General features: G+C 42.1%; 5 protein-coding genes across 9 annotated transcripts in view; 3 read left to right on the top strand and 2 right to left on the bottom strand.

Annotated features, from left to right (window-relative positions):
• Positions 1-8486, bottom strand: part of LOC133401604 (oxysterol-binding protein-related protein 2-like) — a 17534-nt gene extending 9048 nt beyond the window's left edge. Inside the window, 6 exon segments of the mRNA XM_061674799.1 lie at positions 1-37; positions 1463-1597; positions 2148-2223; positions 4031-4145; positions 8049-8200; positions 8403-8486. The exon segment at positions 1-37 is cut by the window's left edge and continues 61 nt beyond it. Coding sequence (XP_061530783.1) covers positions 1-37; positions 1463-1597; positions 2148-2223; positions 4031-4145; positions 8049-8085 — 400 coding nt within the window. The 5' untranslated portion in view covers positions 8086-8200; positions 8403-8486.
• Positions 8487-12793: 4307 nt separating this feature from the next.
• LOC133400155 (protein SOGA1-like) lies at positions 12794-28310 on the top strand. 5 transcript variants are annotated; one of them, XM_061672616.1, is made up of 10 exons: positions 12794-13515; positions 15786-16010; positions 17156-17314; positions 18838-18909; positions 19929-21035; positions 22738-22851; positions 24157-24206; positions 25617-26769; positions 27135-27317; positions 28174-28310. In XM_061672616.1, exons 1-9 carry the CDS (start codon positions 12898-12900, stop codon positions 27267-27269), a joined length of 3633 nt encoding a protein of 1210 aa, XP_061528600.1. In that variant the 5' UTR covers positions 12794-12897; the 3' UTR covers positions 27270-27317; positions 28174-28310. The 5 variants fall into 5 exon arrangements, with proteins under 5 accessions (XP_061528600.1, XP_061528843.1, XP_061528683.1 ...); XM_061672859.1 differs by lacking the exon at positions 28174-28310 and having other exon boundaries at positions 20982-21035; positions 27135-27366; XM_061672699.1 differs by lacking the exon at positions 28174-28310 and having other exon boundaries at positions 19947-21035; positions 27135-27366.
• Positions 28311-29324: 1014 nt separating this feature from the next.
• On the top strand, positions 29325-42188 carry zgc:56699 (uncharacterized protein LOC405758 homolog). Its single transcript, XM_061672388.1, has 7 exons — positions 29325-29467; positions 31719-31823; positions 31896-32002; positions 35084-35210; positions 35275-35361; positions 38376-38439; positions 41136-42188. Exons 2-7 carry the CDS (start codon positions 31742-31744, stop codon positions 41200-41202), a joined length of 534 nt encoding a protein of 177 aa, XP_061528372.1. The 5' UTR covers positions 29325-29467; positions 31719-31741; the 3' UTR covers positions 41203-42188.
• A 360-nt stretch (positions 42189-42548) lies between these two features.
• Positions 42549-47708, bottom strand: si:ch211-167b20.8 (protein phosphatase 1 regulatory subunit 3A). The gene is made up of 3 exons (XM_061672256.1): positions 46592-47708; positions 43163-43197; positions 42549-43051 (listed from the first exon to the last, which is right to left on the bottom strand). Exons 1-3 carry the CDS (start codon positions 47545-47547, stop codon positions 42909-42911), a joined length of 1134 nt encoding a protein of 377 aa, XP_061528240.1. The 5' UTR covers positions 47548-47708; the 3' UTR covers positions 42549-42908.
• A 3367-nt stretch (positions 47709-51075) lies between these two features.
• tspy (testis specific protein Y-linked) lies at positions 51076-63470 on the top strand. The gene is made up of 8 exons (XM_061674786.1): positions 51076-52452; positions 52560-52637; positions 53375-53486; positions 54699-54853; positions 55382-55458; positions 59376-59551; positions 60401-60445; positions 60527-63470. Exons 1-8 carry the CDS (start codon positions 51541-51543, stop codon positions 60559-60561), a joined length of 1590 nt encoding a protein of 529 aa, XP_061530770.1. The 5' UTR covers positions 51076-51540; the 3' UTR covers positions 60562-63470.
• The last annotated feature ends 7531 nt before the right edge of the window (positions 63471-71001 follow it).

Raw genomic sequence — 71001 nt, 5'->3', positions numbered from 1 at the left:
GAGATGCTACAGCTGAAACAGCGAAGGCAGCAACAACCTTTTGTGATGACAAGAAGTACAGTTAATTTTCAGTCATTTTGACAAATGCTTGTAATTTAACAAGTGCAATCTTTTATTATTTTAACCTGTGTGTTAGCTTCACAACTTGGTACAATTTCACGCATCCATCCATTCTCTGTAACGCTTATCCTCACTAGGGTCGCGGGCGTGCTGGTGCCTATCTCAGCTGACTTTGGGCGAGAGGTGGGGTACACCCCGAATCGGGTGCCAGCCAATCACAGAACACTGGTATTTCAAATCATCTTTCCCCATTGAAATGAATGGAAGTGTCATTCATCTGTTCCAGCCTCCCTCCAAAAATCCAACAAAAGTTTTTGTGTTTTTTAATAAGGAAAGCAGCACTCTATAATATTAAACTTTATAATAACATAAATAGAATGTAATGAATCAATCAGTTGCCTTATAATTTAATGCTTCAATTCAGTTCTTTGCGCTGAGCCTTCTGGTGTGCACGCCATCTTGGCCACCAGTATTATAGTCATACATACACAAACAAAGATTAACCACTACTCTCAGTGACTCAGTAAAGTACAATAACATTGGTCGTTTTCACAGAGGATAAAGACGATATGCCCGAGTATTGTTAAATTGTCCGTCTACATGTGTTGTTCCACTATTTGTGTTCAAATATTCATTGCTTTATAGATGCTCATCGTTAGACCGTCTGGGGTTTTCCATTATGTTATTAAAGTTGTTTTAAATACACAATGTGTAACCCTCTTTGTTTCATGTTTACTTTGACAGTAATCATCAACTGGGTGTGGCATCAAACAGCTTAAAGCCAACTTTTTTTGATTATTTGTTCACTATCTGCTTGCTCTGAAGTGAGTTGACTTTGCTGCTACAGCTCTTGTATCTCAAGTTTCCGCTCGCAAGTCAAAGCAAAAAAACAAATTCAGCTAAAAAAACGCCTCGTGTCTCTGAAACACCGTACGTTAGGTCACACATATCTCTAAGGCACCACTGCATTAATAATAATTCTCTGTCGGGACATCTACATCTACATTATTCGTGCACTCACTGTTTTATCACGCTGCACTATTTACCTATTGTTGTTGATTACTACTGGCCACTATGTGTTTGAAAACTCTGCACCATTTGCACAATTGTCACTGGACCAGATTATTGCACTATTAGTCACTATAAATAGCTCTAAATTGCATCATTTGCACAATTGCCATTATATCAGTATCACCACCACCTTTCATTGTTCAATGACTCTTCACACATGTTTTGTATATTTCATCATAGTGGCTGTTTGTTGTCATACTCGAGTGGCTCCAACTACCGGAGACAAATTCCTTGTGTGTCTTGTAACATACTTGGCCAGTAAAGATGATTCCGATTATTTTTGCAAACACTCTAAGTACTGACAGTCAAGGGAGTCATTAGTTCATCATACCTGCATGCGGTCTATGGAGTCAGGCAAACCGCAGGCTCTGCGGATGAGGTGAGTGTGTTCCATGTACTCCGAGAGTCTCTGGAGGAAGCTCAGTGGCTCATTAAACACAACTGGCATAGCTATTTTGGACAGCTCCTACGACAACAAAGGCACATTTACACTACAGTTTTTTTTGTTTTTCTTTTAAATGATGCCAATTTTATTGGGTGTACAATTAAAAAAATTTAAATGTACAATTGGATCCAGTGTAATGTTTCTCAAGTTATTTTGGTCTTTGTGATGATCCAAAAATGTGATAGCCAAACCAAATATAGCTGACTGAACAGAGAAGTGGCCCAAGAGTTCAGTTACAATACAAAGAGGAAACGAATCAGGAAAGATGCAGGCAATACCTGTCAAATACTGTGTTTATTTCCTGGATATGGAGATTTGTGTATACACCAGTAAGCTTTGGTCATTGAAGGACAAATACTGTAATATTGAATATAAGACAATAAAGAATACTCTGTGTTTGGAGAGGTCGGGTTATAAAACAGCTTTTTACAAAATTAATGAATTGCTCATCAAACCATGACGGGTCAAAATAAGCATACGCATTCCATTTGTCTTAAGTTAAAAATTCAAATATGTCAGTTTTTTGTTTTTTTGTTTTTTTTTGTTTTTGTTATTACCGTTTATGACTCACCATGCCAATACATTTCTTCAGTATGCTTGTCACACTGAAATTGTTTCTGGTGATCATTTCAGCAGGCAGACTTTTCCTGGTAAAAACAACAACAGAAAATGTTTTTTTAATTTCTATTGAACGAAAATAACAACTGTCACAAACTCATCTGCCAAAAGACCTGTTACATATTAGGAATGTTATGTGGTGATTAAATTATTTGGGTAGCATGAGGGAAGGACTACGACCGACTGGTTAGCACCTTACAGTTCTGAGGTCAGGCGTTCAAATCTGCAAGCCTTTCTAAGTCCGTATGTGGTGTTTGCATACTCTCCGGTTACTCAGGCTTACCCCACATTCCCCCCAAAAAATAGCATTTTAGGTTCACTGAAGACTAAATTATCCATAGGTGTGAATAGGAATGGGAAGGCCTGTTCGTCTATAGGTATATGTGCCATGCGATTGCTTGGCGACCAGCCCATGTCTCCGCCCGCCTCTTCCTTAAAGTTAGCTGGGATAGGGTCCCTCACACATGACTGTAATGGGGACAAGTGGTATCAATTACAGAGCTGCCAACTTAAAAAAAAATCATTTCCAAAACTATTTGTCCAAATTTGTCTGAATTACCATATTTTCAAAACTTTGTCAAGAACATTACCTTACTACAGTCATAATCATTCAAACTCATTCACTGCCAGGCCTCCATGTTAACATGGATATTTGAATTCAACAACCGGCAATGGGAGTGAATGAGTTTTTTTTTATAAATTATGGCTTCAATAGTTGTCATTTTAATGTTCTCATTAGCTCAACCTTGTAATGGCGGACTCAGTTACAGCCTGAATCAAAGTACCAGTATATGAGCTTTCGACGTTCCATTATCAAAAATATCTGTGTTTATGGATTAATTCACATTTTGCCAATTCTATTTTCAACCCGGCGGACGACTGGCTAGAGCGTCAGCCTCACAGTCCTGAGGACCGGGGTTCAATCCCCGGCCCCGCCTGTGTGGAGTTTGCATGTTCTCCCCGTGCCTAGGTGGGTTTTCTCCGGGCACTAGTTTCCTCCCACATCCCAAAAACATGTGTGGTAGGCTGATTGAAGACTCTAAATTGCCCGTAGGTGTGAATATGAGTGCAAATGATTGTTTGTTTCTATGTGCCCTGCGATTAGCTGGCAACCGGTTCAGGGTGTACCCTGCCTCCTGCCCGAAGACAGTTCGGATAGGCTCCAGCAGCCCGCAACCCTAGTGAAGATAAGCGGTAACTCCTCGATCTCCCTTTGTGACGCTTTCTTAAGAAGCATGCTAAGAAGTGTAGCTTATTCGCTACCATGGAGGCGATGATCAGTGACTCATTGACACCGGACGCAAAGAGGACATTCACTGTGGCTCGGCTGCCGGGGGGCCGAATAAAATAGCGTGCACCAAACAGCTGTACATTGTGGACGCAACGGTATTGTCAGGTGCTGGTGATCGTAGAGTGTTTCAACTGAAGCATTCTGATACAAATAATAATTTCATAACAAAAGAACACATTCTCTCCCATTTACAGTGTGTCCCAGAACGCGCCTCACGCATGTAAATGCATAAATGGTGGCTGCACTGAATCGGTTGCCAAATACGGCGTTTATTACCTGGATATGGAGGCTCGTATATATTGTGTTCAGCCGGGTTTTGGCTTGGAAGTCCCAAACAAAACCTGGCACTCTTGAATGAAAATGGACTTTGGTTCAAAAATCATTCACAGACGCCAGAATGAGCGTGCTCTCGATAACGTTCATCAAGCAGAAAGGAACTAAGTTCAGTTCACGTTCGCCCAAAATATGAAGCAGTTCATGAACTTTTGTTCGTTGAGCTCGTTCAGGTACAACACTGTGGATGGGTACCATGCGTGATTCCTCACCTACGTCGCCACACTGTGTTGTGCTCTGCAGCGGAGCCATCAGTGACTTGGTCACTGCTGTCAAACCCCAGGGGGTCCTTGAAACTGATGTCCAAGGAATCATCTGACTCGAGTCCTGAAAAAAGACAAATCTTTTCATTTGTGCACAACAAGCAATAAACACTCACAAGCCTTTGTAGAATTACAGGTATACTGCATCATACCAAGTACGGGCTGGGAACCAACCAAAACAATAGGCAGGGCAGGTCACCACTCATACACAAGGAAAATCCATTGTGCTTTACAGAGGGGGGAAAAAAAACGTTTCATAAAAACTGATTATTACATTCATCCATCCATCCATTTTCTGTATCACTTATCATCATTTTTCACTAATTCAAAGCAGTTATTATTGATTTAGTCTTAAATTGAGGGCAGCATGGCTGAGGTGGTAGAGTGGTCGTCTTCCAACCCAAAGGTTGTGGATTCGAACATCAGCCCATGTGACCATGTCCAAGTGTCCTTGAGCAAGGTGGTGAACCACCAGATTCTTCTGATGCTGCGGCATCAGTACAGGTAGGTAATTGAGAAGACAGTGTTAAAGTGCTTTGAGTAACTTGTAGGTAGAAAAGTGCTATACAAGTGAAATACCATTTAAAGTAATCCAAGGATTTAAAGACACATCAAAGTGGACTATTCTATCTTCTTAATGCACATCTGCAGACTTGATTTCAGGGTGAGGGTAGCAAAACAAATTTGCTGGCACCTTGTGAGGAAAAGGAGGTGAAATTATCCCACTCAAGCAGAAAAGCAGAGAAGAAAATAAACAGCTTACATCAAAACTACAAAAGGTTTCAACTTGTTTCAAGGTGACAGTGAATGTGCATTACCAACAACAGCAAGAGCCAGATGATCTTGCCAGTAGTAGTAGCAGTAGCATTACTGTTAGTGTCCGTTCTCAGTTTCTGTGTTTAGCAAGCTTTCCAATGACATTAACCTTTTGGAAAATAGGATACAGATTAAGGAAGTTATGAAAGTTTCAAACTTGGATTGACTTAAAAGGTCAAACCTAAAATCTCGACACCTATGACTCCGTATTAAGAAGTTGGCCAGAAAGTTTTTAAAGATTCATAATAGCAACTGCAACCAACGATTATTTTGATAATCGATTAATCTGTAGATAATTGTTTTCAATGAATGGATGGATCAGATAAAAAACATTTTTTAAAAAGTATCCCTCTTTATTTATACACAGAATATTATTTCAAAGTGACAGTGCAAAATATGCACAAAAATAAATTGACTATGATTCAGTTACAGCCAAGTTTGGTCCATAACATGTCAGAAAATGGGCAAAAATGTTTATCACTAATTTCCAATGTAAAAGCAGATGTTTGCAAATGTCTCATTTTGATGAACCAAAAAGATAATCAATCAGTCTGCTTTCATGGAGGACTGCCTAAATGTGACAATATTTACTGAAATTGTCTGTAATGCCAAGGATTTGGACCATTTTAAAATAAACATGCTCTATAAACTACGGTGGCCAGGACGTGCAAAACAACATAACAAATTGTGAAACACCTTTGCATTTCAGAAAACAGAAGAACAAAAGCCAAAACACTTTTACAGTTCAGAAAACAAATGAACAAACAAGATGTCCATCCTAAATAGCGATTGTACAACCCCAATTCCAATGAATTTGGGACGTTGTGTTAAACATAAATAAAAACAGAATACAATGATGTGCAAATCATGTTCGACCTACATTTAATTGAATATAATTATATAATAATATATTAAATATTTAATGTTCAAACTTTATTGTTTTTAGCAAATAATTATTAACTTAGAATGTTATGACTACAACACATTCCAAAAAAGCTGGGAGAGGTGGCAAAAAAGACTGAGAAAGTTGAGGAATGCTCATCAAACACCTGTTTGGAACAATCCCACAGGTGAACAGGCTAACTGGGAGCAGGTGGGTGACATGATTGGGTATAAAAGGAGCTTCCCTGAACTGCTCAGTCATTCACAAGCAAAGATGGGGCGAGGTTCACCTCTTTGTGAACAAGTGCGTGAGAAAATAGTCGAACAGTTTAAGAACAATGTTCCTCAATGTACAATTGCAAGGAATTTAGGGATTTCATCATCTACGGTCCATAATATCATCAAAAGGTTCAGAGAATCTGGAGAAATCACTGCATGTAAGCGGCAAGGCCAAAAACCAACATTGAATGCCCGTGACCTTCGATCCCTCAGGCGGCACTGCATCAAAAACCGACATCAATGCGTAAAGGATATCACCACATGGGCTCAGGAACACTTCAGAAAACCAATGTCAGTAAATACAGTTTGGCGCTACATCCATAAGTGCAACTTTAAAGTCTACTATGCAGAGCAAAAGCCATTCATCAACAACACCCAGAAACGCCGCAGGCTTCTCTGGGCCCGAGCTCATCTGATATGGACTGATGCAAAGTGGAAAAGTGTTCTGTGGTCCGACGAGTCTACATTCCAAATTGTTTTTGGAAATTGTGGACATCATACGAGTCCTCCGGGCCAAAGAGGAAAAGAACCATCTGGACTGTTATGGACGCAAAGTTCAAAAGCCAGCATCTGTGATGGTATGAGGCTTGCTTAGTGCCAATGGCATTGGTAACTTACACATCTGTGAAGGCACCATTAATGCTGAAAGGTACATACAGGTTTTGGAGAAACATGTCCTGCCATCCAAGCAATGTCTTTTTCATGGACACTACTGCTTATTTCAGCAAGACAACGCCAAACCACATTCTGCACGTGACTTCATAGTAAAAGAGTGTGGCTACTAGACTGGCCTGCCTGCAGTCCAGACCGGTCTCCTACTGAAAATATGCGGCCCTTTATCAAGCGTAAAATATGACAACAGAGACCCCGGACTGTTGAACAGCTGAAGCTGTACATCAAGCAAGAATGGGAAAAAACTCCACCTACAAAGCTTCAACAATTAGTGTCCTCAGTTCCCAAATGTTTATTGAATGTTGTTAAAAGAAAATGAGATGTAACACAGTGGTAAACGTGACCCTGTCCCAGCCATAAAATACTAAGTTCAGGATTATTTGCTAAAAACAAAGTTTATCAGTTTTAACATTAAATATCTTGTCTTTGTAGTGTATTCAATTAAATATGGGTCGAACATGATTTGCAAATCATTGTATTCTGTTTTTATTTATGTTTAACACAAGATACTAACTTCATTGGAATTGGGGTTGTACATATGGACGCCCTGAACAGCGAGCCTGTATAGTCGTTAGATGCTGTATATACAATATACAGTGTATTGTCCTTGATCACGTTTCTTAAACCATAAAAAGACAGATTCAGAAGCAGGTTGTTAAAGCGAGAAAATGCTGGCGAGAATTAATTTTGTATTTTTTTTTTTTCCATTAATTTCTTAATGTTGCCAATTCAAATCAATGACGACGTGAAGACGGCGTCCAACTGAGAGTATAATTTTGAACGTCTAAGAATGTCTGTAAATTTGGGCGGTCCCTTTCCGGGTGTTTTGTCTTTTGTTTGGTCATTTGTAAAAGTGTTTTGGCTTTTGTTCATTTGTTTCCTGAAATGTAAAAGTGTTTTGGCTTTTGTTCATTTGTTTTCTGAAATGTAAAAGTGTTTCACAATTTGTTATATTGTTTTGCACTTCCATCCCACCATAATAAACACTTAATCAATTACCAAACTAGCCATAGACTAATTTGATAATTGATTAGTTGTCAAGTAAGCGTTCCAATTCATAACTTCCTTATTAATTATCAGATAAAAGTTATGATTACATCCCAGGATAATGCTGGTCTGGTCCATTGAAATTTTACACGCATACACAAATATGCGCGTGTGCAACACACTTCTTGTTCAAAGAATATCTATGTGGCAGTGTGACTCAAAATCGAGAATTGTTGGTCGAGTATCGGCTCTCATGAAAACGTGCGGATGTAATGAAGCGTGCCGTGCCGATGACACTTGACTTGACAGCTGTCGGGCCCGCCTGCCTCACCTGTCTCGGCGTCGTAAAACTCCTCCTCGCTGTTCATAATGAGTCGAAAAGACAAGTCGCGGCGTTACTCAGTCAGAAGTCATGTTGAAAGCAACGGGCGAGCCGCCGGCCTGCACTCCCTCCGAACATCGCAGCCGGCCAAAAAACAGCGACTGTAAACACGAGAGAGGACGGACGCCGTTGTTACAGCGAGCGGGCGATACTTGCCTGCTGAGGCTAGCAAAGACAAACTAGCACATCGCGACGGCGGAGAGTTAAAACGTCCGCAGCAACATTAGCTAACGTTACCGACGCGTTCCCAAACAAGTGAAGGGCAACCGCCAAACAGACGTGAATGTAAATACGGACATATACCTGTGAATCCAATGACTGAGCAGCGAGCATAAACAATCGAAGACAGTTCAGTCCAGCCTCTGCGGTGGGGCGGAGGTAGGTGGCAAGGACATCATGATTGACGTGTGCGTCAGCCAATCACAGCGCAGTCGGAAGATCGCGGCTCATAACGTGGATATTATTTTTGTGAAGGTGCGCGACTGTAAATTAGATCGTTATATGAGTTGGTTATAGATTTCAATTATTCTATTCAAAAACCAAAATTAATAGATGACCTATTCACTACATTTAGTTAAATATTTCATGATTTGATTTCAGTGATTTATATATAAAAAGTGGCCTTCTGATGACCTTCTTCTTCTATATATCTTCTTTTCCTTTCGACTTGTCCCATTAGGGGTCGCCACAGTGCGTCTTCCTTTTCCATGTAAGCCTATCGCCTGCATCCTCCTCTCGAACACCAACTGCCCTCATGTCTTCTCTCATTACATCCATCCACCTTCTCTTTGGTCTTCCTCGAGCTCTCTTGCCTGGCTGCGCCATACTCATCATCCTTCTACCAATATACTCACTATTTCTCCTCTGGACGTGTCCAAACCATCCAAATCCGCTCTCTCTAACTTCGTCTCCAAAACATCGAACCTTGGCTGTCCCTCTGATGAGCTCATTTCTAATTTTATGCCAACCTGGTCACTCCGAGAGAGAACCTCAACATCTTCATTTCCTCCAGCTCTGCTTCCTCTTGTCTCTTCAGTGCCACTGTCTCTAATCCGTACTTCATGGCTGGCCTCACCACTGTCTTATATACTTTGCCCTTCATCCTAGCAGGGACTCTTCCATCATCACATAAAACACCTGACACCTTCCTCCACCCGTTCCAACCTGCTTGAACCCGTTTCTTCACTTCCTGACCACACTCACCATTGCTCTGGACGCTTGACCCCAAGTATTTCAAGTCATCCACCCTTGCTATCTCTTCTCCCTGTAGCTTCACTCTTCCCCCACCACCCCTCTCATTCATGCACATATATTCTGTTTTACTTCGGCTAATCTTCATTCCTCTGCTTTCCAGTGCATGCCTCCATCATTCTAACTGTTTCTCCACCTGCTCCCTGCTTTCACTGGAGATCACAATGTCATCTGCAAACATCATGGTCCACAGGGATTCCAGTCTAACCTCATCTGTCAGTATCCATCACCACTGCAAAAAGGAAGGGGCTCAGGGCTGATCCCTGATGCAGTCCCACCTCCATCTTAAATTCGTCTTTCACACCTACAGCACACCTCACTGCTGTTATGCTGCCCTCGTACAAGTCCTGTATTATTCTAACATACTTCTCTGCCACTCCAGACTTCGGCATGCCAGTACCACAGTTCCTCTCTGGGTACTCTGTCATAGGCTTTCTCTAGATCTACAAAGACACAATGTAGCTCCTTCTGACCTTCTCTGTACTTTTCCATCAACATCCTCAAGGCAAATAATGCATCCGTGTTACTCTTTCGAGGCATGAAACCATACTGTTGCTCGCAAATACTCACTTCTGTCCTGAGTCTAGCCTCCACTAGTTCCCATAACTTCATTGTTTGGCTCATCCACTTTATTCCTCTATAGTTCCCACAGCTCTGCACATCAACCTTGTTCTTAAAAATGGGCACCAGTACACTTTTCCTCCATTACTCAGGCATCTTCTCACGCACTAGAATCTATTGAACAAGCTGGTCAAAAACTCCCCAGCCACCTCTCCTAGATGCTTCCATACCTCCACAGGAATGTCATCAGGACCAACTGCCTTTCCATTTTTCATCCTCTTTAATGCCTTTCTAACGTCCCCCTTACTAATCATTGCCACTTCCTGGTCCACCACACTTGCCTCTTCTACTCTCCCGTCTCTCTCATTTTCCTCATACATCAAATCCGCGAAGTAGTCTTTCCATCTATCTAGCACACTACTGGCACCAGTCAACATATTTTCATCTCTATCCTTCATCACCCTAACCTGCTGCACATCCTTCCCATCTCCATCCCTCTGTCTGGCCAACCTGAATAGATCCTTTTCTCCTTCTTTAGTGTCCAACCTGGCATACATGTCATCATATGCCTCTCGTTTGGCCTTTGCCCTGTGTCGCATCTCAATGTATTCGTTTTGTCTCTCCTCGGTCCTCTCAGTGTCCCACTTCTTCTGAGCTAACCTTTTTCCTTGGAGGATTTCCTGTACTGTGAGGTTCCACCACCAAATCTCCTTCCCTCCTTTCCTTCCAGAATATACACTAAGTACTCTCCTGCCTGCCTCTCTGATCACCTTGGCTGCAATGGTTCAGTCTTCTGGAAGCTCCTCCTGTCCACCGAGAGCCTGTCTCACCTCTTCCCGAAAAGCTGCACAACACTCGTCCTGTCTCAGCTTCCTCCACATGGTTCTCTGCTCTGCCTTTGTCTTCCTAATGTTCCTCCACACCACCAGAGTCATCTTACACACACCATCCTATGCTGTCTAGCCACACTCTCCCCTACCACTGCCTTTACAGTCGGTAACCTCCTTCAGATTACATCGTAATCCAAGATGTAATCCACCTGCATGCTTCTACCTCCGCTCTTGTAGGTCACCCTATCTTCCTGCCTCTTCTGGAAAAAGGTGTTACACTACAGCCATTTGCATCCTTTTTGCAAAGTCTACCACCATCTGTCCTTCCAAGTTCCTTTCCTGGATGCCGTACTTACCCATCACGTCTTCATCACCCCTATTTCCTTCATGTCCATTCCAACATGTCCATTACAATCTGCACCAATCACGACTCTCTCTCTGTCGGGGATGCTCAGAACTGCTTCGTCTAGCTCCTTCCACAATTTCTCTTTCACCTCCAGGTCACATCCTACCTGTGGGGCATAGCCACTAACCACACAATTTCAAGTTTCAGCGTCATCACTCGATCTGATACTCTTTTCACCTCCAAGACATTCTTAGCCAACTCTTATTTTATAATAACCCCGACTCCATTTCTCTTCCCATCTACACCATGGTAAAATAATTTAAACTCTGCCCCTAAACTTCTCGCCTTACTGCCTTTCCACCTGGTCTCCTGGACACACAATATATCAACCTTTCTCCTAAACATCATGTTTCATCAACTCCTGAGATTTTCCTGTCATAGTCCCAACATTCAAAGTCCCCACATTCAGTTCTAGGCTCTGTGCTTTCCTCTTCTCTTTCTGCCGAAGAACCCGCTTTCCACCTCTTCTTCTTGTTCGACTTCGACCCACAGTAGCGCCGGTGGCAGACGTTGTTAACCCGGGCCACGACCGATCCGGTATGGAATTCTTTGGATGAACGCTCATATTTGTTTGGCAAAGTTTTCAGCCGGATGCCCTTCCTGACACAACCCTCTGACACAACCCTCTTGGGACCGGCCTACAGTTGCACTGGCTTTTGCCCCTGATAGGGCTGTATTCTTCACTCTCTCTCTCTCTCTCTCTCTCTCTCTCTCTCTCTCTAAATATATATATATATATATATATATATATATATACACACACACATACAGTTTTTTTTCAGTAAAATAGAGTTGCATTGAACCTTTTACAACTGTTTGTTTTCAAACGTTTGTGTGAGTGTTAATACATAACTTTTTAGAACGAAAGCTTGTGCCTTCGACATTGCTTTTTTTATTTGTATTTTTTTTGTCATGTGTGGAGTTTGAATGTGCTCCCCTTGCCTGGGTGGTTTTTCTCCAGGCACTCCGGTTTCCTCCCACATCCCAAAATCATGCGTGGTCGGTTGATTGGAGACTCTAAATTGCCCGTAGGTATGAATGTGAGTGCGAATGGTTGTTTGTTTGTATGTGCCCTGCGATTGGCTGCCAACCAGTTCAGGGTGTACCCCGCCTCCTGCCCGAAGATGGCTGGGATAGGCTCCAGCACGCCCGCGACCCTCGTGAAGAGAAGCAGTAAGGAAAATCGATGCAACTGAGATGCCTCATAACGTTTTCAGGTCAAATTATATTGTAGTATAAAAAAAGTATGTACGGAAAAAAGATAATCCGTAACTAATTGATTGTATATACAGTTGCAATAGAAAAAGTATGTGAAACCTATTATTACTGTATTTGGGAAGTTGCGGGAAGTTACAATGACAGACCAAAACCGGAAATAGAGTGACAAAAGAAAATACTTTTGCTACGGTGCTGCACACCATAAACACAGTACGTTGTAGTGATGAACAATGTCGGTTGTAATTCTCTTGAAAAGGTGGAGGATAAATATGTTAATAGCTGTAGTTACGCTTCATAAATCTCCCTGTAGCCATCGCTGAAGTGACTGTTTTTATTTTGTAACACTAACCGGAAATGTGTTATGACAGTTTTTCAGTCTTGAGGATAAAAAGCCATTGGTGTCTGTCTGCATCAGCCAGAAAGGTCAACACAACAGGCGATTTTAAACACGTCCCGGTCAGCCCGTATTGATGACGCCCAACTTTTTTACGCTTCCTGGTATAAAACAAAAGAGGGATAACATGTCGCCGGGATGAACAGAGAAGGAGACCGATGCGTAAAGAGTGCGCCCCGGAGCCAGAAGCCATCCTCTAGGTTGTCTCAACAGGGAACCGTCCAGAGGAGGAAAAAGGAGTCCACGTCGAAAGACAGCCAAAGCAGCGGTCAGCCAAGAGGAACATCGGAAGGTAACCGTGGCTCCGGTAAAGACGGGAAACCAACGGGAAAACGTCCGGGGGGCAGCGCCGTGACAGTATGCCAGAGGAAACTCTCCGACGCCAGCAACACGTCCGAGGACCTGAGCAAAGACTCCGGCTGCTTGTCGGGGAAACCCTCCTCCTCCGACAGCAGCTCGGAAATATCCGATTGTACGTGGGAGGGCAACAAGCGCGACTCTCCCATCAGCGACAATGAATTAAGATGGACTGACGGGAGAGTTGACAAGAGGCCGGTGAGTGGGGGCAAAGACGACGCCAAAGAGGGCATACAAGCAGCGGGGAACGCTTGCTCGCGCCCCCTGGATGCTGCTGCTGGAGGGGCCCTCACCTTGTTGAACTCCTCGGTGGCATTTATGGATCTCATGATGGCAGAGACCACCGATGACCTGGTCAGGGAAGTGGAAGATTTGAGGTCGGAGAATGAGTATTTGAGGGTAAGGCACTTCAATTCCGCGTGAGTAAGCCGGCAGTCTATTCTTTGGGAAATGTATCCAACCTGCATCAACTGTTCTACAACATAATCTTCTTACAGAAAGATCAGGATATTTCTCTTCTGGGAGAAATTTAAGGATGACCCTAAAAGGCACTATAACCTTCAGAGATTGACTTAATCTGACTTTGTTTTTACTGTTCAATGTTTCAATACTTTTTGCACAATTTGCTGTTCTCTAATAAGAAACAGAATGGCAAAATTCACAACAGGTTTTTGAGCCATGGACGTTTCCAGTATGTCTTTCTGTAGCTCTTCTAGTCTTTCGGTATCTCTGCTGATTACACTGTGACACTCTAAACTCAGTGGTCACTTTCTTTTGAGAACGAGTTATAATCCCTAACACGGTGGCGAGGTACTGTTGATGAAGTTCCTCGAGTGTCATCTTTGGTCTCATGATGTCAAAACATGAACAGCAGGAAACGGAGGACCATTTAAATACCAGTTCTAATTGAATCAGGAAATCTACTTGTTCATTCATTGACCTGTTGTGAATTTTGCCGTTCAGCTTCTTGTTAGAGAACAGCAAGTTGTGCAAAAAGTATTGAAGCATTGAACAGTTAAGATGTGCATTGGAAGTTTAGACAAAGTTGAGGAAAAAAGTACTGAAACATTGAACAGTTGGACACGTGCATGCATAGGTGTAGAGATGGTCAAACTAAGTTCACATGTAAAGGTTCTAGTGCACATTAGGGTCATTCTGAAATTTCACCCGAAAGCCGAAGATCCTTAACTTTTCTGTGAGCAGTGTATCAGCACCTTTCATGTACCACTAAACGGGGCCCACACGTACCAATAGTGGTACTCGTACTTAGGGTTGGGCATCAAAAATCGAGACTAACCTTCCGGTTCTCCCGGAACCGTTCAAATTAAAACATTTTGGTTCCCAGTTTCAATGTCTGGTCCTCCAGCTGCGAAGAAGAAGTGGCGAAAAGCAACGAAGACGCGGCGATGACGTGCTTGTGCCCAACGGCGGCGACGGCGAACAAAAGTGTGTCTTAACTTTGTTACAGTGAATGACCAATTGCCTCAGTGCAAGTTGGGATAAGACTATATTGTGCAAAGGAGGCTTTCACCATGTGTAGCTTGTGACGCGCTCCGAGCCTCAGCCTACACCGTGCGGAGCTTCAGTGAAGTCAACTCTCAGTCACCTGGGTGAGTGAAACGATAAAATACGTCTACATTCACGTCTCCAACATTGAGGCAGCTAACAAGGTGAACGGTTGGTTGCACTTTTGCACTGATGGTTTTTAGCGTTTATTTTAGTCTTCAAACCAACGTAAGCGGCGATCACAAAAACAAATAAATAATAATTTAAAAAAAGCTTAACATTGGGCTAAAATGTCATCGTAAGCAACTTTACATCAGAGTGAATTGGGACAAAATTCACATAAACGTCTCACTCTGTCACAAACCCTAACCTTGCCGCAATCAACCTTTTATAGCATTTGGTTCCATCCATTAAAAAAAAAAAACATAAATCACAGGTGCCGTGTGAAGTTACTGTTCGTGTCAAAATGCTGAGTTCCGGTGTGTACCCTTCAAAATATAAGTCAAGTTAAAACTTGCACATATAAACCCTTTGACGTGATGAACCAGAATACAGGGGCAGCAATGTAGCTATATGTGAAGAAGAAAAAAAAAAGTCTTTTTGCAATTGAAGTCAACTGGGTGAGGGAAACAATAACATAAAATAGTTAAAACAGCTATAATAACTATTTTAACAATGATATATTTAACTTCGCTCAAGCATTCATTATTGAATATAAAGTCAATTGGGTTAGTTCCACACACATTGCCTTTTAGTTCATATGCTTGATATTGATACTGGTTATAAAGAACCTCGAGTCAAATGTTAATTTTAATCTATGCTGCAGGCTGTTAAAAAAATGGATGTTCATAATTTGGACACTCTTTATTTAAACCATGCAAACCTTTTTGAGCCAGACCCCTAAAAGAACCGGAATCGAGAATCGTTTGGAACCGGAACCGGAACCGGAACCGCTCAAATTCAAACAATGCCCAACCCTACTCGTATTACACTTTGAGAATCACTGGGCCGGGATACAGTATGTGTGGGTTAGACTACAAATTCCCTGTGATGCTGTACAGGATAAGTGCTATTCAAAAATAGATGGATGAGCTCAGTGAAATATGTCTATAGCCTTATAGCAGTGGTGTCGGTAGATAAGCATCGTGTGGTGTACGTCCCAGGATGAGGTGGAGGAGCTGCGCTGCGAGATGTTGGAGATGCGTGACATGTTCCAGGAGGAGGAGACACGCCAGCTGCAGGATCTGCGGCATCAGCTGGAGCAGGCCAACAAAACCTGCCGCATCCTTCAGTACCGTCTCCGCAAGGCTGAGCGACGCAGCATCAGAGTGGCCCAGACAGGGCAGGTGGACGGGGAGCTGGTCAGAAACCTTGAACATGACATCAAGGTCAGTCTTGTGGGGAAAAAGATTTGTTCTGATGTAGAATATATGAAACAAATGATTGAGGACAAAGGCTGGTAAAAGTAGAAATAATGATTCAACTCCTGAAGTAAAAGTACAATAGTGCAAACTCTGAAATTTACAAAAGTAAAACAATATTTTTACTGTCAATTGAGTACAATACCCGTTTTAATAACTTGGCACAAGAGAAAAAATAACTTGTCTCCACACAAATGAGTTTTCTTCTCTTATCAACTTGCATAGTGCTTGTACTGACAACAAAAATCACTCAACACAGCGGAAAATTTTTGAATGCCAAAAGCCAGTCATTTTTAGGTTGGCACAAGACACGACACATTAGCCATGAATCAGTCAGTAGTTCAATTAAGATTTTAACTGCGGTTGACTTAATTGAAAAGTAAAGAGTAGAAAGTTAGAGATACTGTATCTGTTTTCAAATGTAGGGAGTGAAAGTAAAAAGTCATCATAAAAATAAGTACAGTGGACCCTCGAAAATCCGTGAATAATTGATGCTCATTATAAATGCCACGAAGAAAATATTTTTTTTTCTTTGAAAATGTTTGCCTGAAAAAAGCATGAATAATTAGGGGATTGGGGAAAAATACAGCAAATAACGGGGGTTAGGAGGTTCCCCCCTAAAAAAAAAAAAAAAAGCCATGAATGCTGAACAGCGAATATGCGTGGGTCCACTGTACTCAAGTAAAGTACAGATAGATACTTGGAAAAAAAAAATCTAATTGAGTACAGTCATGAAGTATTTGTACTTGATTACTTCCCACCACTGATTACAAACCATCATACTTAGTCAATTAGACAGGTGCACATCCACAGCTGTGAAGTATTTCCTGTTCTTGCTCTTGAATGACTGCATAGAAAGTCTCACCCATGCACCCTGTTTTTGACTTTACCAAACTATTGTGTGTATCAGTGATGAGTGGTCCTTCAAAGGTTGGTAAAAGTGCAGGAATCTTACAGGAATCATGCCAAATTCATCTTCTAAATTTGCTGTAATGTATTGTGAGAACATTGGTGGTTTTCTTGCAAATTCCAACCAAACAACGGCTCTCCACTTTTTCCTTAAAGCTATCTGATGGGAGCACCAAATATTCCGTTATTGGTTTTGCATGCAGGTTGCAAAGAGCGTCTCCCTGCGACTGTACAATGAGCTGGAGGTAGTGCAGAAGAAGAACGGCCAGTTGGACTGGGAGAATGAGATGCTTCGAGAGAAGACTCAGGAGCTGGAGGTGGTCAAGCACGTCTTGCAGGCCGAGTTGGAGAAAGCCAGAGAGGTGAGACTTTTTAGCACTGAATCCATGCGTTGGGTGGAAATATGCAGTCGAAATCCAAAAGTGTCCAAGAACCCCATGGTTACCCCTCACAGCTGCGCCCGTCCCAGCCAGCTGCGCCCCTCATCCAAAGGACATCAGACGACGCCCTGATATGAGTACAGGGGCCGGGCCGGCAGCTGCCTGGTGCCGTGGTGGGTGCAGCCGCCTGGTATGCTGAAGTCTGACCTCTTAACGCAGCTGACATCCTCAACGGAGAAGACAGAGAGAAGGGAGTAGAGGGTGCAAGCAAGAGAGAGATTACCAAAATAGACCCAAGCTTTTCTGCTTCTATTAAGCCTGGCTAAATCGGGATCAGCATGTATTATGGCATTCAGCAAGGCGGGAGTTGGCATACCGACACAGTGACCTACAGCCATCAATGAATGTTCTTTTACTGATGGGTAACACTTACACCCTGAAAGTGTCGCAGTTTCCGCATCGATGTTATCCTTGAGGCCAGCAGCCATTATTCACTCGTGACATGTGTCTGCTTTAATCCAGGATTCTGTACTTTGGCCCAAGCTCAGTCTGAGACAGCTGCTTGCAAGGAAAATCCACTTAGATTACCTCATCCAGGAGCCCCAAACCCAGTTTGAGAATTGTCAACTCTCACATTGCAATTGGACTGAGTGTCTGCGACCCCGTTTGTTACATTACACTGAGCATCAAATTGAAAACTTCTGAAAGGAACAAATGTTTTTTTTTTAACAGTGCTGCTCAGATGAGTTTTATTAGTTTTTTTTAATACCCCAGCACTCAGCTGAGTCACCTTTGATAAGACAAAAAATCTTTATTCGATATTAAAATAAAAATAATTTGAAATATATGTGTTTCTGTTCTTAAATGACCAGGAAAAATAGTATATAGGTAATTATGAGTAAAGTTGTTTTGTTGATCTCTGTTGTCTGATTTCATGACGTATTTACAGTCTGGGTCGCACAAATCTTGACCCATTGACTCTCGTTAAAGGTTTGACATGCCCAGTTGCTCCTCTTCAGTCCAAATGATAGGCCCAAGATGGAGTGTTCCATTCCAGCACGCCGAGCTGGCCGACTTGTCAATCAGCGACAGCCGGATCCGAATGTGATGTCGGCTCCGTGGCGGGAGGGTCGTGTGTGTGTGTGTGTGTGTGTGTGTGTAAACGGCTCTCAAGTTGAACTTCCGTAGTTGAGACGATTGGAAAATGGAGGAGATATTAAGTACTTCAGTGAATTCACTTAAATCAACACCTTTCTAGAGGGGAATGTACCAGCAGATTAGCGGAACCTTGAAGCGAAGGCGCACGGACGTACAAAGCACTCCAAAGGTTACTCGATGCATCTTGTGCATCAGTGCAGTGTGCAAGGAATTAGGCCACCGAGGAAGGTTTTGTGTCACCTGGAACGCAGAATTAGAAAACTGCAAAATTCCTTATTTTTATGTAATTAATAATCAAATTCTCACCTTTAAGTCAAAGCCACATACAGTATTGTTTTATTTTTCAGAGCTTTTTAAAGAGGCGAAGCACCAGATCAACAGCCAGTAAAACCGAGCGGAGGCTCTCTCAACAGATTGAGGTTTGTTTTTGTTCTTGTTGTTGTTGTTTAAATATGGCTGCAGATATGACACAGTGTATACAGTTTACCAGGGGTGGGCAAAGTATGGCCCACTGAGCATTTACATTATCACGAAGGTATTTGTTGCAGTAATTATTACTTTTTCCCCTAAAATTTAATTCAAATGGGTTTATAAATTTTTTCCCCTGCATTTATATTATTAAATAACTGGTTAATTGGATTATTATAAATAACGAAAGGTAAATGTCTTTACTTTTAAATGAATTGGTTGATTAATTCTTCTTACATGAATTCTAAATAAAATAAGATTTTTAATAAATTTTTTTGTATTCAAATCAACCATTCATCCACCCATCCATTTTTTATATATATCCTGAATATCCTGTTCAAGGTCACGGGTGAGCTGGATCCTATCGCAGCTGACTTAAGGCGAAAGGCAAACTATGCCCTGGACTTGTTGCCTAGTCAGTGCAGGGCTTAAAATAAACCATTTGAAATCAAATTAAAAAAGTTAAATAGTTTAAATGTTTCATTTGTATTATTTCATTAAATAATGGGCTGTTTTATTATAATTAGTTATAAACAATAAAATAACGAGCATTTGATTTGAAATTTTCTTACATCAATTATTGAAATGTTAGAAAAATGAACTTTTCTTTTTTTCTTTTTATTTTATTTATGCATTTATTTATTTTTAACCTCTTGTACGTGACCTGGCTACAGAGCCCCAAAAGGGGCAGGTTGCAAAAATACAAATAAATTGTGTTTCTCGTGTCAAAATCTTCTCATGTTCAAAAGAATGCTTCCTTCTTTCTCATGAGGACTAAAATGTTTTCCGTGCACACGAGAACATTTTCTCTTACACGCAAGAAACAGGTTTTATTTATTTTTTCCCCCACATCTCTTTCGGGGCTCCATATCCTTGCCCATCTGTCTGTTTACAAAAACAAATGTGGCCATTGAGCACAAATTTTGCCCACCCCTGCTATATACAGCAACTCTCAAACTTGTCTATAAAGGTCCTGCCTTCAATGCAGGATGACAGCGATCTCAAGTGCCAACTCCACTTTGCCAAAGAAGAATTGGCTCTCATGTGCAAGAAGCTCACCAAGTTAGTGTCAGAGAGCGAGGTCATGCACGAGCAGCTGGCCAGGTACCATTCAGCTTACGGCGATGTCGACGCCTCCCAGTCGCCCGAGGGCAAACTAAAGTCCGCCTACGCCCGGGAGGCGGAGGTCAAAGTTCATTTGAAACTGGTAGAAGAGGAAGCCATGCTCCTGAGCCGCCGCATCGTTGAGCTGGAGATGGAGAACCGTGGGCTGCGAGCGGAAATGAACGACTTGAGGGAGAGAGATGGCGCAGGGGGAGCCGAGGAGGAGGAGAATCGGAATGTTTTGGACGGACATCTGTCACCTTCCACCTTGAGGAAGAACAGAAATGAAAGAGGTCAGATTTTGAAAACGACAAGTGCTGTGCGTGATGAACGGGCAACAGTGGAGACTGAAGGGCAGCTTCCTTCTTGCCACATCACAAGAGAAGGTCCCGTAGGGGGCGAGTGGAACCCATTAGACAGCGTTGGCAACAAGTCACCTGACAGCAGCTCCAAAGGAATGACTGTGACAGATTATACAACTCTTGCGGCTCTCCGAGATCATTCCTGCATTTTGTGTTCGGCCATCCAGCTCATTAAAACTACACCCAAAAACGGCCATTGCTCATCCCCCTCCAGTGCGCTTATGCCACCAACAGATGGTAAAACAGAGTCCTTATTCTCCTCAGGGCCTTTGAATGAGGCACTGGTGGTTCTGCAGGCCATGCTGCAGGCTTTTATCATGAGGATGGAAGTTCTTCTAAGTGGCAAAAATCCCCCTCACCAGGAAGGTCACGCTTGGGGTTCCTACTTGTTCTCCGCTCTCAATGGAGAATATGTGGATCAGGACACTATCAGTCAAGGTTTCATTGAGTCAGGAACACAGCAGGAATGCGTTCAAGTTGATGTGGATGAAGGAGCAAAACAAACCGCACAAAGGCTGTCATCCAAATGGGACCTGAGAATGCAACTTTCCATGCAGATTCTGTGGATCCTGCATCAGTGGTGTCAAGAATCCATACTGGAAGGAAAAGAGGTAACTGAATGTTTTTTGTGTGCTTTTTCAATACAGCATTCACCATTAAAGGGGAACTAAAAGCAAGATGTCAAAACTTGCTGTTATATTGTAAATGTGCATATCTTATTTATGAGCTGCTGTTTCTTTAAATTTACAAAGTATTTATTCTACAACAATTATGTTTGAAAAATTGCATCTGCCTTCGTTTACTCGTTTATGGGGGCCGCCATTCTTAGGTCTGTTCACGCTCGTGAGAATTTGCGAGAATGTGATGTTTACTCGCCGGTTCCGGCTCATTATGCAGCTTTATTGACTGAGAAAAAACATACAGAGTTACTAAATATTCAACTGTAAAAAGCTACATATTGTCGCTGTTGGGCGGAATCCTCACATCTCCAAAATCACTACTTTTCGGAATGTAAAAAATCTTGCTTGAATGACCAAACAGTCAACTAAATTAATCGTTCAAGTTGGTATTATACCTTATTGCTATCATATACCGTTACGTGCCAACATCAACTTGACACCAACTCAAAATAATGGTCAATCGCTAATTTAATATGCTTACAAATCTGTAATTTATTACACTTTCATTGATTAAAATGGGGCGGCATGGTGGACGACTGGGGTTCAGAATCCCGTCGCCGCCTGTGTGGAGTTTGCATGTTGCTTCCCGTGCCTGCGTGGGTTTTCTCCAGGCACTCCGGTTTCCTCCCACATTCCCAAAACATGCAACGGTAGGTTCATTGAAGACTCTAAATTGCCCATAGGTGTGAACGTGGGTATGAATGGTTGTTTGTTTGTATGTGCCCTGCGATTGGCTGGCGACCAGTTCAGGGTGTACCCTGCTTCTCGCCTAAAGATAGCTGGGATAGGCTCCAGCACGCCTACGAACCTAGTGAGGATAAGTGGCACGGAAAAGGGATTAATGGATAGATGGATGATTTAAAATGGTAGAATTTGGCACTGGCACCAGCCATTCACATTAGTCTGCCACTCATGCCGGCGAGATAAATAGCCTTTCATACTTCCCAATACCAAACGACTGTGGTCATGTCAATTTCCCGAACTCTTCTTCAAAGGTCTAAGAGCCATGAGTGAGGCAATAATTAAGACGATGAGGTGGCAGTGTAATCAGTGGAAATGAATCTGTCCGCAAATGTACCTTCGTGGCTGACCAGTTCCTTCTGCACCGAAGCATTACAATGATCAATTTTTAACAAAACAGGCTCACTCAAATGTATCTAACCTAACTATTTTCACTCGTTATTGTCATCCAGACTCGTAATCTTGGGGTGACAGTTATGCTTCATGGCTCTGCAGAGTTAAGAATGAGTTGGAATTTTACAACACTTCTCAGACAGATTTTTTTTCTCTAGCTGTTTCAACACTTTAAATTTGTTGATGCGTAAAAATCACAGACAACATGAGACAGAGCGATATTTTAGCAATTGCAAAATCTATCGCAGTTGGTAAGTCTCAATTGTCGCTTCGTCACTTTCAGTCTGACGTTGCTATCTCGCCCAACATGGCGCCCCCCTTACATTAATTATTCTTTTTCATTCTTATTCCACAGATGCAATATTAATCAGAATGCTGTGTTTTGACAAGTGTTGGCCCGTACTGTACAATGTATTCTTGCTTTAAAAATGTTTTGGGGTTTAGTTCACCGTTAAGCATCAGCTAAAGCTCAGCTCATATGTGGATTTATTTGATTTAGGCTAAGGACAAACGCATGACGAAGTTGCAAGATTTGTTGCAGCGCGTCGGTGCTGAGCTCAAGGGGGAAACACTTGACGGCCAGACCATTGGTGTCCAGAACAAGGCAGCTGAGGTGAGGACATGTCCCCCCTCACTGTGGGAAGCGGGAAGTCCTTCTGATGATCTTTCTCTCTGGCCATACGCCCTCTTGACAGTACAACAGGCACCATCAGCGGACTCATGCCAGAGTATTGGGGCTAATCTCCTTTCTTGGCTGCAGCCAAACAGGCCAGGAATGTTCAAATACAATCTGCTGTACGAAAACATAGCGAAACCATCATCCTGAGGTCCAAACCTACATCTCGAGACATCCTTTCAACGTGTTAATGCACTATAGAAATCCAAACATTTGAGTTCATGCAAATACAAGGGTCAGCATCTGCTTAGCAAGCAACAGATTGACTCCCTTAATGGTTGTTTTTCCACCAGGGGCCAGACTATAATCCTTTTTCTTTTTCTCATCTCGTGTGTGGAGAGTCAATAGCTACCAATGCACATCATGCCCTAAGTAAGAAAAAAAGTAAGAAAGAAACAAAATGTATTGAACTCAGCCAAAACCAATGCTCAACCAGTCACTGTGGCAGTCCTTGCTGATGTTGAACCATTATGCTTACCCTCAATGTTTGACACGTCTGCTTTGAGAATAGTGGAAAAATACAGTAGTACCTTACCATACAAGTGATCCGACTTGTGGGTTTTTCGAGATACAAGCCGTCGTTTGGCCGATTTTCTGCTTTGCCTTACGAGCAAACATTTGCGATACAAGCCTGTGTGGTGGCAGTGAACTCAGCTCACTTCTCAACCATCAGCTGTTTGGCAGACAGTGAACAATTCTTCATAAAAGAATCTTCAAGCTTTTTAATGCCACTCCCAGTTAAAGTTTACTGTCCCAGTAAACATAATACAAAGAGAACTGCATGTGTATTGACAACAACCCCACAACTTGGCCTTATGTTAGCTTAATGCTAATACACGATAAAAAAGTCATAGATGGGCTTGTGAATAACATCTATGTAACATCTATGTGGTGGTGTTATAATGCTTCAAGCAATGGATAGTTGAACACAAATGGTGCTTTAACAGAGACAATATAACAATACTAATGGGCATATGTTCTTTATCCTCTGCGAAAAAACGACCAATATTACTGCAGTTTACTGAGTCAGTTACAGTAGTTGTGAAACTCTTCTTCGTTTGTGTCTTAATGACAGCCACCCAGTGGCCAAGTTACGCACACCAGGAGACGCAATGAATTAATAATGATGCAGAAACTGTTTAAATATCTGTACTGAAATGTCCTGCTTTGTGGACATCAAATCATCTCACATTTAACATCCTTTTCATATTCAGTCATCCATATTTTCTTCTCCATGCTCAGTGTGCTGTCAGTGGTGTCGTCACAGATGAAGTACACTCTGACGCCGACAGGTTAGTGGTTTGTACATTTACATCAAGGGTGTCCGAACGTTTTGCTCCAGGGGCCTCATACAGAAAAGGGCCACTTGACATTCTTCTCCTTTAATTTATTAAACATGCTGAAACCAATCCATCAGAGTAAATAGAGATATGCTAAATAATTATGTAGTTTTTTTAAATACAGTATATTATACAGTCCCTGTTTGACACACCAGTAAAGAGTATTTTTAACAACTCTGCCAAATTTGACAATCGCCAAATATCTAAAATGAGGCTTAAAAATCATTAAAAAAAAAAAAATCAACCCTTTCTCTATGCTGTCAAATGCTGGTGGGTGGGGTGTCCCGCTCAACTGTCAATCAAATGCCACTGCTACGACCTGGAAAATGGCTGCTACTTTGTCTAGCTTCTTTCTTATGCCTGCACATAACTTCATGTTTGAGCCACAAAAATATATTCGCTTATAGGCTGCAGTGGCTGGAATATATCCCACCAGGTCGTCATGGGGCTTTTCCACGCCGCAACAACGTGGCGCTCTAAAGCCGTGAGGCCAGCCTGAAGCAACTATCCACATGCTGGCTGTCATGTTGGACTTTTTAAAAAAATATGCTTTACCCTGCTCTTCCGCCTTCTCTCCGTGGCGTGTACGCACTCATGGCTAACAACGAGGCGTTCTAAAGCAGCCACATCAGCGGACTATCCGAAGGGAAGATGCATTTCTTGGGGTGTAGGCATCGCAAGCTAGCTAACTGCTCGTCGCAATTGCGTCGGTTAACCGTTGATGCGAACGAAGACGCTCAAATTCTCATATAGCGGGGAGAGGCAACCCATGGGGGCCCAGTGAGCTCCGGTGTTAGCCACAGACGAAAAATCTGGAAAACTGAAATGGTGAAAGAGAGTTTCGTGTTAGATCTCCACAACTGAATACTAACTGCATAGTCAGTGACTTATCTTCGAACATGTATAATGTATTACAAAAAACTGTGTGTTTACTTCATTGGAATCATTAATATGATTTGTTTCACAAATAGGACCATGACACGGAGTAGAAAGAAACAATCACAATTCCCACTGTTTTCTACTTAAACTGCATTATCTTTATTCATTGAGCCATTATAACTAGAAATTTATCAAGAAACTCTCCATATAAAAACAATGGTATTATTATTATTATTATTATTTGTAGCAGCAGATGTCATGTGAAAGACGTGGGTGTCGCAACTCCTACACTTCTCACACTGCCCGCCACCATTTTTTACAAACAACGACTTAGGTTGCGTTAACTGTTATTCTTAGTATCTGCCGTGGGCCTCTACAAAACTGACAGTGGGCTGTAAATGGCCCCTGTAGTTTGGACACCCCTGTTTTACATCAATGAGGTCTCTTTGGTTGTGGCTTACAGGCACCCCGCTGTGCTTGCAGAATATGCAGCTCCATTAGGATGAAACTTAAGCAGCAGCTTTCTCCACATGCCTACAGGCGGAAGAACTGGTGTTATCTAAACCAGCAGGCTTCCCTAGAGGACCAGGAACAGCGCGTTAAGACGTGGGACCATCTAATCATGCCGCTTAGCTTCCCTGATCTTGACTTTGAGCAGATGTCCGTGGAGAGAAGCCACACTGCACCAGAGAAGTCCGCTCTGCGCATTTACTACAGCCCCCCGTCCAAGCGCAGAGTCCAGCTGGCTCAGTTGAAGCTAAGCCCCGAAAGTGACAGAGAATCTATGGAAACGCAGTCTCCCTGGTGCACGCCGCCGACCTCCTTTTCAACACTTTGTGTCGGCTCTTCGGCCAACCTCAGCGACGATATGAAGGAGATGGCGGCTAGCTGGAGGCAGGGGGGTCACAGCGGCTCGCAGGTCAGCAGAACAAGATTAGTGGGCCGGGGGGTGGATGTGACCTGCTCTGGTACGCAGACTCACATGAGGCCGCTGATGGTGAGTGTTGGCCTGCAGACGGAAGGACACCAAGGCCCTGTAACTGTGAGAAACAGCCCCTCTCGGGTTGTCAACTCCTCTCTGATCTCCTCCCACTCTCGCTGTGTCTCCACCTCATTAGAGAGACTAAAAAGTAGAACCGAGCAATCCAGACTCTCTGCCTCTTCCCCTAAACTGTATCGAAGTCAATCTGCGTCTGGTGCATCCTCTAGTTTGAGCTCCTCATTTGCAGCCAACACTCGGCGTCGAACAGTGTGGAATCACCAAAGCCACTCTGGCTCAACGAGTCACAGATCTGCTGCAGGACAGAACCTCAACCCTCTTCATAGTGAGCATCCTGGTCAGAATATCAAGCCCCCCAACAAATCAGCAGGGGGTTTGGTCACTGAGTTTCTACGGCGAGTTAGCGGGCGGACAGAAAGACCGGTCCCGGGGTCGGCCCAGAAGATGAACAGCGGGCTAGAGCGCGTTCCCGTGAGGGCTTCGTCGTCCTTGTTGCCGAGGAGCGACAGTGTGACCAGGATCGTCAACCACAGATTCATGAGGCAGAGAGAGGAGGTCGGTCGAGCCCCAAATGAGGAGAAACGGAGAAGCAGAAGTAATGGTGCCGCGTATAGTCTGAGATCTCCCGTGGCAGAGGTGAGTGGAGCACAATAGTCCCAGCTTTCCCTTACCCGTGTGACGGATGCCAGCTTGTGTTTTGCAAATGTACGTTAGTCAAACTACACTTTCCCGAAATCCTCAAAAGAGGGTGCTGGCTGCTGAGCTAGCAGATACCAGTTTGCGCTGTGCAAATGAATGTCAGTCAAACCTCATTTCTCAGAATCCTCAGAGGGTGCTGGACAATGAGATAGAGGCCCTGGCTTTTACAGATCTCAGCGGTTTGTGCACTCGACGCTCAACCAGAGGGGATGGCAGTCACTGCCTGCATTTGACATTCAGCAGAGAAAATAGATTAAAAAATACTTTAGATCCTTCCACCTTCTCTTTGTCTCTCCGAGCAGGATGGAAGTTACGATTGCAGCTCCAGCAGCACCCTGACCTTCTGCTTTGCTCGTCCATTTCGTTCTACTCCGAGACAAACGTCCACCCAGAACAAAGTCACGAGATGCCAGACTGCAGAGTCCGACTGTGAATGAAGGACAATCACAGAGAGGACAGGATGGTGATGATGTGGTAAAATTGATGTGAGTGTGTTTAGGTGGACTGTGTTTGATTTTTTTCTTTTTTTTTTTATGGTGCAATTCTTTCTTTTTCTACTGTGTCCTTATATCATTCATAATGAGAGTTTAAACTACAGCGTTTGTCTGTGTTTATTTAAATATCCATCATTTTAACAGTTTAATAAACATTTTTGATCAACAACAAAAAATCATCCCCTTTCATCAACAAATATATCAGCTGTCCCTCAGCTCAATCAACAGGCGAGATGTTTTCAGACAGGTACTTCACTTTAACACATTCACTGCCATTGACGTCTTTAGAAGTCAAATATCCATGTTAACTGGGAAGGCTGGCAGTGATTAATTGCAGAATCAGATGGCATGTGCAGTCATCAAACACTGAAAACTAAATACAAATGAACAATATCAGTTCCACAATTAAGACAAATTACAGTGACGCATACGACTGTCTTCTTGTTCAAAGAAATTACCTCGTTCTGCTTGCTCGGAGCTTTGTTTTTTCCTCCTGTACCTAACACTCAAATACTGAAACATGAATGATGAAATGATGAACACAAATACAATTACATGAGTAAAAGTGATGAAAGTTTACCTTTGATCCTTCATATACATGGTCTTGAGATTCATGTCTTTTCTTTCCCTGCTCTATGTCCTAAAGCTCTTGTCGCCCAAGTCTCAGAGAGGACCATCTAGGATCTTTTAGCTTCACCTGAAATCAATTTGCGACTTAATCTTTGTTATGTTATTTAAGAGAGTGGCATCGCTTTGACTGTTGACTTGAAATACTTGCAAGAAGTTGTTTTTCTATATTGCAGCTGTTACAATTACAATAATTCCTGTTTCTTTCTACCTCTCGCAGGTTTCTGCGGACCTTAAAAAAAAAACACACACGAGTTGATCAAATGGTATTTCAAATGGCTCAAAACGTTTTGGACAGTGGTGTCCTGTAAAGTCTCTTACAATGCTGGATATGTATTCATATTTACACTAAGTGTAGTGCGCATACATGCTGTGATTTTGTGTGTGTTTTTTTTGTAGAGAAGCTACAACTTGTTCTATTGAATAAACACTTGAGCAAATCTGTCTATGCTTCACAATCATCACCTCACACAAGCTTGTTGTGTCACGTCAAAAAAGAAAAAAAGAAAAAGTAAGTAGTTAATGGAATATGACCTCAACACGCCATCCCTCCTTTACTTCTGCCTGCCTGACTCCTTAATCTTAAACAACCAGCATGCTGGTTTCTTATGTGACAGATTTAGATCATCAAACAAACACATGCACGTGATTGATGATCATATAGACTCAAATGTGAAAATGATTGAGTGAATGATTCTTTATAATAATGTTACTATACATACATCTGGGAAATGATCCAATTTCACTTGATTGGGCTGAGTTATTATTCTTCTTCTTATTTTACTACAAATAATGTATCTTTGTTCATCTATCTATGCAAGTGACGTATAGTGACAGCCAGGCAGAGCAATTCAATGCTCTTCCACTAGATGGCTGAAGACACAATTAAACTGCACGTGTATCAGCGGTTGCCGTTCATAAAACCGAATAATCGCTGAGTGTTCAACTAAACAAGCCCACATTTCACGCTGAGGAAGGAAACTTGTGAGTACATTGAGACGAGCTCATTATTTAAATCGATACTTTTTGTGACCTTTTGTTTGGTGGTGTACCAGTTCGCTTTTCTAATGCAAAATATATGCAGGGAAAGAGCTAATGTAATTATGTTATAGACATATATAGATAGAATTGTATAGTTGCCCCTTGGTTGGACCTCTAAAGACACAAGTGGCTTTGTTTTACTGCTTAATTTATTAATCAATCGTCATTCTATTTCTCTCTTCAAAATTCAACACCCTGTTTTGCGTTCGTAGACTAAGATTGGGGTATTTTAGTTTGGGTGAGGGGGGGGGAGGGGAAGGACAGCAGTGGCACCTCCAATCCAGTCGGTGGCGGTAATGCACCTTTAGGCCACCATGAAATCGAACGAAGACGATTTCCCATTAGCAGGTTTACTCGGGAGGCATCGATTTTGAGGCACAGAAATTACATTTGCAGCAAGTCAACGCAGTACGTCGCGTTCACCGTGTCAACCGTGACTTTTGTCCCCCTGGCCACATTTCTTCACCCAAACCGTACGTAATAGTTTTACAGACTTCAAATTGGAACCGCCTTTGAATGTTAGCCCCCCGTCACACCCACCCCCCAATTATTATTCTCCCCCCCCCCCCCTTATGTCGTGTTAAATTTGTTTGTTGGTTAGTAGGCTTAAGAAAAAAGAACATCTTCATTTGTTTTCATGACATTTTGGGTCATGGACAAATCAATAATCTTTGGCGTGCGTCCATTGTTTTTACACTCTTTGTAACCTTTCAAAGTTTCCCAAGACTGCGGAGCTACTCAACTAATTAATTGCAGACGCTAAAATGTACGTCAATACGCTACATTTTTCTTGTCCTGTTTTGATTACTTATCAGTTGGCAATGGGGAAGGGAAAAAAAAAAATGTCTGCACACTAAATAATTGGAAGTGATAAATTAATGAAAAAAAATGAAAATAAAATATTACTTCTTGAATTGAGATTCATTTAATATATATTTTTTTAGTAATGGGTTAATTAGTTATAAATGAAGTTATAATAATGATTCTGTTGCGGTGACACAGATGTTAGAACTACTAAAAATTCGAAAATTTAAATAAGGGCGGGCCTGTTGATTGCTTTTGTGACGTCACGTCTGTGAAGATGACGTAGAAAGAGAACAGATTTAAAAGTTGGCTCAAAGGAGGGGGTTTGTGCGTCGCGTGGTTGAGCGTGACTTGTAGCTGATAGTGGCTCCTTCAGTCTCTTTATTACCACAAACTAAGCAAATTCAGTGAACTGCATTAGAAACAGTATCTTTCTTTACCAGGCCCATCAGTCTACTCTGCTCAAGTATTTTTGTAGACTTTACACCGATTTGATCGGGCTGATCGGTATCGGCCAATATTTAGCATTGTATGCTGATCAGCTTTAATGTCATAATTCGCCGACATTGATCGGCTCCGCAAAAGACATTAACTCCGCGTCGCCATCGTGCACAGTATATTTGAATCCAAAAGCAAGTTTATTTTTAGCCTTGTCGCATGTCTTTTGACGTAGTACTGTAAATATCTGACGGCCCAAGAAGTTATTCAAAAATAAATAAATAAAAATATGTCGGCGGTGTGGAACAGACAACATGTAATGCCGGGATCAGACGACAAGAAAAATTTGCTCTTTCACGATTGCAATGTCAGACTACTGCAATAAAATCTTGTATTCCGATATCACCGCATTCCCGTTTTTTTACGATCACTGGGCTTTATCTTGTCAACTCAAATGCGACCGGATACACTCGTTACCGTGGCGAAGTGTGGATCGCGGCGACTATATTATGAGGACAAAATGGGGGAAAAACGTGTGTTGGTGGTCAGCGGTGCTCAGGACAGGAGAGGACGTTCGTTTAAGGCTTGCTTGAGGTATGTTCACGTAATTGTAATACGATACGGCTCACAAGCAGGCAAAATTTTATGTAGCCTAGCAACTAGCGGTAGCACGAACGCTTTGACGTAAACATGCCGGCGTTCTGTCGAATCATGCTCAAAAGTTTTGGTGTGGGGCAAGTAATTTAATTAAAAATAAAGTAATTTAATCACAGTAAATTAGCACCCATTTTTTTCTGTCATGTTGTAATGTTGGTTTGACCTGACTGATTAGAATACACCATCTGACTAGAGCAGTGATTTCCAACCTTTATGGAGCCAAGGAACATATTTTATAATTGATAAATCTTACGGTAGACCAACAAACAATAATGTCACAAAAAATGGATACATTAATTACCGCATTTACTTCCTTCCATCTAATAGAAGACCATTCATTTGTTCTGTCTGTCACTATGCCTCACTGGCATAAATAGAGGAACAAAGATACATTATTGTAAATATAATTTTTTGAACAATTAAGTACACAAGTATATACAATAAATGAACAGGTCATTTAATAGACACTTGTTATCGTTTTTTTAAACTCGCTGATGGTGATCGGCCCCAAAAATCCTGATCGTGTAAAGCCTAGTATTTTGTTAGTACTCTTTATTGTGAAATATTGGCAATTTGGGGGAAAATATGACAGGTCTGAACGTGGACCATTTCATTATTTTCTTTCTTGCTATGTTTTGTTTAATGATTTGTGCTATTCTGAAATGCCTTCTAGTTGAATTTGAATCCCATTAAACATACATGTGTTTTGCCTGATCACTCCTTTTCTTTAGATTAAAATTCTGACAGTTTATGTAAATTTATGAGCACAACTGAATTTTATTGTCACGTGTTACCCCTCAAACATATAATTTACTATGGGAATAGTTCTCATTTCCAAGGTCAGCAAGATGACAACCATCAGGTTTGGGAGCAGCATTGGACCATCTCTGCTGGCCCGCTCTGCAGAGAGTTCTTTGGTCAAAGAACCCGGTAAATAATATTGGCGGCGTCATTCACAGCAAACAGTGATTTAATGTGATCATTTGTTGTCTCGTATTGAAGCTGAAAAGGGCGACTTTGACCCAGATAAACTCTGCCAGTGTCCATTTGATAAGAGCCATCAAATCCGGGCTTGTCGCCTCTCGTACCACCTTATAAAATGCAAGAAGGTGAGTTTTTCTTCCTCGTTTTGATAAAAGCTGTATAAATCTGTTTTCAACGATGCAGATATTTCTTGTACAAACTGTAATCCAAAAAGATCACAGCTATGAAAGGGGAGCAGCGTTAGGGTTTTTTCAGTCACTTTAGTACTTTTCTTGAATCATCTTCAACATTTCCAAACTAAGTGCATTTGTCAAAACAATTCATACAAATAGCAAAACACCATGGATTTCCTGTAAAAGTAAGTCTGTTGCTCAATTAAATATCTGTGTCAATGAACATCAGCGCCATCAGAATGACAAGTCCTTGTGTCATTGTGAACAGGTAAGACTGTCAAATCGCTTAGTTATGTTGTCAATAAAACATTGTACTCTGGGGGAATGTTCTGATGTAAACTATAATGAAAAGCCATTCTTTTCAATTATAAGTTACACCTTAGTGTGTGTGGGTGATTGCCAGAGTCTGGACAAGATTCACGTTTACGCTTTTAGTGTTTGTACTGTAATTTGTTGAAAGACCACCTCATTGCGATACACCAAGGAAAAGACACTGCATAGGGCAAAGAAACAAAACAAAAAAATGTAGAAATGTGAACATACTGTGTAGGACAGTCTCCTTACGGAAAACTGAACTTGCAATGCTGTATTAATTACAGTGCAGTCTTTTGTACACCCAAGCCCTTGATTGAGAACATACACTCACCATTTGATGGTTCCTCAGATGCACCTTTGCGCAGTTTCTGAAAACCCGTTGAACATCAGTTGATCTATTGCTTCACACATTTCTCTTATAAATTATATTTCTCTCACTGTATGCTGTTTTACTCGTACTCTTATTTTTTTCTCTCTTTGTTTTAAATGTTTATAAGCTGTTTTTTCTTTGGTTTTAAATGCTTTTAATCATGTAAAGCACATTGAGTTATCTTGTGTATGAAAGGCGCTATATAAATACATTTGCTTTGCTTTGTTAAAGAAAGTCAAGATTCACTTTGGGGGGGGGGGGAAGTCTGCTGGGAAGTCTCATCGAAATGTATAGAATTATGTTTGACATATGACAACTTGTTTACCCATTTTGCATGTAAAGACTTGCGCGATGAAATAATGCCAAAATGTTCTGGGGGGTGAGACTATTGAATAAAGACCCATTATAATACATTTTGATCAATATGACATAAGCAATTGATGATGTAGGAGACAGCTACGAATTGTACATAATCATTTGCATGGCTGTACCGAAGCATTTGGAACTTGTTCAAAGAAATGAGAAGCAGCTTGTTTGAAGTGCACTAGTGTAACGATGATGTGAAGATTGAGTAGTTTTTAAAATTTGATCTGAGAACTACCAAAAAAAAAAAAAAAAAAATATTTGATCTGAGAACTGTACCAAAGCGAGTGAGAAAACTAATAAGGGGCACAATTCAGGTAAACATTTAGGTGCAATCATATTGGCCAGTAGAAGTATATTCCTTATCTGTGGAATGCCGCTAATTATTTCATAGTGTAATCTCTGTACCTCTGAGTGTGGGCTGTTAAGGGCAGACTTGTTGAGTCGCAGCTGCAATTAGGCTTTACACGATCAGGATTTTTGGGGCTGATCAGTGAATTCCAAAAAATTATAACCGATCACCTATCCGATCACAAGATGGAGCAATGTGTCTATTTAAATGACTTGTTCATTTACTGTATATACTTGTGTACTGTATACTGAGTATCTTCAAAAATCTTCTCTAGTCAGGTCATGTATTCTAATCAGTCAGGTCCTACCAACATTACAAGGTGACGGAAATAATAGGTGCTAACTTACTGTAATTAAATTACTTTATCCAGCCATCCATTTTCAACACCGCTAATCCTGGTTAGGGTCGCGGGGTGCTGGAGCCTATCCCAGCTGACTTCGGGCGAAAGGCGGACTATACCCTGAAGTAGTCGCCAGTCAGTCACAGGGCACATATAGACACGGACAACCATTCGCACTCACATCCACACCGTCACTGAGTGGGAACTGATCCCACGCCGCCCACACAAAAGTCAGGCGAGTGTACCACTACACCATCAGTGACTAAATTACTTTATTGTAATTAAATTACTTCACACACACAGGAACTTTAGAGCATGATTCAACAGAACACCAGCTTGTTTACATACAACCGTTAGTGCTAGCACTAGCTTGCTAGCCTACAGAACGTTTTCTTGCCTGCTTGAGAGCCTTAGCCTAATAAAAGTACATGAACGTACCTCAAGCAATCCTTGAACGAACGTCTTCTCCCGAGCACCAGTGACCCACCACCACCACGTGTTTTCCCCCATTTTGTTATTTTTTGCCCAACACAATTAGGCTTTACACAATCAGGATTTTTGGGACCGATCAGCGAGTTTAAAAAAAAAATAAAATAACCGATCCGCTCACAAGATGGAGCAACGTGTCGATTTAAATCAATTGTTCATATACTCTATATACTTAATTGCTCAAATAAATATATTTACAATAAATAATGTACCTTTGTTCATCTATTTATATATATATTTACAGTACTACGTCAAAAGACACGTGACAAGGCTCAAAATAAACTACCTTTTGGATTTGAATATACTGTACACGACGGCGACGTGGAGTAACGGCCATTGATCGGATCGGCAAATTATGACATTAAAGCCGATCAGCATAAATGCTAATTATCGACCGATACCGATCAGGCCGATCGGATTGGTGTAAAGTCTAAACACAATACACGTGTTGTTGTTGCCGTGGTAATGAGTGTATTCGGGCGCGTTTGATTTGACAAAGCCTAGTGATCGTAAATGACGTCAAAAGACACGCGACAAGGCTAAAAATACACTAGCTTTTTGATGCAAATGTACTGTATACGACGGCGACGCGGAGTAATGCTCTTTTGTGGAGCCGATCGGCGAATCATGACATTAAAGCCAATCAGCATAAAATGCTAATTATCGGCCGATACCGATCAAGCCGATCAGATCGGTGTAAAGTCCAGTTGCAATTTCATTAAAGATGAAAGAGCAGAGAAACATTTCAGATGAAAAAGGACATTTAAGTTTGACCCAACAGTGACTCATCTGTTACTGATACAGAACCATCCACAACTGGCCAAGGAGCTGAAAACCTGCCCCTTCAATGCTTGCCACCTGGTCCGGAAGCATGAACTCGCCCACCATATGGAAACTTGTCCCAACAGGATTCTGGCGGGCACAACGGAGGGTAACATGACAACTTTTTCAGTCTTGATGTGTGTCTTCTGAGTTGATGGCTGCTCTGTCGTCAGGTACAACTGAAGTATGGAGAAAATGGGAGGTTCCGGTCAGGCCACACTCGGTGTGCACCAGCGACATGACCGAAGACTGGGATAAGGGTGAGATGGAAAACGGTTCCAATCACGTTTCATTGACATGCGTTACAGTGGTTTCTTGAGATACGAGTGACCCTGACTTTTTTTGAGCTGTTGATTTGCATTTATTTTTTTCCTCGGTTTGATTTGAGATACAGGCACTGTATGATGGCAGTGACTCAACACCACCACATGCAGCAGTTTGGCAGATATTGTACAGTTGTTAAAAAATGAGGCTTTAAGCTGTTTATTGCCACACCTGGTTGAAATTTACCGTCAAAATAAACATAAAACAAAGAATTACACAGAATTTCAATCACCGGCGAGGCACAGCCCGAAAGGGTAACGTGGGTCCCCCTTCCCATAGGCTCACCACCTGTGGGAGGGGCCATAGGGGTCGGTTGCAGTGTGAGCTAGGTGGTGGCCGAAGGCAGGGACCTTGGGAATCCGATCCCCGGCTAAAAAAGCTGGCTCTAGGGACGTGGAATGTCACCTCTCTGGCAGGCAAGGAGCCCGAGCTGGTGTATGAGGTTTAGAGGTTCAGACAAGATATAGTCGGGTTCACCTCCACACACAGCTTGGGCTATGGTACCAGTCCTCTTGAGAGGGGTTCGACTCTCTTCCACTCTGGAGTTCCCCAAACCGATCAGGTTTGGGTGTACTTATTGCTCCCTGGCTCGGCGCCTGTAGATTGGGGTTCACCCTGGTGGACGAAAGGGTAGCCTCACTCTGCCTTCGGGTGGGGGATAGGTCCTGACTGTTGTTTGTGCCGATGCACCAAACAGCAGTTCAGAGTACCCACCCTTTTTGGAGTCCTTTGAGGGGGTGCGGGAGAGCACTCCCGCTGGGGACTCCATTGTTCTGCTGGGGGACTTAAATGATCACGTGGGCAATGACAGTGAGACCTGGAAGGGCGTGATTAGGAGGAACGCCCCCCCTGATCAGAACCCGAGCGGTGTTCTGTTATTGGACTTCTGTGCTCATCGATGATTGTCCATAACGAGCACCATGTTCAAGCATAAGGGTGTCTACACACCCTAGGTCGCAGTTCAATGATCGACCTTGTGGTTACGTCATCGGACTTGCAGGCGCATATTTTGGACACTCGGGTGAAGAGAGGAGCGGAGCTGTCAACTGATCACCACCTGGCTCCGATGGTGGGGGAAGATGCCCATCCGACCTGGCAGACCCAAACGTATTGTGAGGGTCTGCTGGAAACGTCTGGCAGAATAGGAGTTTCAAAATTCACCTCCGACAGAACTTTGCTCATGTTCCGGGGAAGGTGGGGGACATAGAGTCCGAGGTGACCATGTTCCGTGCCTCCATTGCTGAGGCGGTCGACTGGAGCTGTGGCCGGTGCCTGTCGTGGCGGCAATCCCCGAACCCGCCTGTGGATTGGCAGACTGGGGTGGTGGTCCCCCTTTTTAAGAAGGGGGACCGGAGGGTGTGTTCCAAGTACAGGAGGCTCACACTCCTCGGCCTCCCTGGTAAGGTCTATTCAGGGGTGCTGGAGAGGAGGGTCCGTCGGGAAGTCGAATCTCAGATTCAGGAGGAGCAGTGAGGTTTTCTTCCTGCTGTGGAATAGTGGACCAGCTCTACACCCTCGGCAGGGTCCTCGAGGGTGCATGGGAGTTCACCCAACCAGTCTACATGTCTTTTGTGGATTTGGAGAAGGCATTCGACCGTGTCCCTCGGGGAGTCCTGTGGAGGTGATTCGGGAGTATGGGGTAGCGAAACCCATTAATACGGGCTGTTCGGTCCCTGTACGACCAGTGTCCGTGTGTGGTCCGCATTGCCGGCAGTAAGTCGGACTCGTTTCCGGTGAGGGTTGGACTCCGCAAAGGCTGCCCTTTGTCACCCATTCTGTTGGGTCTCTCCAGCGTGTCCTGGTAGGACGTGACCGGAATACCTCACCAGGGAGGCGTCCACGAGGCATCCAAATCAGATGCCCCAGCCACCTCATCTGGCTCCTCTCAATGCGGAGGAGCAGCTGCCACTGTTACTTTTATGGACAGAATTTCGAGGCGCAGCCGAGGCATAAAGGGGGTCCGGTTTGGTGGCGTCAGTATTGCATCTCTGCTTTTTTCAGATGATGTGGTTCTGTTGGCTTCATCAAGCCATGATCTCCAACTCTCACTGGAGCGGTTGCGCAGAGAGTGTGAAGCGGCTGGGATGAAGATCAGCACTTCCAAATCTAAGACCACGGTCCTCAGTCGGAAAAGGGTGGCGTTCCCTCTCCAGGTCGGGGATGAGATCCTGCCCCAAGTGGAGGAGTTCAAGTATCTTGGGGTCTTGTTCACAAGTGAGGGAAGAATGGAATGGGAGATCGACAGCCGGATCTGTGGAGCGTCTGTAGTGATACGGACTTTGTATCGGTCTGTTATGGTGAAGAAGGAGCTAAACCGAAAGGCGAAGTTCTCAATTTACCGGTCGATCTACGTTCCTACCCTCACCTATGGCCATGAGCTATGGGTCGCAACCACAAGAACAAGATCCCTGATCCAAGCGGCCGAAAAACATTTCCTCCGCAGGGTGTCCGGGCTCTCCCTTAGAGAAAGGGTGAGAAGCTTGAGCGGCTCAGAATAGAGCAGCTGCTCCTCCGCATTGAGAGGAGCCAGATGAGGTGGCTGGGGCATCTGATTTGGATGCCTACTGGACGCCTCCCTGGTGAGGTATTCCGATCACGTCCTACCAGGACACGCTGGAGAGACTGTCTCCCAGCTGGCCTGGGAAGGCCTCAGGATCCCCCGGAAGAGCTGGATGAAGTGAGTTAGTTGACCAACCCTGAGTTACAGGGTTGGTCATGGAACAAATTAAATTCACAAGTCGCAATGTGTTTTATATTAAAATGGGTACTTTTGGCTGTGTCAAATGTTGCCTGCTTGAAAACTAGCCCATCAGCATAAGAAACAATTAATCAAGTGTAAGTTCTGTGGTAACAAGCTTCTACTTTTCTAAGAATAAATGCATTGCTTTGGATTTCCGTATATAATCCTCTGTTCAACTCAAGACTTTTAATTGATCTCTTTGTTACGCAGAAGTCGACGAGGCAGCCGTTCCATTTATTTGGGGTGAAACCACGTTGACCGGTGTGCATCAGGGGTAAGTCTTTAGCAGGGGCGAGTGGAGGTCGAAGTACTTTGGGTGGACTGAGCCTATGGCCTAATTTTGGAAAATACCTTTCTGAAAACTTTTTAGACCTCGAAAAAGAGTCTCTAGCTCTATTAAAGAACAAATAAGATGTTTATAGGGTCACCTTTTGATTTGAGTCATAGACAACACTGTTGGAAATGTAGTATATACAGTATAACAACTGCACAAAAAAAAACATTAAGACAAATTCATTATGCAATGTTTTTTATTTATTTATATTTTTTGCAGTCTGTCACCTGCACCTGGGTGGCTTTTTTAAAAAAATAGCGTATGTCCATCTATTGAAAAGCATAGATTTGCAAACAGTGTTTCATAAGGTGTCCTGTCACAAACAAGCATTTAAATGAATTTAGCACATGTAGTTATGGCAATGAAAGCGACCTGATACTGCCAGTGTTTTTTTTTAAACTGAAAAAAATAAACACCCAAAATGCAAAAATTTAAAATATATTGAAAATAAAATTTAAAAAACGTACCAAAAAAAACCTCATTACCTTGTTTTTAGACAATTTTCACTTGTTTCAAGATACTTTTTACTTGAAAAAAGTGGACAAAAAGTTTGCAAGGAGAATACGTTTTTTTGTTTTGTTTATACTCGACTGGCATTTTTTTATGTCTAATTTTAATTAGTTTTGGCTAGAAATAAAATATTCCTGGTAAGATTTTGTTTTTGCAGGGCATGTAAATTTTTTTCTCCCACATACTCATTAAAACAACAACAAAAAACACCACATATGAACACGCACAATCTTGGCATAAGATACTTAAAGGAGACATTTCATATCATATCAGATACACTGCGCAAAAACTTTGTTATTCAATTATCTAGCGATAGCTCCAAGTGCCTGATTAGCTTATTAGCTACCGTGTTCTCACCAGATGGTGAAACGGTCTCTCGGTTGGCAGAAAGCCTATGGACGTCAATAGCCAACCACGGGCTAACGGGTTATTCACACTTATTTCCGTTAATTAATAAATGGTAGTGTGGTGTTACGGGCTGTACATATACAGGGTGATTGAAAAGTAACTCCCTATTTTAAAATCCTTATTTATTCATATGTTGTAATATTTTTCTCAATTCTTTTTGCGTGTGTTCCATGATTAAAGGAGCAAGTCTATTCTACCAAATCAACGACTTTGGAAGAACTTGAACGGCGAATACGAGAAGTTACGTCTTCCTTCCCACAAGCGTTCCTTGTGAAATCAGTTAATGCAGTTCCTATGCCGTGGCTAATGCTGGCGCCCGTAGCGAATTTTCAATAAAACTCCATGCAATACACTTTCTTCTCCATGTTAATTTCTTGTAAGAATTATAGATTACAAATAAATTACAAGTACTTAAAAATAGGGAGTTACTTTTCAATCACCCAGTAGATTGTCAACGAAGGATTCTTAAAGCGTTTACGGCATTCCAAAGAGAACTCATTGAAAGCTTAGGTGTAGCCACATTACAGTACGTGACACAACTGGAACTATACTGACCGACCATGTTTGCTTTCGGCACTTTATGTAGTAATGGTAAGAGACTTAACTTTGTAGTATCTTGTTTTGCAATATAAAATGACATAAGAAATATTGTTCATATTTAATGATATTTAGCACAAACAAACACAAGATAAATCTCACATTAGGTAATACTTTGCATTTCACTCTTAAATACTTTTGGTGATATTTTACCTCTTAAGTAGGCCTGCTATCGTATACAAATTATAAATGGATATGAGCCTAATAATATGTAAATACACGTCATGTATGGAGATCTTTTGCTGTCTGAAGCATCGCCGTGTGCTCAACTGTCATTTCATAGATTGTATCAGGATTGTAAATCAAGCATTACCTGGTCATTAGCGTTAACACGGCTAGAAATGTGTGTCGTGGTTCTGACCATAGAGATGAAGATAATACGCCAGCATGCTGTCGCAGCGCGGCTAACCGACTGAGTAGCATCTGCAACATTTGCACAATCGACATTGTCCCAGAGTATCACACTACTAGTCACTTTAAACTGCATACATTTCTTGAAGTCTCGGCGCCCTTTTGCACAATGGTCATTGCACCGGACTATTGTTATAGTAGTCATTTCAAACTGGAGATCTTTTTGCACAATTGTAAAAAGTAAATAAATAAATTGTACCGGCATTACCAGTGTACTGGCAACCTTATTGCTCAATGACTGTTCCCCCCCCCCCCAATGTCTTTGTCTCAAAAGTATTCTCTGTCAATTGACTGTTGTTGTACTCGAGCGGCTCCAACTACCGGAGATAAATTCCTTGTTTGTTTTTGACATACCGGTACTTGGCAAATAAGGATGATTCTGATGTGGCGGCCATGTTGGGAAGGTCGATGTTCCCTTAAAAGGCAACGCATGGACATTGAAATTAAGTCATAATTTGCTAATTTCTCAACCGATTTTCACGAGGTTTATTTTTTTGTCAACGCCAAAGTGTGTACTATCATATCACCACAGATATAATAATAAATAAATAAATTCAAATTAATTTGAGGTCGAATTCATAGGGTGGGCTAAGGCAAGTTTTGGGTGGGCTATAGACCAGCCAAAATAGGGCTGGCCTCGACACTGGTCTTTAGCACGGCAAGTCGAAGGTACATCATGTTTGTCATTTTGCTTTGGCTCTCGCCAACAGATCAGAAGCCCAGGCCTCCAACAGGATCGGAGCATCGTTCCGAGGACCATTTTCCCTCCCATGGTAGTTTAAAATGTCATTTTATTGGTTGTCGTTGAGACCAGTTCATGGACGTTTCCTTTTCTATCGATCTTGGTTTTCAAATGTTGCATGTTTTTGTTTTTAAAAAGTTATTCTGTGTTCTTTGCTGTTATTAGTAGTGGTTTTGTGTGTGTGTGTTTGTGTTTTTTGTGTTTTTGTGTGTGTTCAACATCTTGGGTGATATTTGTGATAGTGAAATCGCAAATGCTCAGTAAATGTAAGGGGAGTTAATGTTTGGCAATGTTTGTGGAGCTCATCTAAAAAAAATAAAAAATAAAAAAAAAAATCTTAAATTGTCATTGGATGACCACTAGATGGCAAACCATTAGTTTCTTGTAGGCAATTCCATGCTTTCGACTGGATTGTCAACGGGTAGGAGAAATAAAAGGATACCGTACTTATTACATAGTGATTTTTTTTTCTTTGCAGCAGTGAACAATTCATATATTTGTTATAATGAATTTGATAATGTGGTGAATTTCTTTACATTTAATAACGACTAAAAATAATGCAGAGTGGCACCATGTTTATTGAACATGTGACCAGATAACCCGAATGAAACGTCATGTGTAATCGTTGGACAAAGATGGCGCAATGAAACGCAACTATGGTGATGCGAATGCATCTAGCGTTAATCCTGTAAGGATTCCGCCATATCGTTTCGAGCCAACACAACTAAATGGGCCTACAGTGAGAGATCCTCCTTCGGATGAGAAAGCTGTAGTGCTGAATGTCATGTTTTCAGGCACAAATTAAGACCGTGGTCACACCAGCCGCCACAATGATTGTTCATACTATTCGGTAACACGCAGCCAGTATTTTGCCAAGGGCAACTTCAAAATAAATGGCTTGACTTGTATTTGACTGAACTTGCTCAAATGAATAAATGCGGTCTGCGCAGTGTAACTGTAAATGTGGCTTTCGTGCGCCTACCTTTGTCTTCATTTTGGTCTCCTTTCTCTCGGAATTTGCAGTCACGATTGTCATCAATCACCAGGAATAGTGTAGGTGCTACTATGCCTTGTGTGTACAGCACCTGCATGCATATCCTTGCCAGAAGGTCTGTGAAAAATCCTTTTCATGGCAGACATTGCCTCTGCATGCTAAGAGTTATTTTTGTATAAAATGTCGTTATCCAGTATGGAATTATTTTCTCCTTTTTGCTGTTCAAACAAGCATTATTGATTAGGAAACCGGAAATTTGACACACGCATGTCATTTCTGTGATTAGCGGCCAAAATGAACGTGGCTGTTCGATTGAAACGTTTACTGTAAAAGTGCAATCAATATAGAAGTGTATTTTTGAGCACTTCGGTGCTTTTCCCAGCTAAACTATTTACTACCAATCAAGCCATGCGTTTGTTTGGTCAGCATCCCTTTATTTTCTACCTAACCCAACAACTAGTGTTCAGTCAGGCACACATTAGTTGAAGATGAGATGATGTTATCCCTTTAAAAAGCTTGTCTTGAATTAGTTTAATGTAAATTGGATGTAAAAACAAAATGTAGCTCAAGATTACACACAAGGGTAATAAGCGGGATGCTAATTAAAACACACAACCTGCTTCTACTGTACATTTGAAGGCTTGTTTCAACATGGATGTAAATTAAGATAATTTTAACATAATCGAAACACTGATTGTTGTGGACTATTTGCTCCTAAAGAAAAATAATTGCAATTCTGTTAAAGATTTATTGTGATAACTGCAAAATCTGCTGCTTCCTATCCAGTTCTTCTAAGATTGATCTTCCCTCCTTGTCGAGCTCAGGTGGTATGATGACTGGGCAGGGGCCTTCTCGACCCTCACTTCCTGACCTGGAAGTCTCTGTTTCATCTGCTTGACAAAAAAAACGAAACAAAAAAAACAATCTGACATTCTTTACCACATCAATCTCGTGCACAATTACCTGACAGATTGCATCCAAAATAGAATGTGTACTTTTACCTTCATTGTCGCTTGAGTCTAAACCAATGCACGTACTGAAAGAAGACAGAAATTAAATTAATACAATAAAGCAAAAAAAGTGCTTTAAAATATTACAATACACAAGGCTTGCTTATGAGTAATCATGGCTTACGTGTTTAAAGATGGAGGGGGAAAAAAAGCAGGTTACGACCAATGTATAGGTTGACAGAATAGAATGTCCTTTGATGTAATACAAACATTTGTGGTACTACCCTAACCCAAGCCAAGGCAGAAAATCGGCTGAATGACACCTCGTATCTAAAAAAACACGTCGGGTCACGCGTATCGCAACGCAACACTGTATAACCTTTACAGGTGAACTTAGTTTGTCTTTCTCAGAACTCGAATGCGCATATTCAACTGTTCAGTGTTTCAGTTTCTGTTGCACAACTTGATGTCCTCTAATAAAGACCAGAATGGCAAAATTAACAACAGGTGTTTGCTACATGAATCGATCAATACAAGTCCAAGTCTATGCCTGTGACCATTCCAGTCTATTTTACAACCTGCTGACACTGAGCTCAGTGGCCACTTCCCTCTGAGAACATCATGGTTGACCAATTGTTAGGTGTCGTTTTCTTGGTCTCAATATGTCAAAATTGGAACAGAATGATGACGAGGACTGTTTAAATACCTATTCTAATTTAACCAGGAAATGTATTGGTCCATTCACAGAACAAACACCAGCTGTGAAGTTTGGTGTATAAAAAAAAAAAAAGTACTGAAACATTGAACAGTTGGAAAATAAAGATTGAAAAGTTTAGAGTTGATTTAGATTCACTCTGAAATTTCCACGAAAGCTGAATGTGTCTCTCTTCGTGAGTAGTGTACGCTCCGTGCGCTCCTCACTATCTGCTCGCATTGATATTGCAAATGACAGCTGGCAGATGGAAAAGTTCAGAGGTGAATTTTAGCAAAGGGGAATGCACAGGGTGAAAACGACACCTGCCCTTTGCCTGTTTTGACTGTCCTCTCTCACCACTGGATGACTGGCGTTTTCAGGGCCGTGTCCTCTGGCTTCATAACCCTCTTAACCCTTTCACGCATTGTGGTCTCGACAGTAGAAAGCTTTTCAGTAAAGTACCTTTGTACTTCTCTGTGCATGAGCCACTCCAGTCTTGCAACGGCTGACCACTGGGTAGCAGTATATGGGTTTTACACAAAAGCGTCCACTGCAGTGACAATGCACAACTTGGGCGTCAAGGGCCTCTTCAGAAAGTCAAATCAAACTTTTACAGCACCTTTCCTTAACCTTTGTGGAAAACATCTTTGGGACAAGGAGAGATGAAAAGGGCCTTTCTTTCGATCATACAGGAAAAGACTATTACTATTTAAAATGAGTTCGGCGCCACTTTTCCTAACCGAAATCATAATATTTCCAAAGTTGAACTATAAAAAGCACTCCTTCGATCTGTGTGCGCTTGATTTTAATTTGATCAGGTTGCTGCCACCAGTGAGAATTATGGGTAACGTCCTTTCAGAAAGGTTGGTCAGGAGTACCGGTAACCCATGCTGAAGGTAGGTTAAAGGTTGTATCGATGCACCTTTCCTAAGCATTTTTATAGTTCCAAAAACCTTAGGAAAGTTCCGAAGCAAAAACCAGAATCTGAAGAGGGCCCAAGACGCGAGTATATACTGTACAGTAGAAGAAAACAGCTTTCGAATAGCTGTCCACTCTCGTGAGGTTGAATGTTTTTGCAATGCAGCACAGTGAGTACATTAAAAAAACTCCATACAGTAGGCCCGAGCTGAGATTCAAACCAAGAATATTTACTTTGAGCCAGATGTGATAACCACTTGTTCACACAGTAATGCCTCTGTTTTATTCATTGTTTTGTTAAAATCATATTCCATCAGTTAAATGTTCAAACATGCCTAAGTGGACAGGTCATCAACTCATTTAAAAAAGTATTTAAAAATGCTTTTTTTTGTTTTTTTTAATAGTCATAATTATGTGTTTTGAAAGAGTGATAAAAACACAATCTTTGTCTCATGAGAAAAAGTATTGGCCACCTTCTCAAATTTTTATATTGTTTGCATAGTTTCACCACTTTGTTTAAGATCATCAAAAAAAAATTAAATGTCAGACACATATAACCCAAGTGAACTTAAAATGCTCTTTTTAAATGTTAATTGCATTTATTAAGACCAGGAAAAAAAAAAACTATTCAGTTACCTGGCCCTGTGTGAAAAACTAATTACTCCACCCCCCCCCCCCCCCCCCCCACTCTGTTCAATCATCAATTAACTGTGGCTAATCACAGTTTTTCATTTTCGCTGATTACCTCCAGACCTGTTCAATCAAGAAATCACTTAAACAAAATCTGTCCCGACAAAATCCAGTCGGACAAAAGATCTAAAAAAAAAAGATGCAACAAAATGACAGTTTTCCAAAGAAATTCCAGAACGGTCAATAAATAAAGTAATTGACATCTATCAATCTGGAAAGGGTTCCAAAAGCCATTTCTAAAGCTTTAGGATTCCAGTGAACCATAGGGAGAGACATTATCCTCACATGGAGAAAACACGGAACAGTGGGGAACCTTCCTAGAAGTGCCCGGCCTACAAAGATTACCCCCAAGAGAACAGCAATAACTGTGCAGGAGGCCACAAAGGAACTCAGGACAACTTCTAAAGAACCGCAGGCCTCTGTTACCTCAGTCCAGGTCAGTGTTCATGACACATTCATAAGGAAGAGCTTGGGCAAAAATGGCAGAGTTCCAAGGCCAAAAGCACTGCTGACCAAAAAGAACATAAAGGCTCGTCTTACTTTTACCAACAAAAAATTCAATAAAGAAAATCTGAATGATTCCCAAGACTTTTGGCAGAATATTACTGATGAAAGTTAAGCTTTTTGGAAGGTGTGTGTGTCTTTAGATCTTGCGTAAATGTAGCACAGCATTTCAGAAAAAGAACATCATACCAACGGTCAAACGTGGTGGTGGTAGTGTGATGGTATTGTGCTGCTTTGCTCCTTCAGGACCTGGACAACTTGCTGTGATTGATGGAACCATAAATGTTTAGGTTTTGCACAAACATTTAGGTTTTGCAGCAGGCTAACGACCCAAAACACACCAGCAAGTCAACATCTGAATGGCTTAAATAAACAAAATGAAGGTTTTGGGGTGGCCTAATCAAAGTCCGGACTTGAATCCAACTGAAATGCAGTGGCATGACCTTAAAAAGGCCTTGACACCAATTACTACTACACCTTGTGGGATCTTAGAGCATTATAGAAAAAGCACACAAAAATGCTTATTGAGTTTAGAGAGCGAATAGCACGGCAACGTGAGAGAAGCGAACAATAGCATAGCGGCGAGATGATGCCAAGCGTGAATGCAAATTGGCATTGAGCCGTGAGAGTGGCTGCCAGTCTTGTTTCCTTGTTGTCAGCGGTGGGTTATTTACCTGTAGTCTTTGGGGGCTCTCATGATGCCTCTCACTTCCTGCTGCCCACTCTCAGTCTCCTCCGATTCCTCCTCATAGGACAGATGCAGAGACACCACATAGTTCATATGGGAGTTATTGTCCCAGTAGTCTCCCTCGGTGGTTTCGTAGCGGACAACGAACTCGATGCGAGAGCCATGAGTGACGTACGGGCGTGCAAAAGACAGCTTGAAGAAAAACTTATCAGTGTCCCCGTCGTGGGATCCCTGGACATACTCTGCGGGGTGATCGAAGTACGTCTCCCAGTTGTCCATGGTGGACCTGATGTAGACCGCTTTGTGGAAGGAGACGTTGAGCACCCGCACAAGGCCACTGAAGGCAAGAGGCTCATGGTCCACGGGACCGATGTGCTCGATGCGCACTTGCTGCGCGCGCACGGCCTCCAGCAGCGCGCCTCCGCCGAGGGGCTCAAACTCCGGATGCACAAGGAACGCCGGCTCTCGCTCGGTCTTGCCATACTTTGCCCGCTCTTCGTCCCACCTCGCAAAGTCCTCTTCGTCGTCCGAGTCGAAGGTGACGAACTCGCGGACGTCCACCAGGTCGCCGCCGATTGTGTCGGCGAACGACACTCGCTTTCCGGGGGACAGCGCCGCTTGGATGCGCAGGTACTCGGCCGTCTCGTCGTGGATGGACGCGCCTCGCCTCCTGGGCACCGGGGAGCATCTTGGGATCAGGCGCACGTTCTCGCTCCCCTCGTCGTCGTCGTCGTCGTCGTCGTCGTCTTCTTCGTCGTCGTCGTCGTCGTCGTCCGCCAAACGGCCTTCCGCCTCGTCGGGTGACCTGCCACTTTGGATGGGAGTAAAAAGACTCTCTTGACTCGGTATGGTTAAAAAAGACATTTCTGCTGTGCGCCGACGGGAGCGCATACGACGACCCCCGAGAAGAATTAACAGCACTGGTCCGCACTGACGGCGCATTACGCGCACTCTCCTCGGTTAACGTGCGGCGTTAAATGTCACGCATGGGAAACTTGTGCTGCCAGCACTTGCGATCGTATTTCCCCTGCTAAAACATCAACCTTTGGAGTCCAATTTTAGCCCTGACCTATCGGGCTCCCCATGCTGCGAATGTGTCTTCAAATTGGTATGATCTCCCCATGCCACCCCTGCGTTCCCGGTCGTTTGGTTTGGCCTGGCTGCACGCCCACAAAGGAGATGCGATACGATGGGCTGCATTCCTGGCAGGCAGAAATCAATTTCTCCAACTATCATTACAGCTCATTAAAAACGACAATACATTTGCGGCGATGCATGATCGTTTTTCTGCAGCTCCTTTGCGCAATATATCGGTAAATATCGGCAGTTTTTTTTGTTTGTTTGTTTTTTTTACATTTGATGTTAAGTGATGATTTTCTACACTTTCTTTAAAAAATAAACAGAAAAGAAATGCAAAGAAGGGAGAATTTTTATTTTAAAACGTATTTTCAGGACATTTTTTAAAAAATGTTCACAAATGATAATTTTGTGCAGACTTTGTTCGAGGAAACAATTCAATGTTTTGTTTTGCTCCTGGTCTTATTTTTTTTTCTGAACACAGAATTCTTATGACAATAAGTATTTTTGATTCAAAATTTGTCCAAATTCGATCCGGCATTTTTACTTATTAATAAAGGGGGCAATCACAAAAAGACTGAACGGATGAAAATTCATTCAGATTTAGCAATTTGATGAGGCATTAACCTTAAATAAGTAAAAGGTATCGGCATGCGTGGGGACAATACAAAGGTGGGTACAGTAGCCAAATATTGTACTCAAGTAGGAGTGCGGCTACTTTAGAATAAAATGACTCAAGTTAAAATAGAAAGTAGTCATCCAAATAATTAAGAGTAAAAAAGTACTCAGTGAACAAAAAAAAAATAAAAAAAATTACTGAGTCATTGGTGACGAACTTAAATCAACATGAATGTCAAATAAAATTAAGATAACTAAAGAATAACTACATAAAATATGAAATTGCTGAACTATGTCACTTAATACAAAAAAAGATAAAATAACAAATGATGAATACGATCTTTGTAAAGTAACAATTTAAGGAAAATTCCGCTCCAATAAATCTTATACTATTTTGCTTCCACTTGTTCAACAGCACAATAGGCTCAACAGGCAAGAGATTACAAAAACCGGAACAAGGCTGCAGTGGATAGAAAAAGTCTACACACCCCTGGTCAAATGTCAGGTTTTTTTGTGATGTACAAGAATTTGGACCAAAATAAATTATTTTAAAACTTTTTCCACCATTCATGTGACAGAATTGAATAATTAAAAAAAAAAAAAAATCTTTTTGAGAGGGGAGGTGAAAATAAACGGAAATAATCTTGTTCATGTCACCATTGCAAAAGAGATGTTCTGTCTAAACTTGTCTTTTAAATGGTGAAATAAAGTTAAAATAAAACAATAATAATAGTAATCGAATAAATCTGGTTGCGCAAGGGCGCACTCCATCTTATAACTGACATGTGGCTGTGCTCAGGAGTAACCAATCACATTCAAATTCAAATGGGATGCCACACACACACCTGCTAGGCTGCCACCATTTCATTTGTTTTTAAGTACCCTAAAACACATGCATGCCTTACAGAAACATTGCTTTATTCACTGAAATGACTTGATTGAAGAAGCTGTTTGTTGACCAGATTTATCATGTGTGGCGAGTGAAAAATCAGAGTCGGAGGACTATAGGTGGTGATGGAACGGATTTAAGGGGGGGGGGGGGTAAGAAGGATAAGGTTACATGGGAGCTGGTAAAGAAAAAGAGGAGACTCGTTAGGGTCATATAGTGAGATTGAAAGTAGTGAGGGTAGAGAGCGAGGGAGGGATTAAGGGCATGGACCCACCAAAGAAGTTAAAAAAAAAAACAATTAGAAGGGAAAACGTGGGAGAGCTCAAATATGGAAATATATTTGGTGAAGGGAACTTGTTGATAGGGTGTGGGGAAGAAGATTTGGTGGAGAACATCAAAAGAATTCCATACGTTGGCAATGTTAAGAGTGAGCAAAGTGGTCCGAGTGGGAGCACAAAGAGGAAGTGGTTGTAAAGGGCTATATGACTGTATAAAATAACTGAAAGATGACATAAAAGTGCGAAATAGCTCGCTGAAAACTGCAAGACGAATGAATGGGGGAGCAGAGAAAGCGGAGACAGGAAGGGTAGTAATGGATTTTGATGAAAAGGAACTTCCAGAGGAGATCCATGTTGGATGCAGATGTAATCTAAAACAGAAAGAATGTGTGTGGTCGTCATAGCAGCAGTAGATCACCTAGGAGGTAAGGGATGAACTTCGGGAACAAACCACTAGTCAAGAAGTCAAATGGATGGGTGGATAATCGTTTTAATTAGCGATGGATCGGAAGTGACGGAAGAGAACACGAGTTTGGAAAAGAATATGAGGACAAATATTATTAGGATGTACATTATAGAATAGATAGTTATGTTTATTTGTATTTAAATTGATTAGGGGTAATAAATTAGTAGGCATATCTAAAATTCACTTTATAACAGTAGGTAGCTGTAATGCACCTTAGCTTTTGTTGCCGACCGCCATAAAACAACACAAGAAGAAGACGATTTAAAAAAATATATATTTTATTGAAAGAACAAATATAAACAACGTAAGGCATTTTTAAAAAATATCACACAAACTGTACATCATGAGTCGCATGTCGAACTTTACAGTAAAATCCAAACAAAACAAAAACAAGAGGGCTTTATAAATTTAAGTTAAATCTACCAAGAAGAGAAAGAAGTTTAAGTTTTTATTCTTCTTTTATTCTTTACAAACTTCAAAGATTTATAACAAATCAGAGACTCGTTCAACCAATGATTTAAGAGTTTGTCTTGAAATATTTGCGTGTGTGAATAATAATAAAAAAACAACTTCCAATAACAACACATCAATAACTAAAATCCAAATTCTTGTCCTTGACAAACACACCAAACTTAATGGACTCCATTGTCCAAGGTGACAATTCAATATTTTTAGAGTGAAGCCAGCCCTGCATATCCAACCGAAAAGGTCTGTACTGATTAAAAAATAGATGTAAAAAAAACAAAACAAAAAAAAACAGCTATTTGCTTCAATATTACAGTTTTAGTCTTAAAAATTCCTTAGTGGGATAAATCTCGTTTAGAATTTAGAAATTTACTTCTTTTTACTTTTTTTGGGGGGGGGGGGCTGGAAATGAAAGCCATCTACTTCTAATTTGTTTGTTCTCATCAGTTTTATATTCCCTAATAATAAATTCTCTCCTAACTGGGCCGGGAAACAATTCATGTGTTAAAATAATCCTGATAACTTTATTAGTCGTTTTAACGCCACACAAGTCCATACTTTGGGGGAGACATTTGAACGCAGCGTCTTCTCTAACCGTTGAAACCAAGGAAGTGGAAGAAGCCGACGACTTCTGCGCAGTTATCAGCCAATAAACACACCCTTGCATCCGATTGGTCGAGAGCTTTTAGCGCGACGTGCTACAGCCAATCAGGACATTGTTTTTCCCGACACGGCGATAACGCGGATAGTAAAACAAGGGATTAATTAACCAAACTCGAACTAATACAAACAACGCGTTCTCGTTGCAATTGTGCGATAATTCCGCTCAACTGACCGTCCCTTTGTCTTGCAGAAATGTGGCGCTGTAACTCCAAGGATACGCAACGTGGATAACGTCGAGCTAACTAGCTTTAGCATTGAACTGCTACTTCCTGTCGTTCACCGTAGGCCGCGAGCGAGCTGCATCCTCCTCTTCAGTCGTCATTGACGATGTAAGTTACGTCAAGAGACGAATAACACAATCGCGCAAACACGACACTAATCCGGTGTGTTGATTCGGCGGTTAGTGGTTACGTTGAAGTTTCTCGTAATTGAGCTCACGGGCTAGCTAGCTTGTTAGCTGTTTGGGCTAGCTCGCCAACATGAGTGAACTGACAGATTGCAAACCGAGCGCCGACTCAGAATCGAGGAAAAGGTGTCCGTCACCGGACCACGATGAGGGAGCCTCTATTCCCAGTAAATCTTCTAAAGTGGAGGAGGCATCTAATGAAGTACAGGATGCCCCGGAACGATGCAAAAACAGTGAGAGCACTGAAGCAACTGGGCAAGAGAGACATTCAAATCGTGAAGAGGAAGCAGAAAGCTCACAAAGTGTCCACAGCCCCTCTTCTGCACCTGTCAACAACTCCAATTCCGCCGACCACAAATCCAAGGAACCACAGTCCTCAAAGACTCAGAGATGTGCTGATGCGGATGATGCGGATGCGAGCACGGGACCCAAGCCCAGTAATCTTTTGGACCAATCTGACTTAGCAGCCGCCGAAGCCCTCGCCAGCCTCACAGGAGGAGACGGCGAAGACAGCCGAGAGACTCCGTGCTCGTCCGAAAGAGCAAAGCAAGTCAAGCAAGGGAGCAAAGTCAAACAGCGTGGTGACAAGCTGCTCCTCAGAACACATTCTAAAACATGGGCAGCTGCCGCAGATAGCTCCACATCTGCGCACAGCAGAGACATCGAGGATGCAGATAACTTGGCAAACGCGGGCCAAGGTGGCGAATCCATGTCTGGATCTTCTTCCACACCGAGCTCCTCTTTCCTGTCCGAGAACGAGGACAATGAGGACGGTGAGTGCGCCATTGTGTCTGTTAAGATGGCTCCCGAGATGAGACAGTCAGTGGCTCTCCTGGCGCAGGTACAGATGAGACTGGAAGCTCTTGAGAAGAAAAGCGCCTGGCTCCACCAGCGCCTGGAGCTGAAGATCGGCCGCATGCGGCGGCCTCATCTCGAGCAACGTAGCTCCATCACAAAAACCATCCCTGGCTTCTGGGTGACCGCTGTATCCTTCCACCCAAGACCTTCCCCATTTCCTAGACTGCTGTACTTTGAGTGAATACCGAATGCCAGTAACCGTGTTTATGCTTTACCTTGACTCTGAGATGCTAGCTACTGAACCACCCGCACCTCTCGGCTCACATCGATGAGACGGATGAGGATGCTCTCAGCTACATGACTGATCTGGAGGTAGGCGACGCACTCGCAACGTCTCGCTCATTTTGAATCCCCTCATAGAAGGGTTTCCCCAACCTTTTTTTAAACAGAATTGTCATCATAACAAAATCATGGCAATAAAACATTTGAATGAAGATTGTAGCTAGCCATACAGCCTGTTTAAACCTGTTTATTAATACAGTACATTACTTAACTTTTGTACTTTTCATGTATAGTCCAGGTTGTTTGTTTCTATGTGCCCTGCGATTGGCTGACGACCGGTTCAGGGTGTACCCCGCCTCACGCCCGAAGATAGCTGGGATAGGCTCCAGTAGTCCGTGACCCTAGTGAGGATAAGCGGTATAGAAAATGGATGGATGGCTGTATAGTCCACTTTTTACTTTTCAAGCCAAGTAATTTTTTTTTCTTTTCTTTAAAGCTCCTTTAAGTGCAGTGTTAATGTTCCAACTGTGCATAATGCAGTGGCTTACATTAATAAATGTGCTTTTTAGGAATCAAAAGTTTTTATTACGTTACTGCATTTTAATGTTGGTCAAGATGGTGGTATACGGAGAGCTTAGTATTTTTTTGAGGTGGTACTAAGTGAAAAAGTTAGAGAACCACTCCTGTGGATGAACAAATATACTTTATTGGTGATAAATAATTTTCAGGCCAATTAAGTGAAATAGTATAATTTCCCTTGCAGAACATTGTGGTTGTGTTGGGTGTCACTGGTTTATTCTAGCAACATTCAAACATCCCTCCCTCAGATTGAGACTTTCAAGAATCACAAAGTGGGTTTCCGCATCCGCTTCCACTTCAGACGGAACCCGTACTTCCAGAACAACATCATCATGAAGGAGCTGCACCTTGGACTGGGAGGTACAAATAAACACGGGGCGGCTTTTCTTTCACTGGTCACAAAATGAAGGAGCCAATTTGGTACACCAACATCATGGAAGAAGATGCAATACAAAAAAGATAATGTTCAGTGTTGACTGGCAATGTCAGGGAGGTAAAAAAAAAACAAAACAAAAACTACAAAACCTGAGTCAGTTTTTTTGTCATCATCATAAGGGGTCTTTGAGCCGTGCTTTGTCTGGTCCCTCACCTAGGACCTGTTTGCCATGGGTGACCCTGCCAGGGGCATAAAGCTCCAGACAACTTAGCTCCAAGGATCATTGCTAAGGTGACGGCTCAAGGAGCATCAATATAAAAAAAATTTCAGAAGTTTACCAATATATTTTGGAGAAGAACTTTAGGCCAGTTTAATCTGTAAAGAGGAAGGGTTTTCAGTTGCTCTTGAATGAAAACAAAGAAGCAAATCAACGACAGAATGGCTTCAGAAGAAGACCTTACATGTTCTTGAGTGGCCCAGTAAAGTCCTGAGATGCTGTGGTCTTGACTTAGAGCTATATATATGACTGAGAGCGGTGTGTGTGTGTGTGTGTGTGTGCGCGCACGCTGATTCTATTGGCCCTCTGCAGCACAGCGCGTAGAAGGAGCAGCATCTTTGTCCCCGAAACTTGTGGAGGCTTTCAGACAACAAAACGTGAAACAGTTTGCTCACACGCCACTCAGGCCCATTCGAAAGATACGTCTAAATAAGTTCGCAAAGCCTGATATATCAAACCGTCACGCTGAACGGCATAGTCAAAGAGTTGAGAGGAACAACAGAAAGGTCAGCAATTTTGACACATTCAAAAGACTTCACTTCAAATAGAAGTTTAACAAGTGTGAATTATTTTGTGACAGGCAAGCCTTTTGCACACTGGTTGCAGTTAACGAGGTCATAAAATCAATAGTGTCGTTTGTACAAGAGTGGAGTCACGCACTTGTACAGGCACTCTATACCGGTACTAAAATTACCTCGAAAAGTTACGTTATGTAATCTAAAAATGAAGCTATTTACGGTTCCTTCTGACAAGATCTTTGTACCTTTCGGATTATTTTGTCACTTTTTAACCTTTAAAAACTCAGAAAATGGATAAAACTGATCTTTTTCACCCAATCTCAATCACGCGGTCAACACCGATTTTCGATCACGCGATCGGATCGGGACATCGCTGCTTCTAACATCTGGCCTTTTTGCAGCAACTCCCATGTCCTTCTCCAATCCCATCCTGTGGCACCGCGGTCACAATTTAATGGCCCACAGCGAACCCAGGAAGATGTCACGCGGCGTCTACCAGACGTTTTTCAGCTGGTTTGGAGACCACAGCAACCCCGGGCAAGACGATGTAGCGCAGGTATGGCTGATGGCGAGTGACTTGGCACCACGTGCAAATAGGGTTGGACACCAAAACAGGGTACCATTATGGTACTACGGGTTTTTATACATCCGATACCTATTCTCTCGAATAACAGCAAGAATTTTTTTATACTTAATTTGGTGCCACTTAACAATTTGTCCTCTGATTCCTTTGATTTTGATAAGTTACAGGCAGGGCTCAGCTGTGGAAAATATATTTTCCCAATTTCAGTCATTTCATTTAAAATTTAGGCTAGAAAACATGTTTTGACAAGCCAAACTAATTACATCTCACAACACACACTCAACCCTAGTTGCAATAATCTTGTCTCGTTTTTATTTTTTTCATGGAGCAACCGTTTTTGTCCTTTTGGTATCTGTGAAAAATAACTTGTTTGCATTTCTGTTTGCATTGAAGTAATCATTTTAAGGATATACAATTCAGGACGCTTACTTGGCTAGCATGCATTTTGTCCAATGTTGTCTACCACAAATGTGATAATTAAATTTTTTGGTGGTTGTCTAGATACTGAAGGACGACCTGTACAGGGACCCTTTGAGATACTACCTCACGCCTCTTTGGCAGCCAAGAGAGAACGGCAGGTCGGTCACATTCCCAAAGTGTGTTGTGTACACTGAAGTTATAGTCCTTTTTCTCTCCACAATTTGTATGTATACATTACTTGAGCTCTCAACAGGGGCCAAAACTGGTATCTCCTTAAATATCAGCAGCGAGAACTTTAGAGCATTGTTCACGGAGTTGTTGAATTGTACAACTCCAATTCCAATGAAGTTGGGACGTTTTGTTTTATAAATAAAAACAGAATACAATGATTTGCAAATCATGTTCAACCTACATTTAATTGAATACACTACAAAAACATTATTTGTTCAAACTCATAAACCTTATTGTTTTTAGGAAATAATCATCCATCCATCCATCCATTTTCTGAGCCGCTTCTCCTCACTAGGGTCGCGGGCGTGCTGGAGCCTATCCCAGCTATCATCGGGCAGGAGGGGGGTACACCCTGAACTGGTTGCCAGCCAATCGCAGGGCACATACATACAAACAAACAACCATTTGCACTCACAGTCACACCTACGGGCAATTTAGAGACTCCAATTAATGCATGTTTTTGGTATGTGGGAGGAAACCGGAGTGTCCACGCAGGCACGGAGAGAAAATGCAAACTCCACACAAGCGGTGCCGGGGATTGAACCCCGCTCCTCAGATCTGTGAGCATGACGCTCTAACCAGTCGTACACCGTGCCGCCAAATAATCATTAACTTATAATTTTATGGCTGCGACACGTTCCAAAAAAGCTGGGACAGGGTCATGTTTACCACTGTGTTACCTTTTTCTTTTAACAACAGTCAATAAATGTTTGAGAACTGAGGAAACTAATTGTTGAAGCTTTGTAGGTGGAATTCTTTCCCATTCTTGCTTGATGTACAGCTTCAGCTGTTCAACAGTCCGGGGTCTCCGTTGTTGTATTTTACGCTTCATAATGCGCCACACATTTTCAATGGGAGACAGGTCTGGACTGCAGGCAGGCCAGTCTGGTACCCGCACTCTTTTACTATGAAGCCACGCTGTTGTAACACGTGCAGAATGTGGTTTGGCATTGTCTAGCTGAAATAGGCAGGAGTGTCCATGAAAAAGACATTGCTTGGATGGTATCATATGTTTCTCCAAAACCTGTATGTACCTTTCAGCATTAATGGTGCCTTCATAGATGTGTAAGTTACCCATGCCATTGGCACTAATACAGCCCCATACCATCACAGATGCTGGCTTTTATAACTTTGGCGTCCATAACAGTCCAGATTTTTCTTTTCCTCTTTGGCCGGAGGACACGAGGTCCACAATTTCCAAAAACAATTTGAAATGTGGGACTCGTCGGACCACAAAACACCTTTCCACTTTGCATCAGTCCATTTTAGATGAACTCGGTCCCAGAGAAGCCGGCGGCGTTTCTGTGTGTTGTTGATGAATGGCTTTTGCTTTGCATAGTAGAGTTTCAAGTTACACTTACGGATGGAGCGCCGAACTGTATTTACTGACATTGGTTTTCTGAAGTGTTCCTGAGCCCATGTGGTGATATCCTTTACACATTGATGTTGGTTTTTGACCCCTGAGGGGTCGAAGGTCACGGGCATTCAATGTTGGTTTTCGGCCTTGCCCCTTACAAGCAGTGATTTCTCCAGATTCTCTGAACCTTTTGATGATATTTTGGACTGTACATGATGAAAGCCCCAAATTCATTGCAATTGTACGTTGAATGAACATTGTCCTGGAACTGTTTTGACTATTTTCTCACGCACTTGTTCACAAAGAGGTGAACCACACCCCATCTTTGCTTGTGAATGATTGAGCAATTCAGGGAAGCTCCTTTTATACCCAATCATGGCACCCACCTGTTCCCAATTAGCCTATTTACCTGTGGGATGTTCCAAACAGGTGTTTGATGAGCATTCCTTAACTTTCTCAGTCTTTTTTGCCACCTGTACCAGCTTTTTAGTTTATCAGTTTGAACATTAAATATCTTGTCTTTGTAGTGTATTCAATTAAATACAGGTTGAACATGATTTGCAAATCATTGTATTCTGTTTTTATTTGTTTAACACAACGTCCCAACTTCATTGTAATTGGGGTTGTAATTCTAATTGTGCTTTCAAACATTTACAAAATGCGTGAGTAAATTAATTGGAAGCCTTGTGGTTGTCTACACCAGCCCTTTACGAACTTTAAAGCCTCACACCCTGTCGCTCCTGCGCACACCCGAACAAAAGTTAAAAAACAAGCAGTTTATAGCTTGTCAGTATGTTTGGTTGTTGTTGCAACTTTCAGCTTGTGCCATCAGGGGTCGCCATAGCGAGTTACTGGCATGATTTGGTTGGCACTGTTCTTACTCCGTTCTCGAGTCAACCCACCTATTTTTCTATGGGGCACTGGCCGGGAATTGAAACTGCACCGTCTGCGTTTACCATCGTGTTTAGTCATCAGTTGAAAAAACACTATCAAATTTAAATAAAAAATGCTTTGTTTAAAAGTTTTAAGACATTTGACAGGTTTTAATGATCTTGAAATAGTAATTGAATTTGCAGGATTAGGAGGACATATTTACTGAAATCAAAAGCTATTTCAATCAAAAACGTAAGTCATTCCGTTTTAACATAGGCCCCTTTATTTGACAGCAGCATCACAATTCTTACATCCATCATTCAACTTGTGAGTTTTTGGAGAGTTTCTGCTTGAATTTCTTTGAGATGGTGCATTGTCAGGCTTGGAGATGATTTTGCTAATGAAAGCACGGCTCTTCATTTGGTACCATGGAAGAAAGCGGTCAGTCAAAAGTCCACATACTTTTCTGAGGTAATTTTCCCACCTTCAGGGAGCCCAAAGGGGCCGACAAGATCTCTCCCCGGCACATTGCTCGACAAATATGTGAGTCTGCCAGTCTGCCGCCACCTTGCTGACGTTGCAGCCTTGTTAGGACATGATGGCCTTCCACCAAACGTCCACTACTCCATTTCGTCTTGACGGTCCAGGCTTGCACGACACTCATCAGTGGACAATCTTATGCTGTAAGGTATACCACTGCATCATTTGCTGCTATAGGCATAAAAGGAGAGAAAATCATGTTGTGGCCCCCATCCCTCCCCCTGACTTCAACCCGGTTGAGAAACGATGGAGCAGTTCACATCCAAACGGTAGCTCTGGGAGGCTATTCTGACAACCTGCAAAGAAATTCAAACAAAAACTCTCCAAAAAGTCACAAGTTCAATGGATGTTGGGCTAAAGGTGTGAAAATGACCTCTGAAAAGTATGTGGACTTTCTGACTGAGCACTTTCTTCCATGGTACCAAAAGAAAGAACCATGCTTTCATTAACAAAATCTACAAGCATCACAATGCACCATCTAAAGAAATAAAAATAAAATAATAATAATTCAAGCAGGAACTCCAAAAACTTTTATGGTTATAAGAATTGTCAAGCTGATATCAAAAATGGATCCTATGTCAAAATGTAACTTGTTCAGATGTTTTTATTGAAATAGCTTTGGATTTGAGTAAATATGACCTCCTAATACTGAAAATTCAATAAATGCCTCTTTCCAGCTGTTTATTACCTGCCAAATGTCTTGAAACTGTGGAGTATAATAATTTGGAACAGTGCATTTAAAAAAAAAAAAAAAAATTCAAATGCTGTTATGATTGTGAGGTTTGTTCAGAAACATTTGAATTTTATTCTTACGGTTGATGATGTTGGAAAGTCAAGAGACAAATATCTTCATAATAATTTGGACTTTAAATGTATATTTTGACCATTTAAGTGAAATTGGATCATTTCCCACAGCACGACTGATCTCTCACAGCACACTAGTTGAGAATCACAGTTATAGAGTGAATGCACACCGCACTTTGCGAAATCACAGCTGATCTACAACACACTTGTGCGGCTCATTGTTTTTTTTATGGTTTCCTCTTGAGCTTGACCGCTGTGTCCGTCCTCCAGTGACGGCGACGGCACCGCAGCAGCTGACCACGGCAATGGCGATGACTGTGTGGTCATCTCCGACTCAGACGAGGAAACTGGTGAGCCGGAACAAGGCCATAGTGGCGGAGAGGAAGAAGAGGAGGAAAAAGAGGAGGAGGAGGAGGAGGAGGAGGAGGGGGGGGTGCCGAGTGCAGGTTGGTTCTTTAATTTTAGGAGTCCTCACAAGGGGCAAAGGGTGGGCGAACTTCATTGTTCAAGGGATTGACTAATTGGATTTTTACAATTGATGGGCCAGGTCATTTGTCAATGAGGTTCAAAAAAGAAAATGCCATAATATATATATGTTTAAAAAAAGTGAGAAAATAGCACTACTGTATTTTACTTTATAAAGACATACAGTAATGATATGAATAAGAATGAAAACAAAATTAAGCAGTTTGTGTATCATGACAATTCAGTGGATATTGTGCTGCTACTTGCGGTGTGTGGCCCTTGGCCACCAAGGAGCACTGTCATACATTAAGACATAATAATAAGATTTGACGCTGAAACAGAAGAAGATTGTCGCTCTAAACTGTAATAATGTTTTTTTGCAAAAGACAATATGTCTGTGTGTATTGTTGTATGCTTTTGTCTGTGTTTATGTGTTGCTAACGCATGTGTTCAAATAGATCGATGGTAGTTTCGTAAACCCGACTTGTATTTTGCATTGTGTGTGAGCATTGATGTACTGGACTTTCGTAAGACAACGCTAATGCAGTTTTGGTTAAATACATATTTAATTCTCTTTGTCTTATGTCGAGTTTTACAGTAAATTTCAACTGGCAGTAGACATAAGCAGCTTCTTTTTTTTTGAAGAAGAAGAATTGTTCACTGTTCGCCAAAGTGCTGCATTTTGGGAAGTTCGCTGCTGCCATCTAGTGCTCGTAAATCAAGACAACAACAAAAATTGGCCGACCATTGCGAGTACACCCTTATTTGGTGTTTTTCAGAAAGAATACTCAGTTTTTAATCATCAAAACTAAAAATGATCTTCCCCTCAGATGAGAGCCACGAAGAAGGTGGAGGCGGAGAAATTGTGATCGACGGTAAGTTCTATCGTCTCAATATTTTAGGCTTTCATATACGAAGTGAAGAAAAATCCTCATAGTCTTTCTTTTACGTGGCAGGGTCAGATGACACTGAGCAGGATGATGAGGCCTAAAGCAGTAAGTTAGGAAGGATAGCGGCCGGGTATGCCCGAACATCTTCCTGATGTTAGTTACATTATGCACACAAAATATCATATTTTTGTAATGTAACAAAATATGATCTTTAGAAGCTTTTAAAATCAGGGTTAACTTAATAAAGCCAAGGCAAGGTGACTTACGATTTTATATGGTATATTCAAATACAGTATACTGTACAAAAGGATTGCTTTTGGTGAACAATTGTCCGGGAGCCAACTCTTAGCAAAGCAAACAAATGACAAGAATCTCACAGACAATTGGAAGCAGCCATTTTTACATTTGGCAATTTTACCTATTGTATTCCATTCAATTATGTTGACCACATGACCACATTTCAGGAGTACTTAGAACTGAACCATAATGTGTTCTCAGGGATGGGCCCAAACTCGATTACACTATTTGGGGCTGTGTGAGTAAGTAAACGTGTACTCTACTGTAGTAAAGAGAAGCAGATATTGTTTTAATAAGCTTGTTGTGTTTCTTCCCTTGCTTTTCTACATGTTAATGCAGCCACCACCCCACGTAATCACGGTGTGATACTGCCAGTTATTGTATACTTTCATCAGCAGATTCTGCTGTATCTGGAATTTTGTCTTTTTTTCCCTTCTGTTGATTAACATTGGTTTTCACATACTGTGTAAAAATGCTTGGGAGTATGTGTAAAATTTGACTCTTTTGAGCATATTGATGTTCTGACCCCGTCTTCATGCCTGGTACTCGTGCAACTCTTAATTTGATTCTATTCTGTTTGGACTGGACAGAACTAAGACGTGGCGTAATTATGTACAGTATTTGTGTTTATGTTCTGGCCCTGTAATTGTGCAGCCCTTTCTCGCCACAGTCAGCAGTTTTGCTACAGTTTAGTGTACACTCTTTCCCTGCACTGTTTTATTGACTAAATGCATATTTATTGACCAATTCATAATGTTTTTAAACAATAGGTGCCAGGATACTTCAGGTGGTGGAACACGAGTGACACCACTGACCTGAAGCGATAACAGCAGGCATTAATTTCTATCTCTGGAATTTATGAGCCAGTCCCTGAATGATGTTAACTGTTTCTGAATTTCAACCACATTTATTTTTGAATCAACTTACCTGTTGAAGTATAAATTACAGCCGGCATTAAATATCCCTTCAGCGGTTTACCTCACATAACATCTTTTTGACTGACCCTTCAAACGTTCAAACTACGGCAGCAGAGAAGAAGGCTAAAATAGTCATTCAAGCCATTTCCCCCGTTTTCTAAATGGTTCTATCTTAGTCAAATGACACGGAAGTATTTGTTTACTAGTTGTGCCATCGGTGAGCGTTTCAGATTTTGCCACCCGTAAGAATGTGTGATGTCATAGTGAATTGTCATATTTTGAAAGAATAGGACCAAGGCAATGCGCACAAACCTTGGCAACCAGTAACTGTATACGAAAGCATAAAAAAGAAGTCGTGACAGAAGTGAATGATAGTATAGCACAGTGTTTCCCAACATTTATTGAGCCAACCCACCAATCATACATTAGGAACATCTTACGGCACACCAGCAAACAAAAATGTCACCCCCCCCACCAAAAAAAAACAATATATGTATACACACAGTGGTGCCTTGAGATGAGTTGAATTCATTCCATGACCATGCTCGTAACTCAAAACACTCGTTTCCCAGAATCATCTTTCCCCACTTGTATGAATGGAAAAGCTATTCTTTCGTTCCAGCCTTCCCCACCAAATTTTTAAAAAAAAATCTATTTTAATAAGGAAAGTAGTACTAATATTGTACTTCCTCCAAACATAGTAATAAAATACAATGAGAAGAATTAAACAGTTGGTGCGTCATGATTAATTCTTTGCGCCCACACCTGGTCGCTGCGACTTGGCCACAGGGCGGCAGTATAATACGGTCATGTGGACAAACAAAAAGTTTCACTCAACTACTGTAAGTGACCTAGTAATTTTCAGTAATATTAGTCTTTCTTTGCAGAGGATCAAGATGATAATAAGCCTGTGAGTGTTGTTATATTATCTGTCTACATGTTGTTGCACCGTTTGTTTTTAAATATCCGTTCCTTAAGGCGTTATAACACTGCCACGTAGGCTAGTGGACATTTTAAATGTGTAATTCCCTTTGTTTTAGGTTTAGTTTGACAGTAAACTTGAACTGGGAGTGGCAATAAACATTTTTTTGAAGGATTGTTCACTGTCTGCCAAACTGCTGCTTGTTGTGAGTCGAGTTCACTGCCACCATAACAGCGCTCGTATCTCATGCAAAAAAAAACATTCAGACTACGGCTCATATCTCGGAAAACGTAAAAGGAAAGTAGGCTCACTCGTATTTCGAGGCACCACTGTATATACTAAAATAATGCTCTTGTCTAAAAACAAATGGTGGTTGGGAATCACTGGCATGGCAGAATAATGGCGAGGGGTTGTGCAACACTGATTTACAGTAAGCAGTTAGGCAATTGGCTTTGAATCAAGAGCATGCCTGGCACGGTCTCGTTTCTTTGTCACAGCTCTTCTGCTCCCAAGCCCATGAGAGGGAAGCAATTCCCGAGCATTGAATCGGTCTGTTAAACGTCACTATTTGGGGGTGCACTGGAACACATTTGCTATTAAACATTTTTTTCCCCCTTAGCTGAATACCTTGTGTGCTTTTCTGGAACATTGTAACCCTTGGTTGCTTTGGTTACTTTTATTTGTTAGCGATGACATGTCTACTGTTTGACTCAGACCTAATAAAGTAGGAAGTTGGTTTACTTTGCTGTTGACTGTCTTAATATTTACACTTGCACAGTTGAACGTCACTGTTGTTGCCACATGATGGCAGTGTGGTGTAAGTTTGTCATTTGTGTTGATTGCGCTGATTTGAATAAAGGCATTCTATATCACATATCAGACTTTGATGGTAGAATTTAAGCTTTCACATTTAAATTCCTAATGTTAATCTAGTTCTCCATAATAAAGATGTTTTTTTTTTTTTTAAAAACAAAAAAACACTTGCACACTTGAATGAATGCTTGCTACATGACTTTTTGACATTTAAGTCACCTCTCCCACGCTTGAAGAGATCAAACAAAACCAGCAGAGTGACACTTTAATGGATTTCACTGCCAGTGCAGCGGCATGCATGTGATATCGCTCCCATTTTCAAGGTAGCGCTGTAAATAGCTCCCAGCGAGGCATTTTTGGACAGGCCCAGACAAAGGAACGGCAGCAGTGTTGCAACGGTACACTTAAACCCTTGATTCCACTTTTAATGCACAGCTATAAATATTCCACTCGCAAAAAACCTGTGCTGCTGGAGGCCCGGCAGCACTCAGGGTATGCAGCCTAGGATGGGCACACACTATTAATACTAATGTTGGAAACTCATTACACCACGTGAAATGATGCCATGTGAAACGAGGCATTTTGCTTGCAGGCACATTTCACGATCATGAATTCCAGTCCGGCGCTGTTCCTTCACAATACCAATTGTGATAAAGTTTGCACAGGTGACTTCTGTGGGCTGTTTGGAGAGGGGGTGACAGCCTGAATCAATGTTGGCAAAACTGCAGCCAGGGGGCCATTTTCGGCCTGCCATCTGTTTTTAAGGGCCCGCGGCATCAGTCTTGAACAAAGTTCCTCAAAGCGATACTTGAGTAAAACTACAAGTATCAAGATTAATAAGAGTTGGTGGAGGGCAGGGTGTCATACAGCTTGAAAATATGTATAGATTATTCAAATAAATGTGGTCGGTACTTCGCGCGTTTCACCTGTTGCAGGGGTGGTGCGGAACCTAACCCCGCGACAAACGAGGGATTATATCAAAAGCCCATTTCTGATATTAGAGCTACTTAAACAGGGAAATTGCAATTTAATAATCAAACAAACAAACAAAAAAATCATACTCGATATGACCTGACCGTAGCACATGACTAAAAAAAGTCGGCACTCTCTGACTCCATCTTGTGCTTCTAATTGGACTTAAGAAACGACCACACCTGAGGAAAAACAACCAATCACAGACAGATGAGGTCTCAATCATTTCTCATACACTTGTGGGCACATGTAGTGGGCACAACCCTGTGGTGCTCTTGCATGTTAGTGAGGGGTGTGGCTTTGAGGAATGCCAAAGTTTCATGAAATAAAAGGTTTGGACACCCCTAGCCTAAACGGATCCCTGAATAAGAACTACATTCCCCTGAGCTGTGCTGGTGCCGCAACTGTACACAACTCATCTTGTCACGGCTGCTTTCATGTGCTCCCTGCCGTTCAGTGCAGCCTGAAAAATGGAAAGATAACGCACAGCAGCGCATCTGTGTGAAAGATGACGGCGAGCTGGTCTTCTCGCCCGGGAGGTGCTGCTCACTGAGGCTCTGTTGTAGCGGATACGCTGATAGTAGAACGCCTGAATACTAATAAGCCAGAGCAAGAAGGACCATGGAGGCCCATATTTTATTATTTTTTTTTACATGTGATTTATAACAATTATTATAACAGTGGCTGCTGGTCAATAGAGGGCGCTGGGGTGTCGCCCCAACCCCGCACAGTCGTTACCACATTACTTACACAGACAAAAAATTTAAAATATTGACACTAAAGTAAAATAATATTTCAAAATATATGTACATCTATTTTTAGATGATCATTATCAATAGTATATAGTTAATGGTGGGTAAAATTGTTTCGCTCGTGCGTAGTCTGATTAGTGACAGTGAGTGATTCTGATTCTGATTCTGATTCCAGTATGAGGCGCACATATCTTGCTCTATTAACTCGTTTAAAGTTTGACATGTGCAGTCGCTCTTCTCAACTGCAAGAGGGTAGCGCCAAGTTGGGGCGCAACAAGCTCACCGACGTGACATCCCTGCTTAGCAGGCATGCACATAGCACTTTGGTGATTCCATAAAGTTAAAAACAAAAACACATCAAGCAGCATTTACTCGCGGTGTGCTGGAGTTACTATTTCAAGTTTTGCGTCTCTTCATACCTCTGCAACTTTGAAGGTAGGTTTGCTAACACTGGTTGCTAGCTTACTCACATGCCGACTTGGGCCAGTTGCGTCATTAATAACGACCAATCTGAGCCGTCTCTCGAGACCACCGTTACAAGCCACCAACCACCAGCTGCTAGTAAGGGACTCTAAGTGGGGGTTTCCCGACATGTCGTTGCTGCCGTGCCACTGTTTTGTCATCGATACGGGCCATCGTCCTTTTCTCAGGGTGGGGGGGGGGCCCTTCCCTGGTTGCATGTGAGCATCTTTTCTCCAAACGTAGTTACAGATTTTCGGCACGTACCATAGGTTTTCTTGATTGTGTGGTTGTCATCTAATCAAGATAAAGAGCAGCATTGCAGGCTGGGTGATGGGGTGGTGATGAAAGAGGTAGGGGGGGTTGGGGTTGGGGTGGGGTAAGATAGAGGGAAATGGACGAGTGCAGTGATAAGAGGAGCCATCTCGTACACACAGCAGATGGATGACTCTTATCTGGGAGATCGCAGAGTGCATGCTCGCGCTTGGGCCCAGTTACAGACGATCACACCAGACAGATGAATGGCTCCCCCTGCCCAGCCCCCCCACCAATCACACACACGTGAGTACACACAGTTGAATGAACAGATTGCAACACTTGTGTTACCTTTAGCGCGCTCCTATCCCACATCCATTGAATTTCACTTCGGCAAAGTCTACACATGCATAGGTGTATTTTAATATTTCATGTGTTTTTGAGGCATTCAAGCCTTCCCTTAAGCCTTTTCTTTGCTCAAGTCAATTTCGTTTGTATAGCGCCAATTCGCCACAGGTTATCTTCCCATATGGAGCAGGTCTCTGAGAAGGTCACTCACTCGGGTTGGTAAATTCCAGGAATTTTGAAAAAGTTCAACCTTTGTTTTCAAATTATGCACACTTGAATTCTCCCAAACGCGTGTGGAAAATGTAGTTATGGTCCAATGGAACCACGGTTGACCTTTTTGGCCATAATTCCAACACTGCTCATCACCAAAAGAACAGCATACCTACAGTTGAAGCATGGTGGTTTCTTTAGCTGGAACTGTGGCCTTACTCGAGGTGGAGGGAATGATGAACAGTTCCAAATTACACTCAGTGTTAGTACACCTTCAGGCTTTTGCTAGAAAGCAAAAAAAAAAAAAAAAACTCAGAAAAAGCCCACTAGAACATCTGAACTTTATTTGGGGTTAATCAGAAGCACTTTAAAATGGTAGCTACGATTTAACATGAGTTTGAATGTGATTGGTTCATTCTGAACACAGCCACGCCCCAGTTAACTGGGTGTGCACACTTGTGCAGCCTATATAAATATATATATATATATATATATATATATATATATATATATATTTGTTTTTTAACTTCCCTTCTAAAATAGAGGTTATAGGTCACATTAATGGTCTGAAACATTTTCGAATGATTCATCTTCGTCTCATTCTTTTACATCACAAAATCCTGGCATTTGAACAAGGTTGTGAAGGCTTTTTGCATTCACTAAATAGACATGTAATATATATATTTTTTTATTTGTATTAGTAAATATGCAATAATCTAAAACCCCAAAAAAGTTATTCATGTCACAAACGTGGTGTTGTGTGTAAAAATGTCCTTTAACCTATTTTGGAATAATGTAATGTGTGAAAAATTAAGTGCTACCTGAACCCTAATAAACACATCATCATATTACATAACTTACCCTGCATTTAATTATTATTTTCATGATTGATAATGAGAACTTCATTTGAACAGAAGTCAAGGAAAAATTGTTGCAACCTCTCGCGGCCTGCATGAATAGACACGGAGGGCCAGATCTGGCCCGCGGGATTTGCGTTTGACCACTGTGTCGTGGTGGACAGAGAGCGAGCGAGAGATATTCTCATTTTAATGGAAGCACCAGATGCAAACATGTCTGCCTTGCACACATTGCACTCATGCATGTCATCGCACAGATTTGGAGCAAGAGTCACTTGCGCTCCCACCCCCACCCCCACCCCAGCAAAACATGTTGGGTTTTTTTCAATCAGCACAAGTACTGAGGTTAGATACAGTTTAAGGACCATATTCTCCTATGTGCATCAGTAAAAAAATGATACGTAGCTGCGTACTTTTTTGGCTCTGCGCATTCTCGGGTCAAGTCAAATCTGTCGTTTACGCACCCACAAGCCAGATACGCACACTGGGTCCAGCAGCACAAAATGCGGGCGTTCTCTGTTAAATTAGTACTTGCGTGTAGCGCGCGCCGATTCTCTCGTCGACTTAAGCACTTTTCCCTCTTCCGTACTCCAGAGGCTGTTCTAAGTCTAGCGCCCTGTGCAGGTGAAACATCATATTGCATGTTTGTATTCAGTTCCCTGCACCGATGTCAGGTGATGGCCCTCGTGCTGACTCGTGACCTGCTCTGATGGTGTGGGACACACCTGGCACACATACGCACACCGACTGCCCAAAGGCCGTAAAGTGTTCCTACCACATTACGCCGCTGGCCGAACATCGACATGACATATATTAATTAGCAAAAGAATGTCAGCGCCAGGCAACCTTGTTTCATCCGTGAGGAGCATTTCACCTTCAAAAATGCTGCTGGCGCCATGGAGTTTGTCTCACAGTGCTGCTCATAACAACTGCAGTTATCGTAGTAGTGTGATGGTGAGTTATACTTTGAATCATTTGTTTTCATTTGATTTATGTCGGTCATCAAAAACGTTAAAGTGACTCGGAGGTTGGGTAATGCTGATCTATAGAGCGGCAGACACACCCCCTTTTTTCTTGATGGACCGCCAAACATGCGTTCAGTCATAAGCACAGTATTCTGATTAAATTACTTCTATTGGATTTATTTCATACAGAATAAAAAAACATGCTCTCCTACAAAGTGTGTTAGAGCAGTGGGCACGTCAGCAGTGCGTGCTTCTCATTGGCGACGAATGTCCGTATTCGCTACGGAAGTTAATTTCACATTTAAAGAGTTACATATTTTCCAAATGGATTTCTGTGTCATTGACATGACTTGGAAGACTCCACACTCCAGTACACTGAGACTTAGACTTTAACGGGTCACACCTCTTGGGTCACTGCGCACACATGAGCTGCTTACGGACGGGAGAATGTGTGTACCTTGAAGGTGTACAAGCCATGTGCATAAAAAAAATAAAAATAAAAAAATGGGAGAATATGGTAATATATGTTATTGGAACCCGCGACCCGAGTGAGGAGAAGCGGCTCAGAAAATGGATGGATGGATGTTATTGGAATTCCCTAGGGCGGTGGTTCTCAAAGTGTGGTACTAGTACACGGGCTCCTTGTCGTGCAATGAAAAAGAATCACTAACTTAACGTTTTAAACTGCATAATTTTACAGTGGTGTAAGCCTTTTATTTTATTTCTAAATCCAGTACAGAACATTTGTTAAGCACAGTTTGGTTGTATTTAACCGGAGTACAATACATTTGCATTGAATCTTTTAGAACTCTTTTTAAATATTTATTGAAGTACAATTTTGAACTTATGTGCAATACGTTTCGATTGAGTTGAATTCTTATAGTTAAGCGCAGTGCTAATGTTCAAACTGTGCATAATGCCACAGTGTCGGACAATAATGCATGTTTGACACCTGTGGCCTAGCGTGCCCTTGGAGTGGCACACTTTTCCAAGAGTGCTGACAGATTTACTTTTCTTTGAGGCCAGCTCACATCCTCTGTATCCTCCTTTTCATGTACAGTAAGCAGCCCCTCTCCAACCCGTCATTATTTGAAAGGAACTCTTCAACAGCTGTTGTTTCTTCTGGAATCATTTTTACAGAGCGAGAGAGTGCCAGTCTCGTCTCGAAGACAGATGGCGGCGGGCCCAGCGGACATATGGAGCCTCAAACGCTGCTTCATCTCGGGGAGGGGGGGGGGGGTACGCATTCTTTTTTCTGCAAAAAGAATCACCTCGGCTTCCAGCGTACGACGTGAGGAGAGTGACCGAGAATGTGTGTCACGTATGCGCCCCTCATCCGCATGTTAAAACCGTTGCCCTACTTCCATAATTGCTAGTGTGCAAAGTTCAGGGACATGACCAAGCACCTGCTCTTTTATTTTTCATTTGGATGTTTTCTCACACATGAAAGATAATAATTAGAGGCAAAGGAAGAGCTGCGTCATGTTTGTTGTGATAGAAAAGAGGCCAGTATATTTTCTCTAGCCTGTGATTTTCTCTCGGGGTCACCCCACTTTCCCAACGTGCATCTGTGCGCTTGTTGCCTCTCTGCTCCATGGGGCATGTGGAGACACTTTGCAATTTGTCAATAAAGAATTGACTGTCAGTAGGTTACGTCTCCCCCCCCCCCCCCCCCCTTAAGGGGATAATAGTGTGCCTCTTGTGATTGATGGGTCTGGTGGCGCGGGATCCAGCTGCAGCTTGCAGTCGGCCTACAGGGATAAATAACAAGAAGCAAACTCCATCCATCATGTGGGACATTTCAGGCCAGTCTTCACTCCTCACCTGCACAAACCTAGAAAGTCCCCGTAAAGTGAAAATAAAAATGTCTTGTAAATGTGGCACACCACAGAGAAGAGTGTTGTAAACCACCGTGCCGTAATTGTCTTATTAAAAACAATCGGCAAGTGTAAAAAAATGAGGCTTCAAAATTGTTAAAAATCAAGCTCCAGCCCAAAGCCCTCACTCTTTTCCGCCTTTCTCTGCATGACATGCGCGCACTCATGGCGCTACAACGAGGTGCTCTAAAGCAGCCACGCCGGCCCGTACGCCAGCCCATAGCCCCGGTCAACACTGTCAATTCAGATGTTCTGTTTTCATTTGACCCCACCCTCCACTCGTCAGTCTTTCTCCATGTAACATGCCTGCACTCACCATCGACAACGAGGCGCTCTATAGCGGCCGCGCCAGCAGACTCTCCGAAGGGAAGATGCATTTTGGGGGTGCAGGCACACAAGTAGCTAGGTAGCTAACTCCACGTTGCCATTATGGCGGATAACCGCTGATGCGAAAAGGCGCTCAAGTTGGGGAAGGGGCAACTTGTTCCGGACACCAAAGTGCATCACTGGGACCTGTTTTAGCCACAGCCCAAAAATCAGGAAAACTGCAATGTTGAAAAACAGTTTAAAACTCCAGAATTGAGTATGACATCGTTCTCACTCTTTGCATCTATTTTCAGCAATTATCTTCAAACGTATACTGTATTTAGAAACATTTTGAATTCATTTTACAGGGTCTATCGTCCGAGGCTGGCACAATCACACGAGAGGCAGTGGGAGCCAAAGTTGAGAGGAAACCTGAAGTCAGCACACATCCGTGACTCATTTCCTCTGCTGGAAAAGGAGCAATGCCTCCGACAGGGATGAAGCAAAGATCTTGGGCCAGTTTTGCGTTTGCGTGTATTCACATGTGACCGGAACCCAACAGGAGACGTGGCCACTGCTTACATACTCTGT

Source organism: Phycodurus eques, chromosome 1 (genome assembly GCF_024500275.1).
Source record: "Phycodurus eques isolate BA_2022a chromosome 1, UOR_Pequ_1.1, whole genome shotgun sequence".
NCBI classification, from domain to species: domain Eukaryota; kingdom Metazoa; phylum Chordata; class Actinopteri; order Syngnathiformes; family Syngnathidae; genus Phycodurus; species Phycodurus eques.
This window is presented reverse-complemented; position numbering and strand designations above follow the sequence as displayed.

Bases quoted from the DNA above. Each gene is read 5' to 3' on its own strand.
- LOC133400155 (XM_061672616.1), top strand. From the start codon at position 12,898: ATGAACAGAGAAGGAGACCGATGCGTAAAGAGTGCGCCCCGGAGCCAG. The intron at 17,315-18,837 runs GTGAGACTTTTT...TTTATTTTTCAG, and splicing joins AGTTGGAGAAAGCCAGAGAG to AGCTTTTTAAAGAGGCGAAG. The intron at 18,910-19,928 runs GTTTGTTTTTGT...TTGTCTATAAAG, and splicing joins GGCTCTCTCAACAGATTGAG to GTCCTGCCTTCAATGCAGGA.
- zgc:56699 (XM_061672388.1), top strand. From the start codon at position 31,742: ATGACAACCATCAGGTTTGGGAGCAGCATTGGACCATCTCTGCTGGCC. The intron at 32,003-35,083 runs GTGAGTTTTTCT...TTACTGATACAG, and splicing joins ACCTTATAAAATGCAAGAAG to AACCATCCACAACTGGCCAA. The intron at 38,440-41,135 runs GTAAGTCTTTAG...TCTCGCCAACAG, and splicing joins TTGACCGGTGTGCATCAGGG to ATCAGAAGCCCAGGCCTCCA.
- si:ch211-167b20.8 (XM_061672256.1), bottom strand. From the start codon at position 47,547: ATGCGCCGTCAGTGCGGACCAGTGCTGTTAATTCTTCTCGGGGGTCGT. The intron at 43,198-46,591 runs GTAAATAACCCA...GTCTTCTTTCAG, and splicing joins AGAGCCCCCAAAGACTACAG to TACGTGCATTGGTTTAGACT. The intron at 43,052-43,162 runs GTAAAAGTACAC...TTTGTCAAGCAG, and splicing joins AGACTCAAGCGACAATGAAG to ATGAAACAGAGACTTCCAGG.
- tspy (XM_061674786.1), top strand. From the start codon at position 51,541: ATGAGTGAACTGACAGATTGCAAACCGAGCGCCGACTCAGAATCGAGG. The intron at 52,453-52,559 runs GTATCCTTCCAC...CTGAGATGCTAG, and splicing joins CTGGCTTCTGGGTGACCGCT to CTACTGAACCACCCGCACCT. The intron at 54,854-55,381 runs GTATGGCTGATG...GTGGTTGTCTAG, and splicing joins GGCAAGACGATGTAGCGCAG to ATACTGAAGGACGACCTGTA.